Below are 72,089 nucleotides of genomic sequence, written 5' to 3' on the forward strand. Positions count from 1 at the left end.
GCTGATTAGCAGCCTCCTATGCTTTAAAGTTTGATGACAGCTTACACAATGACTGTCAGATGTCTGAGCCCAATGTATCTTTAGGCAATATTCACAAGCACACTCTCCCAAAAGCTATTAGATAGTGTTTAGTAGTGGCAAACCTGATTTTTCTTCTCTGCAGCCTAGACTGCTTATGTCCCTATCATTATCCTCTGTACTGACTGTGGACCAAAGTTATGTCCTTTGTTGTCCATAAGGCTCAATTCCACATGAATCAATAAACGTAATAATTGGATTATTGTGAAATCTTGATCCTTCACATTTTAAGTATGAAACATTGCTTAAATTGAGTATTAAAAAGGAAAATAATCATGGAAATTACATTTTTAAAACAGTTGTGTAAGTTTGATTTACACTTAAATTGTACAATATGTTTGCTGAGTAAGATATAAATAAGTACCTTGGAAATGTTTAAGCTAGTGTTGTAAAATTAACTGTTAAAATTAAATGCTTAAACATACGTATAATCTGTAGTAAAATTTATCATCAAAAGGAAAGCCAGATGGGATGCTGATGATTGGAGAGTTAAAATCACGTGCTACTCCATAGAGTTTTATATCCCCAACTTCTGATCCATAGTTAAACAGCCGTTTCTCTATAAAGGAAAAAAGTGCAATTATGTCATTTAAAATCAAACACAGTCATATAAATTGTTACAAAATCAGATTGAATAGTTTTTTTCTTCATTTTCAATTGTTGATGACTTTAATGGCTCGGTAGGGGCAAGAAGAAGAAATTACTGAGCAAATAGAAAAGCAATATCTGAAGGGAGCCACGGAATAAAAGTCTTGTAACTACTATTTGATACCCCTTTCCAAGTAATTTATTCCACAAATCTAACTCCTTGGGCAGAAAAGTTTATTTGACTTCTGTTCTCAGAGATAAGCAGAGAGGTTGAGAGGTAAAGTCATATTTTGAACTTTTAACAGAAGTACACAGGTAAAATATCCTAAACGGGTAAATGGAATTTTGTATGTTTATACATATAGAATTGAATATAAATGCAAAGAAACTATGTTGGATAATGGTCTATTTCAGTGGTAACTTTCAAGCTGCAAATGTAGTCAGAATGTTATTATAAAATAGCAGATGATTGCATGATACATTAAATTTTCATAAAATTAATATTGAACAGTCCATAAAGTTAACAGAACTATTTTAATCAGAACTTTTATTGTAATGAATTTTAATGGTTTGATAATTTATGCTTCAAATGATCAATCCCAAAGATTACTTTTTTTAAAAGTAATAATTTGGATGTATAAATTCTTTTGTGTATTGCCCTTGCAGTGAACAGAGATCAGAAATCAGAGGATCAAATTGTAGCACATTTTATTGCCATATTGATCATATTAATTCTCTCATGAGATTGTACCTCTGCAAACGATGCCGTCACCTTCATACCCATCTTTACAGGAACATGTGTAGGATCCCAATGTATTACTACATATTCCAGCACGCCGGTCACAATTATGAATGCCAGTGGAACATTCATCCACATCTGAATCAAAACGAAGAGACTTAGAAATTTTGAAATGATAATATAAAACATGTCTGTTTTATAATGTCTATTTCTTTATTAATAAGAAGCAACAATTTAAAAGTACTTGTTCTATTTAACAATTATCCATATAACACATTGATTGAGAATAGCAAGTGTTAACATAAATCGGAGCAAGCAATGTAAAGTATACCAAAGCAATCAAATTTGGTAACCTGTGTGAAGATGTTAAGAAACAAACTGAAAAAACTATTTCTCAAAGTATCCATTTGCTGCTTCCTTCCCTTCAGATCTATTTACACTCTGGTGGGATCTGGTGCCTAATAGACTTATTAGTGATGAATGTATTAAACTATATTTCCTTCCCTTGCAAAAGCAATCACCTTCATCAGTAGCCTTTGTTCTGGATCAAATGATGGAGCTGGTTTTAGCAAAACACCCATTCCAATTCCTGACCACCATGCCTTTTTCATAACATTTTTTGATATAGAATGGTCCAATCTATTAGAGTTTTTTGAGGAGGTTACCAGGAAAGTGGATGAAGGGAAGGTGGTGGATGTTGTCTACCTGGATTTCAGCAAGTCATTTGACAAGGTCCCTCTTGGGAGGTTAGTTAGGAAGGATCAGTCGCTGGGTATACATGGGGAGTTGGTAAATTGGATTAGACACTGGCTCAATGGAAGAAGCCAGAGAGTGGTTGTGGAGGAATGCTTCTCTGAGTGGAGGCCTGTGACTAGTGGTGTGCTGCAGGAATCGGTGTTGGGTCCATTGTTCTTTGTCATCTATATCAATGATCTGGATGATAATGTGGTAAATTGGATCAGCAAATTTGCTGATGATACAAAGATTGGAGGTGTAGTGGACAGTGAGGAAGGTTTTCAAAGCTTGCAGAGGGATTTGGACCAACTAGAAAAATGGGCTGAAAAATGGCAAATGGAACTTAATGCAGACAAGTGTGAGATATTGCACATTGGAAGGACAAACCAAAATAGAACGTACAGGGTAAATGGTAGGACTCTGAAGAGTGCAGTTGAACAGAGGGATCTGGGAATACAGGTACAGAATTCCCTAAAAGTGACGTCACAGGTGGATAGGGTCGTAAAGAGTGCCTTTGGTACATTGGCCTTTATAAATCGGAGTATCGAGTATAAAAGTTGGAGTGTTATGGTAAGGTTATATAAGGCATTGGTGAGGCCGAATTTAGAATATTGTGTACAGCTTTGGTCACCTAGTTACAGGAAGGATGTAAATAAGGTTGAAAGAGTGCAGAGAAGGTTCACAAGGATGTTGCCGGGACTTGAGAAGCTGAGTTACAGAGAGAGATTGAATAGGTTGGGACTTTATTCCCTGGAGCGTAGAAGAATAAGAGGAAATTTGATAGAGGTGTATAAGATTTTGATGGGTATAGATAGAGTAAATGCAAGCAGGCTTTTTCCACTGAGGCTAGGGGAGAAAAAAAACCAGAGGACATGGGTTAAGCGTGAAAGGAGAAAAGTTTAAAGGGAATATTAGGGGGGGCTTCTTCATGCAGAGAGTGGTGGGAGTGTGGAATGAGCTGCCAGACAAAGTGGTAAATGCTTTTAACATTTAAGAAAAACTTGGACGGGTTCATGGATGAGAGGGATATGGTCTAAGTGCAGGTCAGTGAGACTAGGCAAAAAATGGTCCGGCAGAGACAAGCAGGGCCAAAAAGGCCTGTTTCTGAGCTGTAATTTTCTATGGTAATGGTCCCACTGGATATGTCTTATTTCTCCGCAGCTCCATTGTAATTCTGTCCCATTTAGACTGATCCTTTAAATTCTGAAGGGTGAGTGGAAACTGTAGGTACATCTTCCAACTGCCTCTTAAACAAAGAGGAACATTGGAGTTACCAAACGTCCTTGCCAAATTCCTCCAATTATGCCCCTGTAAAACCTGAGGAGAACTTACACCATTTGAGCCTGGAATGTGAATCCATTTGTGGCATTCTGATGGTTCAAAATCTTTAGTACCCTAAATTGTTAGTCAACTGATTTCAGAGAGGATTAATTGCCAACTTTAGTTGGGGCTCTGAAGAATGCCTCTCATCTTTGAAGGATGGATTGGCTTGGATGGCTGCCACTGATTCATTCTTGCAGGTACCAGCGGCAATCCCCAGCCATTAAAACAACCAAATTCATGAGATTTGGGACATGGTCACCAATCTTAGGTGCGAACAAACAGTGGTCCTGCTCCACTGTACTTACACCAGTCGACATTAATCCTCGGAATTTCATGTGATTATCTATGGGCACTTGTTGATAGCCTCACAAGTTCGATATATATGTAATTATTTGTTCAATAATGATTGGGGGGCAAACATTTTGGTTATAAATAGGAAACCAATTCTCACACATGGTAAAAATACATTTCAACCAATTACTGAGTTGCTTTGACATAATTTTCATTTTCTTTTTCTTTGCATTCCATGATTTTGTTCCTTTCCCTTTAGTAGTAAACCAAAATGAATAAAGCAAAATACTTTTAGTGTACCTGTATTGCAGTCTTTGCCTTTCCAATTGTTGTGACATATGCAGTTATAGTCATTAACGAGGTTCTTGCAGAAACCGTTATGTTGGCATGGCTTGCTAGCACAGTTATTAATTACTGTATTTAAACAAAGGAAAAGTTAATCAGACTCTAATTCAGTAAAGGATGTGTAACAATGAATTTGTCATCAAACTATTTTCTCTTCATGATACAACATGGTGACCGATCTGCTAGCAACTTGGTTAATTTCAGCGGCAGTAGGATGTAGTCCTTAATTGGCCACTTAGGGATCTCAATTGGCAGTGGGCAGGAAGGTTTACCACAGGCCTTCCTGCCCAGAACTTAATTTCTCACAGAGATGGGAAAGGTATCGGGTTTTAGGTAGGTCACCATACCACCTAAAGACATGTCCATCCCGCTTCTAAGCCAATCCAACGAGAGAACAAGATTTTGCGCAAGGTGTGTAGAATGGTAAATTGGGGTTACGTTTGCTGGTACCCAATAATATGAGACAATAAGTATAGCCCAAGAAATGATATATGTTGGTTGCCTCCTCCCTTTCTTTTCATCATCAGTTCAATATCTGGCTAGAATTGCTAAGATGCACTGAAATAGGTGGGAATGCAAACTGTGAGGAGAACACAAAGAGGCTGCAAAGAGATATAGACAGGTTAATTGAATAGGCAACAAGGTGGCAGATGAAGAATAATGTAGGGAAGTGTGTGGTTATTCACTTTTAGTATAAGAACATGAGAGAATCTAACCATTGCCCATTGAGATTCAATGGTACAATCGACATCCTGCGGGTCATGTTGACCAGAAACCTAACTGGATTAGCCATATAAATAAATACTGTGGCTAGGAATACTGCAGAAAATAACTCACCTTTTGACTCTGCAAAGTCTGTCCACAATCTATCAGTCAGAAGTGTGATGGAATACGCACCCCTTGCATGGATGAGTGCAGCTTGAACTACATTCAAGAAGATTGACACCATCCAGGACAAAATAGCCCACTTGATTGGCATCCCTTCAATAAATATTCACTCCCTCCACAATTGACACACAATAGCAGTAGTGTATACCATCTACAAATTGCACTGCAAGAATTTACAAAAGCTCCTTAGACAGTATCTTCCAAACACACAACCACTACAATCCAGAAGGACAAGGGCAGCAGATACAAGTGAATACCACCACCTGGAAGATCCTCTTCAAGCTACTCACCATCTTGACTTCGAAATATACCACTGTTCCTTCACTGTCACTGGGTCTAAATCCTGGAATTCCCTCCCTAACAGCACTATGAGTGATGCACCACATGGACTGAAGCAGTTCAGGAAGGCAGCTCATCACCACCTTCTCAATGCCAATTAGGGATGGGCTATGAACACTAATCTAGACAGTGAAGCCATGTCCCTTGAATGAATAAAAGAATTTGTCATGTTCTGCAGCCTGTCAGAATGTATCCCTTTTGTTTTTTTCTTATCACTATCCTCACCCCTTTTTCTCTGACTCTCTGCTTGCTTAAAGAGGTTCAACTTGAGCATCTTTCAATTCTGGTGAAATGTCATCAATCTAAAATGTTAACATTTTATTTCTCCACAGATACTATCTGACCTGCTGAGTATTGTCAGAATGCTGTGTTCATTTTGGATTTACAGAGTCTCTAAGAAAATGTGCTTGTTTTGCTCAGAAACATGTAAAAAGATCAGATCTGATGCTGAATATTTGCTGGATGGCAAAACAGATGTTTCTTATTTCTACTCTAATTGTTGAAACATCCACCAGCCTTTGTGGTTGAGAATTTCAAAGATCTACAACCTTCTGATTCAATTTTTGTAAACTCATTCATGGCATGTGGATCTCGCTGGCAAGGCCAGCATTCAGTGTCCACCCCAGTTGCACTTGAGAAGGTAGCTATTAGGTTGGGAATTCCAGGAGTTTTACTCTACAACAATGAAGGGACCACATTATATTTCAAAGTCTCTGAAGTGGATGCTCAGTTGTTGAGTGTTTTGCATGACAGTGGCCAAAAGAAGGAAATTATGGCATCTGGGGATAATGCAGGAAGGTGGTGTTGAGGTATACAGTCAGTGATGATCTCATTTCATAATGAAACAGGCTCAGAAGTAGCCTACATCTGCTCTTACTTCTTATGTCCCTTTGTTCTTAAGCCATAATAGTGTGTAGCATGGAGGTGATAATATTCCCAGGTGCCAGTTGCCTTGTTCTTCAGGAGTTGAGGCAGTGATGTTGAAGAAGCCTTGCTGATTTTTTGCAGTGCATCTTACAGATGATACATAGTTTTATAACTGCGTCGGTGCAGGAGGGACTGAGTGTTTAAAGTGGTGGAAGCAGTGTCAATCAATGGGCTGCTGTTTCTGGAGCTTTTTGAGTGTGGTTAAAGCTGCACTCATTGAGGCAAGCGTGGAGTATTCCATCACACTCCTAACTTATACCTTATAGATGGTGGTTAAGCTATGGGAAGTCAGCACCCAGTGAAAGGCTTTTAAGCTACTTTTTGTTTCTACTGTTTCAAAAACAGAAGCCCCACTTCTGATAACTGGGAGGGGAAGGTCTTAGGGTGGTCCTAAAAGGAGAGAGGACCGATGGCATCACCTTCGACTCTTTTAATTTAACCTCTCGTCAGTGCCTACTAGAATAACATGTTGCTCTGGCACTTCATAGTTCTTTCAAAGCTCCTTAATATGCATGGGATTTGGTGCTGCTGAACCTCATGGAAAGCTGTTACATAGGCTCCAGGCACTTCACATCTTCTTTGGTGTCATTGCCCAATACTCATCACATGGAGGAAGCTACTCTGTGCTTAGAAGTTACATTATTATACAGAACAAGCATCAGCATTGCAGAAGTAAAGTTTACACTATAAGCTAGTGGTTTCCTGAAATCAGGTGATGCAAACTAATGTAATCACGAGGGTTGCGATCCTTTAAGAGACAGAAAAGGAAGCAGGAAATACCAAGCATTGAGGGAAGAGAAAGACAATAGCATGATGCTAAAGTCAAATAAAAATGTAGTCATGGAGCCGTTGCAAAACTCTCAATCAGATTATATAATGAAGTATTATTCATGTCTCTACATATGATAATGAACTGTTTAGTCCGCAAAACAGAAAATTGAAATATAACGCACAGTTTTGACATATTCGACCGGTATATCCAGGTAAGCAGTCACAGATAAAGGCATTTATGGAATCTCTGCACTTGGCTTTGTTCCTGCATGGTTGGCTGGAGCATTCATTAATATCTGATAAGATAAACAAAGTAAAATATATAAAAATATTCACTATTGAAATAAATTCATATGTTTTGTTTCTACATCAATAGAAAAAGACAATAACATTAAAAACAGCAAAAGGAGCGTAATTATAACTTGTTCAAATTTTTAAAGAGATTCAAATGTTTGTAAGTACATATCAAGAGCAGTCATTTTAGTTGACTGTCACTCAGATTGTTCCCAAATGCTGGATACACTGTAGTTCAAGACTCTTAGGCCAGAATTCTCAGATGCCGTATACCCCACCACTGCTGTCAGCGAGAACAGAGAATTCAGCACTCAGCCAAATCTTCTTTCACTGCAGCAGGACCGGAGAATCCCGGCCACGGGCAAGGTCGGAGAATTCCAGCCTTAGAATGCTTGCAGTATGGCAGGATCTTGAATTATGATGGCTGGAATTTTCCAGCCCCTCGCTACGGGTTCTCTCGTGGTGCGTCTGGTGAGCCACTGAAATCCCAGTTCACATCGGCCAGATATTGTGAAGAGCTGGAAAATTCCAGCCACTATAAAGCAATTCTTTTAGACTTCACAAAATAATGCACAGCTTACTAGTTTCACAGTTCTGTCCTGTAAAGCCTCCATAACAATTGCATCGGTAGCTGCCTTGGATGTTCAAACATGTTCCATTCATACATGGATTTGCCAGACATTCATCGACATCTAAAGACAAAAGTCATGATTACTGTCCATGTAGCGAGTCCATTACTAATTATAAAATTAAAATTTGTAGTATATGTGATTATCAATTGACTCAATAATAATGCTACTTTTACATGTTATGCAATATCTATATATGCAGATAGAGGAAAGCAATTGAGGGGATGGGGGTAATCTGGAGAGTGGCAAGCAAGATAGTAGAAGCATTTGCAAACCAACATGTCCCAATATGAGCAGCCACTTTATTAATGTGGCTACTACCTTTGAATTTTACCCATCGGCCACTTTGAGCAGCTTCTGATGCCAGGTTCAAAGTCGACCAGAAATTTAACCACACCAAGTAAAAGTGATCACGCAAAATGAGTCAGAGTTAAGGTATTGTGTCGATGCTAAAAATGCACCATTGAGTCAGCATGGACGTAAGTTCTGCTGAGTTAGGGAATATTTATAATTGACATTTTGTAAAATTACAATGCACTGATTTGCAATTTTCTCCCACATTTATCATAACAAAAGAGCAACCCAGCCAACCATAGCTTTTTGCATTTGTAAGATGGTTAAAAGGATATAGAATGTCCTTAATGGAATATCTTACCTTCTGAACATGTTTTCCCAGTCCAACCAGTTACACAGTTGCAATGAAAGGAACCCGGTGTGTTGACACAGGAACCTTTCCCATTGCATGGATTCGATGAGCACTCATTGATATCTGGAGAGGGGGGGAATGACAACATGTGAAAAATATAATTACAATTAAAAAATAAAATGCTCTAATTTTCAACTTCCATTTTCCCTGCTCCTAACTACTTCAAACATTGGGGGAGTCTGTGGGAAGGCAAAGGGATGTCTGATAAGTGGGAGGCATTCAAAAGTCTGTTAACCAGGGTTCAGGGTAAGCACATTCCTCTTAGAGTGAAGGGCAAGGCTGGTAGAAGCAGGGAACTCTGGATGACTCGGGATATTGAGGCCCTGGTCAAGAAGAAGAAGGAGGCACATGACATGCATAGGCAGCTGGGATCAAGTGCATCCCTTGAAGAGTATAGGGGATGTAGGAGTAGAGTTTAAGAGATCAGGAAGGCAAAAACGGGACACGAGATTGTTTTGGCAGATAAGGCAAAGGAGAATCCAAAGAGCTTCTACAAATACATAAAGGGCAAAAAAGTAACAAGTGACAGAGTAAGGCCTCTTATGAATCAACAAGGTCATCTATGTGCGGATCCACAAGAGATGGGTGAGATCATAAATGAATATTTCTCATCAGTATTTACTGTTGAGAAAAGCATGGATGTTAGGGAACTTGGGGAAATAAATGGTGATGTCTTGAGGAGTGTATATATAACAGAGAAGGAGGTGCTGGAAGTCTTAAGGTGCATCAAGGTAGATAAATCCCCGGGACCTGATGAAGTGTATCCCAGGACACTGTGGGAGGCTAGGGAGGAAATTGCAGGTCCCCTAGCAGAGATATTTGTATCATCGATAGTCACAGGTGAGGTGCCTAAAGATTGGAGGGTGGCAAATGTTGTGCCTTTGTTTAAAAAGAGTTGCAGGGAAAAGCCTGGGAACTACAGGCCGGTGAGCTTCACATCTGTGCTGGGCAAGTTGTTGGAAGGTATTTTGAGAGACAGGATCTACAGGCATTTAGAGATGCAAGGCCAGATTGGGAACAGTCAGCATGGCTTTGTGAGTGGAAAATCATGTCTCACAAATTTGGCTGAGTTTTTTGAAGGGGTAACCAAGAGATAGATGAGGGCAGTGTAGTTGATGTTGTCTACATGGACTTCAGCAAGGCCCTTGACAAGGTACTGCATGGTAGGTTGTTGCATAATGTTAAATCTCACAGGATCCAGGGTGAGGTAGCTAAATGGATACAAAATTGACTTGATGACAGAAGCCAGAGGGCAGTTGTCGAGGGTTGTTTTTCAAACTGGAGGCCTTGACCTCATGGATCGGTGCCTCATGGATCGGTGCTGGGTCCAGTGTTATTTGTCATTTATATTAATGATTTAGATGGTTAGTAAGTTTGCAGATGACACCAAGATTGGTGGCATAGTGGACAATGAAGAACGTTATCTCAGATTGCAACGGAATCTTGATCAATTGGGCCAGTGGGTTGACAAATGGCAGATGGAGTTTAATTTAGATAAATGCGAGGCGATGCATTTTGGTAGATTGAACCAAGGCAGGACTTACTCAATTAATGGTAGGGCGTTGGGGAGAGTTACAGAACAAAGATATCAAGGGTTACAGGTTCATAGCTCCTTGAAAGTGGAGTCACAGGTGGACAGAGTGGTGAAGAAGGCATTCAGCATGCTTGGTTTCATTGGAAAGAACATTGAATACAGGAGTTGGGACGTCTTGTTGAAGTTGTACAAGACATTGGTAAGGCTACACCTGGAATACTGTGGACAGTTCTGGTCACCCTATTATAGAAAGGATATTATTAAACTAGAAAGAGTGCAGAAAAGACTTACTAGGATGCTACCGGGACTTGATGGTTTGAGTTATAAGGAGAGGCTGGATAGACTGGGACTTTTTTCTCGGGAGCGAAGGAGGCTGAGGGGTGATCTTATAGAGGTCTATAAAATTACGAGGGCCATAGATCAGCTAGATAATCAATATCTTTTCCCAAAGGTAGGGTAGTCTAAAACTAGAGGGCATAGGTTTGGGATGAGAGGGGAGAGATACAAAAGGGTCCAGAGGGGCAACTGTTTCAGAGGGTGGTGAGTGTCTGGAACAAGCTGCCAGAGATAGTAGTAGAGGCGGGTACAATTTTGTCTTTTAAAAAGTATTTAGAGAGTTACATGGATAAGATGGGTATAGAGGGATATGGGCCAAACACAGACAATTGGCACTAGCTTAGGGGTTTGAAAAAAAAAGGGCGGCATGGACAAGTTGGGCCAAAGGGCCTGTTTCCATGCTGTAAACCTCTATGACTCTATGACTCATTGCTTTGATATGGACAATGATCACTCCAGGACAAGGTCTATGTGCCTATTCACGTACGAGGCTAGTTGTTAGTAAGATATTTGCCTTGTTGGTAAGATATGCCTTGTTTGTGAGCAGATATCCACACCATCTGACGAAGGAGCAGGGCTCCGAAAGCTAATGGCATTTGCTACCAAATAAACCTGTTGGACTTTAACCTGGTGTTGTTAAAACTCTTACTAAGATATTTAACTCCAGGAGGCAAGAAGAATCATGATATCAAAATAGAAACTAACCTTGTCCTCATTTGACATCTATACAAATATACTAGCATATTTCTAACAGGTATTGCTAGATAGTGTCCAAGAACAGGAACCTCACCCAACTTTGCCCTTCCACATAATGCTGAAATGAGTCATTGCAACCATCCTACCACTCTGACTGAAATTAATTACAGTAAGAGTTTTAACAACACCAGGTTAAAGTCCAACAGGTTTATTTGGTAGCAAATGCCATTAGCTTTCGGAGCGCTGCCCCTTCGTCAGATGGAGTGGATATCTGCTCTCAAACAGGGCATACAGAGAAACAAAATCAAGTTACAGAATACTGATCAGAATGCGAATCTCTACAACCAACCAGGTCTTAAAGATACAGACAATGTGAGCGTTCTCCAAGGCGGCCTTCATGACACACGACAGCGCTGAGTCGCTGAGCAGAAACTGATAGCCAAGTTCCGCACACATGAGGACAGCCTAAACCGGGATGTTGGGTTTATGTCACACTATCAGTAACCCCCACAGCTTGCCTCCTGGACTTGCAGAATCTCACTGGCTGTCCTGTCTGGAGACAATACACATCTCTTTAACCTGTGCTTAATGCTCCCTCCACTCACATTGTCTGTATCTTTAAGACCTGGTTCGCTGTAGAGATTCACATTCTAATCAGTATTCTGTAACTTGATTTTGTGTCTCTGTGCCCTGTTTGAGAGCAGATATCCACTCCATCTGACGAAGGGTCAGCGCTCCAAAAGCTAATGGCATTTGCTACCAAATAAACCTGTTGGACTTTAACCTGGTGTTGTTAAAACTCTTACTGTGTTTACTCCAGTCCAACGCCGGCATCTCCACATCATGAAATTAATTATACAGAGTCAGTAATAAAGGTTTGTGTAAGCTTGAAATCCTCACTGGATAAACCTGCTGAGTCATTGGGTGGGATTTTCCAGCCTTCCCTGCAATGGGTTTTCTAGCAGCGGAGGCCGCTTGCCGTTGGCCACCAGCAACATCCTCCGATCTTGCTGAAGTCAATGACCACTTGTGTAGCTCGTCGCCTGTGCCACAAGGGAACCCACTGTGAGGGCCACCTTTAGCAGGACCGGAAGATCCCGGTGGCGGGTAGTGCTGGGAAATCCCACCCACAATTTTATTGTACTGTAAATGGGACATATTGCATAACCGTTTGTGTTGTCTTGATCTTTAAACAATACAGATAAATAAAAACACCCTGAACAAATATGTGGAACTGTGTTATTGGGTAGAAAGGTGCAAGTTGAAGTAATGAGGGTGTTCCTTCGTTAGTAGGTTGGATGTTATGTTGAAGTAATGAGGGTGTTCCTTCGTTAGTAGGTTGGATGTTATGTTGAAGTAATGGGGGTGTTCCTTGGTTAGTTTAAGTTTTTTGTTTCCTGGAAGGTTTGTACATAATTATTAAACTCCCTTATGGGAGGGAGGTTAAGCATAATTTAATTAGAGAAATCATACATTGAAGTGTTGAATGTTGGGACTTGACAAACTAATTACACTTTATTTTAATTTTCTGCTGTGCATAAACTAACCTTCACCACATTGTATTCCTTTCCAACCAGTTCAACCATTACAACCTTCAGTTTGGATGTCAAAACAATTTATTGCCATTCACAAATTACTATGGCCAAGATATTTCGGATGTTGGGGTTTTCTGTTCCACCATCTGAAGTGTCAGTGGGGAACACATTTTGTTTCTCTCCTGATAGATACTGGTAGACCTGCTAAGTTTTTCCAACGTCGTCCGTTCTTGTCCCCGCCAACATTGCCTGCCCTGCAATCATTTCACTTGGGAGGAAGTCTGATTCCAATCTGACTGGCTGGCAGCTCTCTGTCCCTGCAGTGACAGAGACTGCAGTGGAGAGATGAGGAACTTAATGAAGAAAATGGAAACAAAGTCCAGGAGTGGAGGAAAGTTTAGTTTTGGGGATTTCAGGGCAGGGAGGGCTCAGGGTATGGATAGTGAGGGATGGAGGTGTCAGGGGAGAAGGCAGGAGAGGAAGGAGGTCGGCCCAGTGGCCACAAAGCGGGGCGGGGACATCCAAAGTTAGAAGGGAGCTTCTGATTGAGGCGTCACCGCCCCCCTCCCCACCCGGCAATAAGTTTCGGGCCCTCCCAGGAAATCCTCCCACCAGCCTAAAAATTGAGGCTGGGCAGGAAATGGTCCTTAAGTGGTCAATAACTGGAAAGATAAGAGCCTCAATTGGATAAGAGCAGGTGATCTGTGGCCTCACCCACTCCAATATAAAATTGCTGAGAGGCTAGGACAGGCGGAAAACCAGTGGGAAGCCCATTCATCCCATTTCACTCTCCCTCATCCCCCCCCCCCTAAAAGCCTGCCAGCATTGAAGCATGAAATTCAGGCCTATGTGATGTTTATCTTTTCTATATATTTTAGTGAAATTGAGTCTCACCATGGCAACTTGCTTTGTCTTTTTGATCCAATAGAAAACCAGGTCGGCATGAACATTTGTAACTACCAAGAGTATTTTGACAAGTTTGGTTACAATTGTTTAATTGTGAATCACATTCATTGACATCTGTGTAAAGAGAGAAATAATTAATATAATTTGACACCCATTTGCAATACATAATAAGATTGGTTTATAAGGTTCTTGCATTCAGATAAATATTGGAACTCCATTTATATATAAGTTCAATAAATAATTAATATTAGCATTAAGACATTCTCTGTTGACATAAGGAGATCTTTTACACTGATCACAACCTAAGACAACAATAAAAATCACTGAGGGTTGTTCGAAGTTTTAGTGTGTATTTCACGAATAACAAAACAAAAATGATATTTTCCTATAATATTTCAAAATATAAATCCGTAAATAAAATTGTCACACAGTATGCTCTGATTTCATTATGGATTGATACTCAGACCCCAAATTCATATATTTTCTGTAAATTATGTCAATCGCCATCCTTTCCTGTACATTAACAATGTTTATAGCAACATCATTTAACACTTTTTGGTGATATGATTGAAACTAAAGTATCTTGTGTCATATTTAAGGTATGTCTATTACAAAAGTAATTCTAAAATAATCCAATCACATAAACAATAGTTATGGCTGGGCAAATCTACTCTTATTTGTAGTAGGGAAAATTGTACCGGTATTCCTGTGTGAGTACCAATTTGTGAAGTCAAACTTTGCTAACTACTAATAAAGAAGTAAAGAGCTATGAAAAAGGATTTCTGTGTTATTTTTACTGAATGTAATTTTGGAGTTGTCTTGATGAAATAGTTAGGAGCTACAATTATCTGATGCATGTCTTTACCTATGGAATGCATGAAATATGTAGAGAAATGTTAACCAATGTTGTAATGGATTTTATTTGCAACTGGCATTGATCAAATATAAGTAGCATTACTAAAGAGATCTCTACAGTTTTGCATCATAATTACTGACAAAGACTGTTACTTTAAACTCATTTAATATTTCAGGTATTTCTATAGCATTTTGACAAATCAATATTCATTGTATTGATCAAGGCAATTGTGCTCCTGCAATCATGATGGTTAATCTGAATAAGAGTTAATTATCAGCTTATTGATATTTAATAAATGGATGTTACTGCAAAATTGAAATGGTTGGTGAAAATATATAGCTTTAAAGCTTCATTTAAATATCTGAGATTATACATTCTAATAGAATGGAAAGTATTACAAAATATATAAAATCCACATATCTTCCCCTATTATTATGGATTATTAAACCACACAGCCATTTGGGACACACAAATAAAAAAATACCAGTGCACTCTTATTGGAGATTCCCTCATTAAGGTTAATAATTACTCCTTGAAGTAAACTAAAGTTCTGCTTCTTTTAAGTAATAGACCTGAGAGGCAGGTGGGTAGGTGTATGCAAACTTATTTTGTATGAGGAAATAAGGATAAAGCAACATTGCGATCCTAATCAAATATTTGGGAAGAATATCATCCTACCCCATTTTCTGATGCCTAAGTATTCTTCAGTTTTGATTGTCAAAACAATTTGGTGTCTTTCATAAATGATGTTTGTCATTTCTGTACATTTTAGTGAAATTGAGACTTACCATGGCAATTTGCTTTGTCTCCTTGATCCAATAGGTAACCAGGCTGACATGAACATTTATAACTACCAAGAGTATTTTGACAAGTTTGGTTACAATTGTTTGATTTTGATTTGCATTCATTGACATCTGTGCAAAGGGAGAAAGAATGAATATCATCGGAATAAGATTGCTTTATACGATTCTTACACTCACATGGGATGAGGTGCATGAAGATTGGAGGGTGGCAAATGTTGTGCCTTTGTTTAAAAAGAGCTGCAGGGAAAAGCCTGGGAACTACAGGCCGGTGAGCCTCACATCAGTAGTGGGTAAGTTGTTAGAAGGTATTCTGAGAGACAGGATCTACAGGCATTTAGAGATGCAAGGACTGATTAGGGACAGTCAGCATGGCTTTGTGAATGGAAAATCATGTCTCACAAATTTGATTGAGTTTTTGAAGGGGTAACCAAGAAGGTAGATGAAGGCAGTGCAGTTGATGTTGTCTACATAAACTTTAGCAAGGCCTTTGACAAGGTACCGCATGGTAGGTTGTTGCATATGGTTAAATCTCATAGGATCCAGGGTGAAGTAGGCAAATGGATACAAAATTGGCTTGATGACAGAAGCCAGAGGGTGGTTGTATAGGGTTATTTTTCAAATGGAGGCCTGTGACTAGCGATGTGCCTCAGGGATCGGTGCTGGGTCCATTGTTATTTGTCATTTATATTAATGATTTGGATGAGAATTTAGGAGGCAAGGTTAGTAAGTTTGCACCAAGATTGGTGGCATAGTGGACGGTGAAGAAGGTTATCTCGGATTGCAAAGGGTTCTTGGTCAATTGGGCCAGTGGGCTAACGAATGGCAGATGGAGTTTAATTTAGATAAATGCGAGGTGATGCATTTTGGTAGTTTGAACCAGGGAAGGACTTACTCAGTTCATGGTAGGACATTGGGGAGCGTTTTAGAAGAATGAAATCTAGGGGTACAGGTTCATAGCTCTTTGAAACTTGAGTCACAGGTGGACAGATTGGTGAAGAAGGCATCCAGCATGCTTGGTTTCGTTGGTCAGAACATTGAGTACAGGAGTTGTGACATCTTGTTGAAGTTGTACAAGACATTGGTAAGGCCAACTATACTGTGTATAGTTCTGGTCACCCTATTATAGAAAGGATATTATTAAACTAGAAAGGGTGCAGAAAAGATTTACTAGGATGCTACCGGGACTTGATGGTTTGAGTTATAAGGAGAGGCTGGATATACTGGGACATTTTTCTCTGGAGCATAGGAGGCTTAGGGGTGATCTTATAGAGGTCTATAAAATAATGAAGGGCATAGATCAGCTAGATAGTCAATATCTTTTTCCAAAGGTAGGGGAGTCCAAAACTAGAGGGCATAGGTTTGATGTGAGAAGGGAGAGATACAAAAGGGTCCAGAGGGACAATTTTTTCACACAGAGGGTGGTGAGTGTCTGGAACAAGCTGCCAGAGGTAGTACTAGAGGCGGGTACAATTTTGCCTTTTAAAAAGTGTTTAGACAATTACATGGGTAAGATGGGTATAGAGGGATATGGGCCAAAAAGCAGGCAATTGGGACTAGCTGAGTGATTAATAAAAAGGGGCAGCATGGCCAAGTTGGGCTGAAGGGCCTGTTTCCATGCTGTAAACCTCTAAGACTTTATGACTCTAAATTATCAGAAGTTAATTCACATACAAATTCAACATACAATTTAGTGAAGCAAAACGGAAAAATCAACAGGTTCTTGTTGCTTTAATTTATATGACATATTTGGCAAAAAAGAAGAGCACAATTATTCATAATCAACATTCGACTTTTATTTTGTCAGCATGAATGCAGCTTTGTGTGTCTACTTTCTTCTATTGTTAGATAACAGATTAGTGATATTTATATCATATAATTTATGTTTAATGCAAGTTAATCCCACAATTCATTGCACAGGCTGGCATGATTAATAAGCTAGCTAGCAGGGAGAAAGAAAATGGAAATACAAATTAAGCACTTAACAGGGCATCTCTTCCTCAGCTCCGATTGTTTTGTTTTCAGGCACCAATTATACCAGGGCTTGCAAACTCACTGTTACCTTTCCACGAAGTTTTGCCCATAATCTTCACATATTCTCAAACCACCAATCTATCTTGAACCTTGTGAATTCGGTAGTCTTAATACCAGCTACCTCCAGCAGTATCTCTTACCCTTGCTTCATATCACCAGTGTTCTTTGGCTTACTGGTTTCAGAGTGATCTACAAATTTGTGGCCCAGACCCACACAGTCCAAATTTGGCATTCTGGCACCATACAAATAGCTTGGACTGGGTGACGGCACAATTGCATTGATTCCTGCCCTGCACATAGGGCGTGCCTGTATATGTGGCCTTCCCCTCACAGAACACTGTATGTGCAGTGACAGAGGTGCACCCCAGGAAAGCTTTTGCAATGCCATTCCATTTCATGCCCTATACATTTATAACAAGCAAAAATCATATCAAAAATAACCCACCTCCACAGACTGTGCTTGAGCCTTGCAAAGTGTATCCTTTATTACACTGGCATGCAGCCTCATTAGAGGATGTGTCAATGAAACATTTTGCATTTGTGCAGCTCTGGGTACAAGTGTCAATAGCTGTAATGACAGAGTCAGAAAAACTTATTAAAGAGTTTACTCAATTTTCGTTTCCTTTTAGAATAACAACTTCTGTACATTTGTGACATTTTTTCGCAATTATAAAATAGATATAAACAGATAAATTTCTTGAATTAAATATTGTAAATCTTGTTAATATTAAAGTTGATAAATAATAATTTAATTTCTTAAACGTCACTGGTTTTTAATGCCATTTTGTTTAATTATGTTTCTTAATTTAACATCCTACATTCTCAGGCTCAGTAATTCTGTTCAACTAAAATATCAGATATGGAAACTTAGATTTTTCACCTATGTTCCATGGTTTAAAGGTCCTTGCCCCTCTTTTAAAGGACTTGTTACTTTGTGATTATAATTGCATAAGATAATTATATATACATTGGAATTCCTGCAGTTCCACATCTTATAAGATTGGCCTTATTAGCAACCTTGTAACTAGAGCCAAAACCATTTGCTCACTGTGCAAGCTTACTGCTAAAATAGGGCACATCTAAGCCATCCTGACAAATAGCTACTTTGATCAGATCATTGCTTGCTGTATATCGCACAACCCATAAATAAAGTCCAAGGCCCCACTTTTGGTCCCTGATTACTATGGAAGGATAGGGTATCAAAAATTTCAATAAAGGTTGGCAGTTAACTGTCAGTGGTCAGTTTTCTGGTGCATCCTCCATGACAATGCCTCTACCAATCAGAATTCAATTACCAACCAATTAGCATTCTCTTCTCATGACATATAAATTGTTGTTCCCTTTACATTCCGTATTCTTGTGAGTGCAAGACAAAAAGCTTCAACAACATGGCTGGAATTTTCTGACCGTTCACTGCAGTGGGACCAGGGAATCCCGTCGGCGTGAACGGCCGGAAAATTCCGGCCAATGTCTTTTTTTCAGCAATGTTCATTATTATGACAAAATATATCCTTCTGTCGCTTTCCTCTTACGTGTGCAACTTGTGTCATCTGAATCCAATTTAAATCCAGTTTTGCAACTGCATTCATAGCCTCGATTATCTTCAAACTTATTGCGTTCAATGCATATCTGCTCACACTGATTATCTCCATTGCTGCATTCATCTGAATCTGAAAGTTCAATAATGCATGCAGTTCAACTATATGCAAATTTAATCCGTGCAATGTTTTATTACCTCTTTATTACTGAACAGTAAATGAACCATACTATAAAGGCGAAATAACGCGGATGCTGGAATCTGAAACGAAAACTGAAAATACTGGATAAACTCAGCAGGTCTGACAGCATCTGCAGAGAGAGAATAGAGCCAAAAGGTGGAATTTTCCTGTCCCACCCACCATGGGAATCGCAGCGGGCAGGGTGTGGACCATGCAAAGTTCCGTTGACCTCCCGGGCGGGATTTGCTGATCTTGAGAGCGAATGCGGTCTGCAAAATCCCCGTCCATCGTTTCAAGTCTGGATGAGCTCTGATGAAGGGTCATCCAGGCTCCAAAAGGTTGGCTCTATTCTCTCTCCGCAGATGCTGTCAGACGTGCTGAGTTTTTTTTTCACAAGTGTTTTAACAACACCAGGTTAAAGTCCAACAGGTTTATTTGGTAGCAAATGCCATTAGCTTTCGGAGCCCTGATCCTTCCTCAGATGGAGTGGATATCTGCTCACATTCAAGGCACACAGAGACACAAAATCAAGTTACAGAATACAGAGTTTTTTTCCCCCCAGGAAATGAACCAGGCCCAACAGGCAACTGCTGTGACTCTGGGAACTTTTCATTCCAGTGAGTGAAAATCCACAGTTGGAAATGTAACTTTTAGCATCTGGTTGGCTGCGGAAAGCATTCCCATGAGCGAATTGGACGGTGGAAATGCTTCCGCGGCTCAGGCGGCACGGGCTGGCGTGCTGCACACGCACGCGCTGCGCGAGCGGCACGCACCTGCGGCGTCTCCACAGGTAGCTTGTGCCCCCAGGTTCACACACACACCGCGCGAGCTGCACACACCTGTGGCGTTTCTAAGGATCCGTCGGGGAGCCGGTCATAACGGCCGGGGAACTGGGCGAGCAACCGAAAAAAAGGTTTTTAAAAATTTGAATGGGAAACTGTCATTTCAAAAGCGTGGCTGGTTTTAAGGGTAATGTAATGTCAAGGTTAATCCAGGGCAAATGTTGCCATCTAATAATTCCCCAGGTATGATAGTTAAATTTATTTTTTGACAGGCCATGAAGGAGTGGAGATTAAATCTGATCTTTTTTAGGTAATCTATTCACGGTTTTATTGATTTTATCAGTCACAACATTCTTCTTACATTGAAACTCTGAACAATGGCCATTTTGCAAGCTTGGTTAAATAATATATTTCCAATATATCTGGAATTGAATTTACAACATGCCAGGCCGGTATGAAGTCAATCCAAGCGTCGATCAGAGTGTTTCAGGCTAAACAACTTGATGTCACACTAATAGTTTTCTGAAGTCACGTTCAATAAGTAATATCAATTAATCTATAGCTAACTTCAATTGTGACATTTAAACAAAAGGTAATCCCAGACATTAACAATTTTGATGCAATTTTATCAACAGTAGGAAGCTGTGATAATATAGTTGGTATTGAAACAAATGGCAATTTATAGCATAAACCAGTTTTATTGCATGAAAGGCGACCATTGGGGTTATCAGTTGACTCTTTGATAAACAAACTAAAAGCCATCTCACGGTTCGCAGAATCTTCATTATTTTATAGTCATTCACTTACAATGGAACATACCAGTCTATAATTTCAATCAATTACAGTAATTCCCCATACCTGTATTGTGCTGCACTTTCATTCCTGTATTCACCAAGCTGCCAGTTGTCTTAGTTATCACTGTGATGGTGTAAGTACGACCAGGTTGTAAATTAAGAATCTGAGCAAGTAAATTTTGGGGTGATCTTTCAATCTGCTGCTTCTCATTAAACATTGATGTCAACTGAATGATGTACAAAAGCACGTATCCCTTTGCTGCTGCCCACGTAACTGTCAGAGAAGTATTTCGGGTTCCACTCGATGGGCATGTGATGTTCGATACAAATGCAGGCACTGCATGAAGGGAAATGATTCACACAAGAATGTCTAACAGAATGGTAATTATAATTTCTGTATGAAATAGCCTAAATAAATAAACAAGATCATATATCTGACCATAGTTTGCCTCCATCATGTCTATTTTTGTTTTAAGGGAGGTGGCGACAAATGATCAGTTCCCTGCAGATGGGTCCACCCTTAAAATATATTAGAGCCTCATTTAACCTCTTTTATATTGAATTCATGGGGCCTGTGTTTTCCAAGCCTCGGGAAACCCAACATCTGAAGGAAGGTGAGAATGGCTGATTTGCCTTTTCAGCATGGTGTGTGAACTAAGATCTCCTGAAGAACTGCCTCCTTCTGCCCCTCCAACCAATCTGTAAATGACCCTGTTGGAAATCCGACTGCCTCGGTTGCAAAGCTGTCCATGATTAGACAGCTTAGCCGAATAACTTTTCCTCTGATGTTCAATCCCCTAAAACCCACTATCCAAACTCTGCATGGAGCCTCTAAAATTTATCTTCTCCCTTAATGTCTGAAGCTTAAACTGGCCCACTAGCCATGTCTCAATACTGTATGGCAAATCTGGATACCATTCAGAAGATTTAATTTTTTTCACCAAAATAAATCATTACAGCTCCTGGACATCACTGCAGGGGTTCCTCGGGGTAGTGTCCTGGACCCAACCATCTTCAGCTGAAGCAGTCCAATCTCATACTGAAGCAGTCCATGTCCAAATGCAGCAACATCTGGACAATATCCAGATTTGGGCTGAGAAGCGGCAGGTAACATTCGGATCACACAAGTGCCAGGCAATGACCATCTCCAGCAAGAGAGGATCTAACCAATGACTCTTGACATTCAATGGCATTACCCTCACTGAATCCATCACTATCAACTTCCTGGGGGTTACCATTAACCAGAAGCTGAACTGGACTAGCCATATAAATACTGTGGTTACAAGAGCTGGTCAAAGGCTAGGAATCCTATGGCGGATAACTCACCTCCTGATTCCCCAAAACCTGTTCACTATCTACAGGACACAAGTCAGGACTGTAATGGAATACTCTCCACTTTCCTGGATGAGTGGAGCTCCAACAACACTCAAGAAGCTTGACACTATTCAGGACAATGCAGGCTGTTTAATTGCTAACGCTTCCACAGCAATCACTCTCTCCACCACTGACAAACAGTGGCAGAATCCCTACAGTGCAAAGAGACCAATTGGCCCATTGGATTTTCTGAAAGAGCATTTTACCCAGGCCCCTCGCACCGCCCCCCCTCCCCCACCCCGTCCTATTCATTTAACCACTTACCATGACTAACCACCTTACTTACACATTTTTGGACACTAAGAGGTAATTTAGCATGGTCAATCCACCTAACCTGCACATCTTTGGACTGTGGGAGGAAACCAGAGCACCCATGCAGACACGGGGAGAATGTACAAACTCCCAGGGCTGGAATCAAGCCCAGGATGCTGGCATAGTGAGGCAGCAGTGCTAGCCACTATGCTGCCCTTCTACAAGGTGCACTGCAGGAGCTCACCAATGTTTCTTAAACGGAAGCTTCCAAACCCACGACTACTACCATCTAGGAGGGCAAGAGCAGCAGATATCTAGGAACGCAACCACCTGGAGGTTCCAAGTCGCTCAACATCCTGACTTGGAAATGTATCATCGTTCCTTCATGGTAGCTGGATCAAAATCTTGGAATTCCCTCCCTAACAGCATTCTGGGTGTACCTACACCTCAGGGACTTCAGCAGTTCAAGAAGGCATCTCATCACTACCTTCTGAAGGACAAATAGGAAGGAGGAATAAATGCTGGCCTAGCCAGTGATGTCCACATCCTGTAAATGACTTCTGGGAAACTCTTATTTCTGGATTTTTCCAGCAGCTACATCTCTCCCCTGTTCCTTTCCTACCTCCTCAGGGCTCTTAATTCTGGAAGCATTAGAAATTTGACAATTCATATATTACTTTATAACTTTACCTGTAGTAACATTCAAGGTACGTGTTAGAGTTCTGTTGGCTTTATCATCGATACTTATACTCAATGTATAAGTTTGACCTGGGCTTAAATCAACAAAATTACAGGTGTTTTTGCTGAAGTTGAAAGTACAATGAAACGTTCCATCTTCAGGGGATTTCTCAATATTATAGCTTCCACACGATGCTGAGGTCAAAACGAACCATTTTAAGGTAAAGCTCTGGTTTCCAATATTTTCTGCTATAATATTTCCAAGATCTAAAATAAACATGTCATAGAGAATAATTGAAATTAATAATTGAGTAATGCATGAAAGGTTGAAAGGAAAAGAGGACAAAAGGATAGCTCTGAAGGAGTGTACAATAAGGTACTTATGAACATGGCAAATTAAATTGGATATCTCCTGACTGGCGTTTTAAGGTGCCTTTGGAAACAGTAATAGATGCTGAGGACTTGAGAAGAGGGAACAATACAATTTTTTTTTAAAACAAAGAACCATAAAAAACCTACAAAAATAATTATCAATAAGCCTGGCATCTTCAGTAACTAAAATATTAGCAGGTATCCTGAAGGAGTGAATAGTGAGCACCTAGAGAAATAGAACGGAATCAGCATGACTTTATGGAAGGCAGTTTATACCTGCCAAACCTATTAGACCTCTTCAATAAGTTAATGTACTCAGTGGAAACAAGATTCAGCAGATAAAGTGGAGTCTGAATGTCCTGTTCTGTAGTGGTAACTATGGCAAAACAAAAATAAAGATCATAGGGGCAATTTTGTGCATGCGTTCAATGTCTGCATGAACAGTAACGTGGGCGCATAATCTCACAAAAATCAGGAAATTAGATTCTCACTGGCGAGATCTCATTTCCAGATTTTCCATGCATCTTGCCGGTGATGTGACAAGGTTCCCACCCACAAAGGGTGAGAACTTCATTGTAATACATTTTAATTAATTATAATATATGAAGTGAGACCCCTGCCACATGATCCCCCCTCAATCAATATTCACACCTCGAGATTTACAACAGGTTTATAAAGGCATGAATCACTGCACTGTCTGTGGCACATATTGGCATTGCCCCATGTGTGGGGAAGGGGGTCCTCTGTGTCCGCGTGTGTGGGGTGGCGGGGGGCATTTATTGGAGTGGCTTACTTTCTGTGCTGATCAGGGATCCCTTTAAAGATGGTGCCCCAATCTTTGTGGAGCTGGCCTTACCAGCTCTTACCAAGCAATTTACACCTGACTGACGGTGTAAATTGTCCACTGATTTCTTCTTCAGAATTCTAGAAAATCTGGTCTAAAAACTCAGCTGTGCAGCTGGAGAGCTACAAGCCTGTTTTCACTGAAAAAATATGGGAAAATTCGCTCCTGGGGTTTCTGGGTCAGGTCATTTACTCAAAACAGGTAGGTACAGGGATCAGTATCAATGCATCTTGAATGCCAGCTGCATGTAAGCAAAGCAGATAGACTGGTTTAAAACATCTGGAGAAGTTGAAATCACTTCCCTTTACCATAGATCCAATTTTATGTTGTTAGTCAGCTATTTTTCAAAGTGTTCTAGACCACACTCTTAGGGTGGAATTTTACGAGATTTTTTCCAAGTATCCAGCTTGTCTGAAAATGGGAGAGTTCCAGATCCGTTTTTCGGGCGAGTTTTCATGCCCAATCTTATGCACTCTGTCTCTGAAATTTTGGGCTAGTCAGTTTCTAGCCAGAGAGGCTGTGGGCGGGGCTTAACTCACCAGACAGCCTGTCGAGGGAGGTATTGCACATGCGCGGACCTCTGATGCTGCACATGCGCATTAACAGTAGCAGGGGCCTGACAAACAGAGAGAGAGCTGTCAGGCCCCTGCTACAGCAGGCATCCTCAAACAGCAATGCCTCCCCTGCAGGGGCCCGTGGCCCGGAGCCCGAGATGCAGCCCCCCCCCACCCCTCCCCCGCCCCGGCTGCCCAGACCGATCGCGGCCCCTATTCCCTTCCCCACCGATCACAGGCAGAGTGGCAGTGGGCCCCCGCTGGCCCAACCCCCCATTGGCCTGCCTCCCCATTGGTCTGCCCCCATTGGTCCCGCCCCCTGGATTGCCCCCACAGACCCCACCCCATGGCACTACCTCCACAGGCCCCACCCCCAGCACTGCCCAGTGTGCATTGCCCCAGGTGCCAGGCTGGTAGTGCCAAAGTGCCAGGGGCACCCCTGCCTTGCCCTCAGCCTCCCCAGGGAGGCTTAATGGCCTCCAGTTCCACCAGCAAGGCCAACACAACTGTTCTCCGTTCATGAGGAGCAGGTGTTTTCCTTGCCTTTATCCAGGCCATAAAGGCAAGCGAGCCCGGATGATTGAGCACCGGGCTCGCTAAAGAGATGGAAATTAATATTTCCATAAATTTAAATAAATTAATCAGCCTCTCAGGTGAGTGGGAATTCTGTTCACAAACAGGGCATATAAAGACACAAACTCAATTTACAGAATAATGGTTGGAATGCGAATACTTACAACTAATCAAGTCTTAAAGGTACAAACAATGTGAGTGGAGAGAGAGCATTAAGACAGGTTAAAGAGATGTGTATTGTCTCCAGACAGGACAGCCAATGAAATTCTGCAAGTCCAGGCAAGCTGTGGGGAATACAGATAGTGTGACATGAACCCAATATCCCGGTTGAGGCCGTCCTCATGTGTGCGGAACTTGGTTATCAGTTTCTGCTCAGCGACTCTTCGCCGTTGTGTGTCCTGAAGGCCACCTTGGAGAACACTTACCCGAATATCAGAGGCCGAATGCCCGTGACCGCTGAAGTGCTCCCCAACAGAAAGAGAACAGTCTTGCCTGGTGATTGTCGAGCGGTGTTCATTCATCCGTTGTCGCAGCATCTGCATGGTTTCCCCAATGTACCATGCCTCGGGACATCCTTTCCTGCAGCGTATCAGGTAGACAACGTTGGCCGAGTTGCAAGAGTATGTACTGTGTACCTGGTGGATGGTGTTCTCACGTGAGATGATGGCATCTGTGTCGATGATCTGGCACGTTTTACAGAGGTTGCTGTGGCAGGGTTGTGTGGTGTCGTGGTCACTGTTCTCCTTAAGGCTGGGTAGTTTGCTGCAAACAATGGTCTGTTTGAGGTTGTGCGGTTGTTTGAAGGCAAGAAGTGGGGGTGTGGGGATGGCCTTGGCGAGATGTTCGTCTTCATCAATGACATGTTGAAGGCTCCGGAGGAGATGCCGTAGCTTCTCCGCTCCTTCATGACACACGACGGCAAAGAGTCGCTGAGCAGAAACTGATAGCCAAGTTCCGCACACATGAGGACGGCCTCAACCGGGATATTGGGTTCATGTCACACTATCTGTAATCCCCACAGCTTGCCTGGACTTGCAGAATTTCACTGGCTGTCCTGTCTGGAGACAATACACATCTCTTTAACCTGTCTTAATGCTCTCTCCACTCACATTGTTTGTACCTTTAAGACTTGATTAGTTGTAAGTATTCGCATTCCAACCATTATTCTGTAAATTGAGTTTGTGTCTTTATATGCCCTGTTTGTGAACAGAATTCCAACTCACCTGAAGAAGGAGCTTAAGGCTCCGAAAGCTTGTGGCTTTTGCTACCAAATAAACCTAGTGAAAGGCCAACATTGCATTGGGATCCTAAATACCTTATGGAAACCGGAATCAAATATTTTAAGGAGCCTCCTATCTGCTTCAGGTGGGAACATTGGTTGCCTAATTAAAGGCCCTTTCAAAATAGACAAGATCCATTTAAACAGCACTTTGTTTCACTGTTTCATGCTGAAAAATGAGGTAGCGGTGAGATTAAAAAATGCCGCATAGAATTCCCTCATATATACTGTCTGTGAATGCACGTTGTTGCTCAAAGAGCGCTGTCATCTTTCACCATATTAATAAGTTTAGACTATGTAAAAGAGGGATTTAAATGTACTGATAAGATTCCACATTGAAGCCATCAAAAAGATAATGGGCCCTATTTTACCTTTTTGATTCTAAGTGCTGGGCAGACTTGAAACTGGGAGTGTTTCGGATCCAACTTTTAGACCCGTTCTCAGGCGTACCCACACGCACTCTGCCTGAAAAAATATCAGCAATTCCAAATCGTGCTGCAGGCCTGTGGGCAGGGCTTAATGCGCCCAATATCCTGCAGCGCCGATCGGCACTTTAAACTACACATGTGCAAAACAAAAGACAGAATGTGGCCCCCTGCCACATCGCTCCTGGGCCAGATAATGCCTCCCCCTGGCCCCCAAGATATTGCCCCACACCCCACAACATTACTGACCACCTTATTCCCCTACCATCTCCCCCCCCCCGCCACCCAGACCGATCGCGGGCTCCTCCCCCCTTCCCCCCCCACCTATCTCAGGCAGAGTGGCAGCAGACCTCCCCTCTCCCCGCCCCCAACCAATATCAAGCAGAGAGCTGTCGGACGCTCGGTATTTACCTCTTCATTAGCTGGAGCGCCCGAATCGGACTTTTGTAGAGCATGTATGTTTCGTGCCAAATCTGGATGGGCGAATGCGGTGATAAAGGAGGAAGTGCCGGTAAGGTTGGGTGTGCAGACCATTAAGTCAATTTAAATACATGCAAATGCATTTAAATGGCCGTCGTGCCTGATCGCTATTTTCGGACCTTGGTAAAGGGGGAACTGGTGCGGAGGTGGGGACGGATTGCAGTACTCGCCTCATGCCCAACTTTACTAAGTTTCGTGCCCGAAAACGGGCGCAATGCGATGGTAAGATCGGGCCCAATGGGTTAGAAGTTTATCTTGGGTCATGCAACATGGGCAGGACACAAAGTGCCAATTATACTCACTGATATTCATCTCTGATGACTTCAGTAGAACTGATTAACAGACACTGATGTGATGCTGCCTGTTTCAAACTATCGCCCTAGCCAAATTTCTACCCCAAGATTTTTGGATGATTGGTCAGAAGATAAAGTTTAGGTTCCAATAATTAAGAGCAGACTGATAAAGAGTTTTGGTTTAGCCCCAAGGGATGTGCTGGAGAAATACCAGGACATTTGTTTTTAGCTTTGGTATTGGATAGTTGGTTTGCAATAGTCTTTTCCATTCTCACCAAAACAGGAAAGGGCTAGAACTTGTTTGTTGGTTTTCAAAAAGAAAATGTCTGAAATCTCAATTTATACTTTGGGATAAAAGGAACATTGCAGATTTGATCATTTCTATATCTAAATTCTTCTGTCCTAAAATCATAAAGGAACAAATAATTAAAATGCTCAGAAATCATATATATGAAAAGTAAATGCTACAATACCTTTTTCAGTAATGTTAGGGCATGGTGCTGTGGTAATCATCGTTGTTGGTCTAGTAGGTAGATGATGTGTTGTAGTGACAATAGTGAAACCAATGGTTGATGTTTCAATTGTTGAAGATATCGTATTAAATTGTTGAGAAAATGATGTAGATCTTGTCGCTGCTCTAGAAGTTGTCATATTCTTCATAACTGTGTAGAAAAGATTAAGCTAAGCAGAGTTGTCATAAAGGTAGGTAGGTATTTTGAGAGACAGGATCTACAGGCATTTAGAGATGCAAGGACTGATTAGGGACAGTCAGCATGGCTTTGTGAGTGGAAAATCATGTCTCACAAATTTGATTGAGTTTTTTGAAGGGGTAACCAAGAAGGTAGATGAGGGCAGTGCAGTTGATGTTGTCTACATGGACTTTGGCAAGGCCTTAGACAAGGTACTGCATGGTAGGTTGCTACATAAGGTTAAATCTCACGGGATCCAGGGTGAGATATCTAAATAAATACAAAATTGGCTTCTTGACAGAAGCCAGAAGGTGGTTGTCGAGGGTTGTTTTTCAAACTGGAGGCCTGTGACCAGCGGTGTGCCTCAGGGATCAGTGCTGGGTCAACTGTTATTTGTCATTTATATTAATGATTTGGATGAAAATATAGGAGGTAAGTTTGCAGATGACACTAAGATTGGTGGCATAATGGACAGTGAAGAAAGTTATCTCTAATTGCAACGGGATCTTGATCAATTGGGCCAGTGGGCTGACGAATGGCAGATGGAGTTTAATTTAGACAAATGTGAGGTGATGCATTTTGGTAGATTGAACCAGGGCAGGACTTACTCAGTTAATGGTAGGGCGTTGGGGAGAGTTACAGAACAAAGCGACCTAGGGGTACATGTTCATAGCTCCTTGAAAGTGGAGTCACAGGTGGACAGAGTGGTGAAGAAGGCATTCGGCATGCTTGGTTTCATCAGTCAGAACATTGAATAAAGGAGTTGGAATGTCTTGTTGAAGTTGTACAAGACATTGGTAAGGCCACACTTGGAATACTGTGTGCAATTATGGTCACCCTATTGTAGAAAGGATATTATTAAACTAGAAAGAGTGCTGAAAAGATTTACTAAGATGCTACCGGGACTTGATGGATTGAGTTATAAGGAGAGGTTGGATAGACTGGGACTTTTTTCTCTGCAGTGTAGGAGGCTGAGGGATGATCTTATAGCGGTCTATAAAATAATGAGGGGCACAGATCAGCTAGATAGTCAATATCTTTTCCCAAAGGTAGAGGAGTCTAAAACTAGAGGGCATAGGTTTAAGGTGAGAGGGGAGAGATACAAAAATGTCCAGAGGGGCAATTTGTTCCCACAGAGGGTGGTGAGTGTCTGGAACAAGCTGCCAGAGGTAGTAGTAGAGGCAGGTACAATTTTGTCTTTTAAAAAGCATTTAGATAGTTACATGGGTACGATGGGTATAGAGGGATATGGGCTAAATGCGGGCAATTGGGATTAGCTTAGGGGTTTTAAAAAAAAAAGGGCGGCATGGACAAGTTGGGCCGAAAGCCTGTTTCCATGCTGTAAACCTCTATGACTCTATAAAAGTAAACGGGAATAAGAGTGTGGTGAAATAGCACATTTTGCTTTTATTTCTGTCATGTATTGGGTGAAATTCTATTCCATGTTTATTTCTAAACGTTTCAATCTGAGGTTATTTTGGATATAAGAAACCTTCTAACACGTGAAAAAATACAGTACACTGCTACCCAGGAACTCTCACAATTGGAATACAAAACAACTCGAATGCCACTGAAAAATGAGTCATATATGACCATTTTAAAGAAGTTTAATAGAACAAAGAACAAAGAACAATACAGCACAGGAACAGGCCCTTCGGCCCTTCAAGCCCGTGCCGCTCCCTGGTCCAAACTGGACCATTCTTTTGTATCCTTCCATTCCCACTCCGTTCATGTGGCTATCTAGATAAGTTTTAAACATTCCCAGTGTGCCTGCCTCCACCACCTTGCCTGGCAGCGCATTCCAGGCCCCCACCACCCTCTGTGTAAAATATGTCCTTCTGATATCCGTGTTAAACCTCCCCCCCCTCACCTTGAACCTATGACCCCTCGTGAACGTCACCACCGATCTGGGAAAAAGCTTCCCACCGTTCACCCTATCTATGCCTTTCATAATTTTATACACCTCTATTAGGTCACCCCTCATCCTCTGTCTTTCCAGTGAGAACAACCCCAGTTTACCCAATCTCTCCTCATAACCAAGCCCTTCCATACCAGGCAACATCCCTGGTAAACCTCCCCTGCACTCTCTCTAAAGCCTCCACGTCCTTCTGGTAGTGTGGCGACCAGAACTGGACGCAGTGGCCGAACCAACGTTCTATACAACTGCAACATCAGACCCCAACTTTTATACTCTATGCCCCATCCTATAAAGGAAAGCATGCCATATGCCATATTCACTACCTTCTCCACCTGTGACATCACCTTCTAGGATCTGTGGACTTGCACACCCAGGTTCCTCTGTGTATCTACACCCTTTATGGTTCTGCCATTTATCGTATAGCTCCCCCCTACGTTAGTTCTACCAAAATGCATCACTTCGCATTTATCTGGATTGAACTCCATCTGCCATTGCTTTGCCCAAATTTCCAGCCTATCTATATCCTTCTGTAGCCTCTGACAATGTTCCTCACTATCTGCAAGTCCAGCCATTTTCGTGTCGTCCGCAAACTTACTGATCACCCCAGTTACACCTTCTTCCAGATCGTTTATATAAATCACAAACAGCAGTGGTCCCAATACAGAGCCCTGCGGAACACCACTAGTCACAGGCATCCAGCCGGAAAAAGACCCTTCCACTACCACCCTCTGTCTTCTGTGACCAAGCCAGTTCTCCACCCATCATGTTGTTAAAGATTTGCTCATGTTGTATAGTCTATGACCGATCCAATACATGGAATGGAAATTCCATGGAGTTGCTCCTACTCAATCATCATAAGTTTAGCAGTGAGAGTTTTGGATTGTTTTATTTTGACATTAAGGATGTTAATATGAAGCAAATTTCAGTTAAACATAGCAAAATGTTTGCTGATACAACCAAATCTTGAGAAAATCAATTAAAGGTAACATTCACTATGGGGCGGGGGAGGGGGGGGCGGGGGGTGGGGTGGTGGGAGGGTGTGCATTTAGCTCTGTTGGCCAGACAATTAATATGTGGATCAGATTAACACCTGCATCTTATGGCACCATCCCCATTCCATCTTAAGCAGACTCGAGGCCTGCATCTGTAGCCCACCCATAGCAAAACATCACAACATTTTGCTTTGGTTCAATGAATAATCGTCAAGAGCCTGACCTAAGTCAGAGAACTAATGACGAAGAAGCATCTGACAAGTAAAGAATTCTGTAAAAAGATTCATAAAGTCTAAATTATTCTGCATTGTGGCTGACAATTTTATATTAATTGCTGTTTTCTATCAGAAAATCTCTCAGCTCCCTTTGCTGTCTTATTTTGCTCATGTTGGGGAGGATACACTTCAATATCTGCAATGTAACATAGAGTCATAGAGGTTTACAGCTTCGGCCCAATTTGTCCAGGCCGCCCTTTTTTTTAAACCCCCTAAGCTAGTCCCAATTGCCCGCATTTGGCCCATATCCCTCTCTACCCATCTTACCCATGTAACTGTCCAAACGCTTCTTAAAAGACAAAATTGTACCCGCCTCTCCTACTATCTCTGGCAGCTTGTTCCAGACACTCACCACCCTCAGTATGAAAAGATTGCCCCTCTGGATACTTTTGTATCTCTCCTCTCTCACCTTAAACCTATGCCCTCTAGTTTTAGACTCCCCTACCTTTGGGAAAAGATATTGACAATCTAGCTGATCTATGCCCCTCATTATTTTATAGACCTCTATAAGATCACCCCTCAGCCTTCTATGCTGCTGAAAAAAAAGTCCCAGTTTATCCAGCCTCGCCTTATAACTCAAACCATCAAGTCCCGGTAGCATCCTAGTAAATCTTTCCTGCACTCTTTCTAGTTTAATAATATCCTTTCTATAATAGTGTGACCAGAATTGTACACAGTATTCCAAGTGTGGCCTTACCAATGTCTTTTACAACTTCAACAAGACATCCCAACTCTTTTATTCAATGTTCTGACCAATGAAACCAAGCATGCTGAATGCCTTCTTCACCACTCTGTCCACTTGTGACTCCATTTTCAAGGAGCTATGAACCTGTAGCGCTAGATCTCTTGTTCTGTAACCCTCCCCAATGCCCTACCATTAACTGAGTAAGCCCTGCCCTGGTTCAATCTACCAAAATGCATCACCTTGCATTTATCCAAATTAAACTCCATCTGCCATTCGTCAGCCCACTGGCCCAATTGATCAAGATCCCTTTGCAATCCGAAATAACCTTCTTCACCGTCCACTGTGCCATCAATCTTGGTGTCATCTGCAAACTTACTACCGATGCCTCCTATATTCTCATCCAAATCATTGATATAAATTACAAATAACAGTGGACCCAGCACCGATCCCTGAGGCACACCGCTGGTCACAGGACTCCAGTTTGAAAAACAACCCTCTATAACACCCTCTGTCATCAAGCCAATTTTGTATCCATTTAGCTACGTCACCCTGGATCCCGTGAGATTTAACCTTATGCAACAACCTACCATGCCTGCTCCTAGACATATTAACACCACTGTTGAAATAAAGCATATCCATGATTTTAATAACTTAGGAGGAAAGACATTTGCAAATACATTTAAATATCTGAATAACTTGGAACCACTTAATGTGAGTCCCCTGCCTGTTCTGAAAATAATTAGTTGAAGATAAAATGCTTATTAACTTGCAATATAGTTTATATTCAGCCATAGTTTGCTGATGGTTAATTCATGTCAATCCTGGATGTTAGAGTATCGGATAGATGGCATTTGATGTTTGCTTTTTGGCTTCTATATAGAAAAAATATTCTGTTTTAAATCATGAATCTCATGTTAGTAAATAAATGAAATCTTTGTTTTAATGTTTCTAGTCTCTTCTGAGATCGTAACAGTTTGCAGTGATCGTAAAGCCCCTTTGAAAGCAATTGCGCAAAGATACATAAAGGAAATGAACAATCAAAAGCAAACGGCATTTAATACATTACAGGTGAAAAAAATCATCTCTGCCAATCCTTGCACATTTCAACTCACATGAAGAAACTTATGTCACAACAGATGTGTCGAGAAATGCAATTGGTACTGTACTCTCTCAGTACATTGAAGGAACAAAATCACCAATTGCCTAGGCATCACATCTGTTGTCAGAACTGACCACACAAACTCTACTGGAGAGTGGGAAGTGCTGGTCAGCATCTACGCCTCTGAACACATGTATTTCTATGGTAGAAGGTTCACTCTCTGCATCAATCACCAAACACTGACTGCATAGTTAGCCACTTGAGGATCTGGACATCTCTATGCATCTGGAGATGGTAAGATTGTCTTCATCTATTCAATTTTAAGGTTAAGTATCTTGCAGTTTCACAGATCTGAGTAATGAACATGATCAGCAGTATTACTATTGCAGACAGCAATGACAAGGCAACTTACAAAATTGAAGTTTATGTGATCATGGTGATTTCACATGTGATTGTGAATCTTACAAGATGATTTGAAACAAAATCAGAGACAGACAGGCTGCTGCAGAAAGTAAGCCAATATTTAAAAACAAAGTGACCTCATGAAATAGAGGAAGAACTGGTTCCATGATACAGAGTACACAGTGAGCTTGCATGGTTTGAAAACAACTGTATTGCACACAGAACTTGAGCAGTTATCACAGAAGAGCTACAGTGACATGCAATGCATTTTGCCCATTAAGGGCATCTGAGTGTTCAAATAAAACAATGATTCCATGAAGCAGTCTTGTGGCCAACAATAGATCGTTGCAAAGAAGAGTTTGTTGGAAACTATCCACTCAGTGAAAAATCTATTAAACTGCATCCCGCAACTCTACAACTGACTCCAATGCAAACAAAAACCATGGCAATAACTCCAAGTTTATATATTTGGGGGAGCACACAAAGTCCCTCAAAATCAACATTTTTTCTTTGTTGCTCATGATTTATATAGTAAATGGCCAAAAATGACTGCAACAAATTCTATAACCACCATTTTGGTCATTCACATTCTAGCCATGTTGTTTATAAAATGAGATTTGCTGGGGACTATCACCACAGACAATGCACCACACTTTGATTCCAGTCCATTCACGAAGTCCCGAGCAAGCTACAGAATTACCACCATCTGACATTGTGATACAACTTGAAATCGAATGGTAGAGTCGAACAATTCAATAGGGTGATCAAAGACAGTCTGAATTTAAGGGATAACATTTGAATAGTCCATTTATATCCTACTTCGCAAATATTGATCCTTTCCATGCTCACCGGAAAAAGTTACCAACTGAATTTATGACCCATCATAACCTTTGCATGTTGCTGACCATTCTTAATCCTGTATCCAACAAAATGTCAGAGTGAAGGTCAAAGAAATTACAAAGCACCAGAATAATGTCACATATCACATAACACGGTGGGGTGGGGAGTGTTCTCAGTGTGCAGACTAAACTTCATCTCCAGAAGGACTGAATAATGACTAATATTTTAGGATGAATACAACTTGGTTAGGGATGGATTTACCAAGCCATTCTTGCTGAGGGCCGCTCTTGGCTGACTATCGATAGATGAGAGTGCACAAAACTGCTTCCACAGGAATTATTGTGGTAACTAAAATCTCAATTAATTTTGATTTGATTTAATTTATTATTGTCATGTGTATTGGGATACAGTGAAAGGTATTGTTTTTTTGTGCACTATACAGTCAAAACTATGTATTCATGGAGTGCATACGGGAGAAGGGAAGGAGAGGGTGCAGAATATAGTGTTACAGTCATAGTTAGGGTGCAGAGAAAGATCAGAAAAGAGTTCAGTTTTAAGAGCATAGAACAAGAGTAAAAGATTGAATTTGAGGATATGCTGGGGACAGCTCGCAAGAAGTCGCCATGCTCTGGCACCATCTTGAATCGCAGAATTAGGTGGGAAAGCATGGAATTCTTCATGCACAATGAAAGTGATAAGGAACATTATCAACATATTTTCCTTTTATTAAATTATTACATTGAAATAAATTATACCTGTTGAAGCTGGAGATGTTGTTGCTGTGGAAGAGATTGCAATTGTAGTTGATTCTGTTGAAGTGCTTCCTTCAGAAGTTCCAGATAATGTTGCAGCTTCTAATATGTATAGAAATATCAGTAAAATAGGGCAAAGCATGAGTAGGTACCATCATAACTTGTGCAATCTGACGAACAAAATTAATGTGCTAAACTCAAACAATTTGATTTCAACAATGTTTGTAAGAATAATGATTATGCAAAGCGAATGAAATGCCTGAAAAAAGCTAAAGAAGCCTCCGTGATTTTTGGCACAAGGCATCAATATATATTGAACTTAGAGCTTCTTGTCAGTGATATTTCATTTTAGAGCAGTGAGATCCAAAATGCACAAGAATAAGAACATTAGTCATAGAGTGATAGATTAGTATTTTGTTTTGATTTTGCTTAGGTATCAAATTGGGAGCTCAAAGTAGCTGTACCCACAGTAACAAGAAGCCCAGTCACTTATGTGGTTTCTGACCTTGAAACTTATGATGAGCCAGGAAACTAAGATTAAAACTTCAATAACTTCAATCATAGAATCAAAGAGTCATTTATGGCATAGAAGAAGCTGCATATTAGCCCATCAAGTCTGTGCTGACTCTCGATACAGCAATCTATTCAGTCCCATTCCCTGTTCTATCCTCATAGCCCTGCAAGATGTTTTCCTTCAAGTGCGCATCCAGTTTCCTTTTGAAATCATTCATCATGTTTGTTTTCACCACCGTCATGGGCAGTGAGTTCCAGGTCAAAATCACTTTGCCTGTAAAAGTATTGTTCCTCCCATCCCCCCTGCATTTCTTGCCAAAAACCTTAAACCTGAGTCAACTAGCCCTTGTGCCATCAGTTAACGTGAACAGTTTTTTCTTTTGCAGAGTGGGGGTTATGGAGAGAAGGGTGTGGGTGTTGACAGCCAGTGCAAGGGAATGGCTTTGAGTGGCATGTCCACTCCTTCAATCAGCTATTGAGTGCCTTTGATCAAGGCTCCCTTCCCCCACCCTCTCCCTTCCAGAAGTGACAGCTGGCTGCAGTTTTATTTCTTGTGCATACTGCATGGTGACAAATTTGCCTGCAATTGGGTTCATGACTGTTTTAACACAGGTGAGTGTATTGGAAGGATGAGGCCGTTAAGGGGTCCTTAATTGGTCACTTAAGGGCCTCAACTGGTGGTGTGGCGGGGAGGTCAAGGATGGGCTTTCCTGCCCAGAAGTTAATTCTGGCAGAGACAGGATTCCGGTACGCTACCAAACTGACGAAGTAAATGCCCTTCCAGTCTCCAGTTCACCACCAGTGAGAGCAGACGTTTCTGGCCTCTTGAATGTCGCCAGGATTGCAATTTATATTGATTATACTAAGCATTAAATTTGCCATCCAGAATTTCCTGTACATGCTGTGACAAAAACATAGAGCTGTGGTTTTTGACTTTGTAAGAATTCTGCAGGATAGGAAAATGAGATTGGAAATTGTGACATCTGTCGAAGGACACAAAACTGATAGTTCTGATGATATACTTAATATTAATGGCTCACAGTAGAAATACAACATTATTTATAAGTGGAATTGTGATGGTATAAAAGGACTTCAGCATTTTGTCTACAATGATTAAGTTAAGACTATTGTCTGTTCCTTGATTAAAATATAATTTTTCAGTGTGAAGATTGATCATTGACAATTGGATGGCAAAGTAAATACCTGTTGTTTTACTTGTTGTAACTGAAGTGCTTGACGTCGTGGCTACAGTTGTAGATAGCTTTGATGATGTGCTTTTTTTTGATGTTGAGGGTGATGAGGATGCAGCTGCAAATGTTAAAAGAATATCAGTAAGGAAATCAATGCTGCTGTTGATGTAACATGAGGTACATCAAATGAGAAAAATAAATTTAGTGGCATGAATTAAAAACCATGGATAAAGTGTTGATTTGATGTTTATGAGAGTTTCTGTGGTCTCAAAATTAATAACTATTCAATATATTATGTAGTTTGTTGCAATAAAAAAATATAAAGTTTAGTGTTACAGAAAATAAAAGTTTTGATGACACAGTGCCATTCTGGCCTTTTTAAAGCATCTACTCAGATCAGTAATGGTGGATTCATGAAAGAGCATTATCAACATTTGTAATTATTCCCCTCCATGGTGGTGGATTAATGGATTGCAATTGATTATACTTGTTGATACTGGTGGTGTTGTTGTTTCTTGTTCGGAAGAAGTAACAGCTGTTGTTGCTTCTGTTGAAATGCTTCCTTCTGAGGATCCATAAAATGTCAGATATGAGTCGAGATGTCGATGAAACAAGGCAAAGTTGTAATAGGTATTGAAATCACTTCAGAACTTGAACAAACTCATCAACAGATCTAATGGGTTGAACTCAAACAATTGGGTGGGAAACTGCAGTTGAATCCCAAGATAAAGCAAAGTTTTCACTGAATGTATATGATCCTCTCTTGTTCCTGTTTTCTGTGTTTTTTCTTTTGACACTTGTGCAAGGAATCAAAAAGCATGCTGGTTCTGCCTATATTCTAAAAATGATATCTAAACTGCTATTCTGGCTAAAGAAATATAACATTCTTCACAAACATGGAATCATGAGAGTACAAATAGCCTTTACCTTTTATAAATATTGGATACAGTGATCAATGTAAGACTATTTATTTCATTACAACATGATTTATCAGTGTGAAGATTGAACATCAACAAATGGATGGCAGCGTGAGTACCTGTTGTTTCATTTATTGAATCCGAAGTGGTTGAAGAGGTGGCTACAGTTGGAGATGGTTCAGTTGATGTCCGTTCTTCTGATGTTGAAGGTGATGATGGTGTAACTGTAGATGTCAAAAGGGTTGTCAGAAAAGAATGCAATACTCTTGTTGATTGCAATAAGAGACTCATCAAATGATGAAGATAAGTTCAATGGCATGACTTCAAAATATGATTGACATGAAAATAATGTACTGCTTTGATGCTTATTATTAGTCTGCACCTGATCTCAAAGGTATGCACAACATGTTGCATTATAGAGCATATGAATTTGGCTGGTCTAGTATTATTATTGAGTTAACAAAATACCAGCGAACATGATTCCTTGCATTTTTATTCACGCAAGATGGCAACATCAACATTTGTAGTTTTTCCTTTCAAAGATATTGGATTGCTAGCTTGCAATAGATTATACCTGTTGATTCTAGTGTTGTAGTTGCTGGGGAAGTGATCACAGTTGTGACTGCCTTTGTTGAAGTGCTTCCTTCTGAGGTTCCAGAAGATGTCACATGTTCTAATCATAGAAATGACAATAAACAGTGAAAAACTCTTCCAGGTATTATCATGAAATGCATAAAATAAACAACAATGTTACTCAATTGAAATGAAACTGTTTGATCAATGCAATGTTCGCTAGAATAATGATAATGCAATTGTATACTTTGCATCTGAAGTGAGTGAAATGCTTATATTTTCCCACTAGTGTAGTTTGCATGATATAAGTTATGTGATGTCAAGCTTCAATAAAGTTGGAGCAACTTGTCAAAGTTATTTGTTATGAGCCAAGTTGTATCCATTAAGAGGAAAAATAAGAACATCGCTGTATAAATATGTTTGCCGATTTTGTTTAGGTATCAAATATTGATTAAAGAAGTGACTGTAGGCATGGTGACAAGAAGCACTATCACATCTGTGGTTGCACACTTCAATTCATTCTGTGAGATACAAAGGTAAAACCTGAAAATTTGAAACCAGTCCAAGAACTCAATCATGTTGACGGTTGTTTAGCTGTCCTTAATATTGATAGCTGAACTTATGTTATGGCAATAGAAATATAAGGATATTCAAAGACATGCAGTTGTGAAAACAGAGACAAGGCAAGACATGTCTTCTATCTGTTTAAAATATGATTTATCAGGTTGACGGTTGAACATTGATAATTGGGTAGCATTGTAAATACCTGTTGGTTCACTTGTTGAGACTGAAGTGGTGGAAGATGTGGTTATCACTGTGGATAGTTCTATTGATGTAGTATCTTCTGATGATGAAAGTGATTATTTAGCTGCTGATGCTAAAAGAGTTGTCGGTGAAAGAAAGTAATATTTCTGCTGATTGCAGTGTGTGGCTCATCAATGACTTGAGCTCAAAACATGCTGAACATGTAAATAGTGTTTTGGTTTGGTGAGAGACTTATCGTAAGACTGCTCTGGATCTCAAAAGTTAACTATGTGATGTATTTTAGGTAGGCTGTTACAAGATATTTTGAATGTAAAATTTATCATTATAGAGAGTGGCTGGCTTAATATCAATTTTAACCTTTCAAATTAGCATCTTTGATGATCATTGATTATGTTTGTTTTATGAAAAATGCATCATCCACATGTGTAATTTATTCCTTCCATAATACAGGATTGTTAGATTATAATTGATTATACCTGTTGATGCTGGTGTTGTAGTTGCCGGGATAGTGATCACTGCTGTTATTGCCTCGGTTGAAGTGCTTCCTTTTGATATTTGAGGAGATGTCACATATTCTGAGACAAAATCATAGTAATGTCAATATGTCATTCTGTGAGACAGCAGAATGTAAATGAAAATGTTGATATCTCTGTAGGGAATCAAATGCATGATATTCTGCCTTTCTCAATATTGATGTCTGATTAGCATTATGACAATAGAAATATGAGGCTCTTCACAGACGTTGAAGAGCACAAATGGCCTTTACAGTTGGAAAGTATTGGTTACAGTGGTCAATTTAAAACTATTGTATTTCATTACAACGTGAGTTATCGGTGTGAAGGTTGAAAGTGGACAAAGTGATAGCACTGTGGATACCTGTTGTTTCACTTGTTGAAGCTGGTGCGGTTGACACCATGGTTACAGTTGTAGATGGTTCTGATGCTGTTCTTTCCTCTGACGTTGAAGGTGATGATGCAGCTGTCGATGTGAAAAGGGTTGTCAGGAAAAAAGACCATGGAGTAGATTTTGCGCGTGTGTCAGCAAGAATGGCAATGAGGATGCTAAATACCACGACAGTCAGGAAATGAGAATCTTGCCGGAAGATCTCATTTCCAATTTTCCCTGTCTCTTGCCAGTGACTTGGTGATGGGAATCACATTTAAATACATTTTAATGAATTTGCATATTATTAAAGGACGCAGACGGCATATGATTCTCCCTTTCACTGAATATTCAAACATCGATGACGTGGATCACAACAACTTTAAGAAGATGGGAAACAGTCGACGGGATATCTCCAGCTGCCAAGGTCACTGTCGATCCCTGGGTGATTAGGCCATCTTTGGGCACTGCCCGTTGGTACTGTCCCCTGGCACAGGTCAGCACTGCCAGGTTGGCACTGCTAGCCTGTGCCAAAATGTGTTGTGGCAGTCCTGTGTGGGCCTACTGAGGAGCCCAATTGGTGGATGTGTGGTGGAAGAGCGCTGAGGGCTTTGAAGTGGGGGAATTAGTAATGAGGGTGGGACATTGCACTAAGGGGCTTTGTGGACATTGAGAGGGTCAGGGGATCTTGCTTGGAGGGAGAGTGGCGGTGATTCCATCATAGTGATTGTGGGTGGAGGGGGGTAATAGACACTGATAATTGTGCTGTGGCAGGAGGGGACAGCCCCTGACAGCTGTAGCATTGGAGGGTTGGAGTCTCCGATACCTTTGCGGAATGGTGGCGGGGCAGTCTGTTTTAACGTCAGTTCTGATCGAAACGCCACCTGACTTCTCTGGAGCCGGCCTTGCCGACTGTATAAGGCCCCAACCCACTAGGCTGATGGTATAAGCCACATGCCCCAAATTTTGTCAGAGTGGTTCAAGATTTAGTCTGAACACTCAGCAGTGCATCTGGAGAGATGCACACCAGATTTCAGTCAGAGCTAGGCACTGCCAAATTATGGACAAATTCCACCCAATGTTCTTGCTGATTTCAGCATTCGGCTCATAAATTAGGAAGATAAGCTCAATGACATGAAATTAAAACATGTGTTTATTTGGCACTTATTATAGACTGTACCTGATCTTAAAGTGAAGCACAACATGCTACAGTTTAAAAAGGCTGTTACAAACATTTTTATACTTGATATAATTTACCATTACAGAGAATATGGATTTGGCTGGTTTATTGTCACTAATCAGTTTACAAAATACTAGTAAAGACCATTGGTTTTAATTTGGATTCATGCAAGAGTTGTAATTCATCCCATAAATAATATTGGATTGCTAGCTTCCAATAGATTGTACCTGTTGATTCTGGTGTTGTAGTTGCAGGGGAAGTGATCACAGTTGTAACTGCCTCTGCTGAAGTGCTTCCTTCAGAGGTTCCAGAAGATGTCACATGTTCTAATCATAAAAATGACAATAAACAGTGAGAAGCTCCTCTAGATATTATCATAAAATGTGTAAAATAAACAACAATATCATTCAATTGAACTTAAACTGTTTGATCAATGCAATGTTCACTAGAATAATGATAATGCAATTATATACTTTGCATCTGAAGTCAGTGAAATGCTTATATTTTCCCACTAGCGTAGTTTGCATGATATAAGTTTTGTGATATCAAACTTCAATAAAGTTGGAGCAACTTGTCAAAGTTGTCTGTTATGAGCCAAGTTGTATCCAATAAGAGGAAAAATAAGAACATCACTGCACAAATATGTTTGCAGTTTTTGTTTAGGTATCAAATATTGATTAAAGGTGACTGTAGGCTCTGTGACAAGAAGCACCATCACATCTGTGGTTGCACATTTCTATTCGTTCTGTGAAATATGAAAATAAAACCTGAATTGACATTAGCATGATTTTGTCTCAGAATATGTCTCAGAATTCAGACATGTTGATGGTTATTTAGGTGTCCTTAAGATTGGATGGTTGAACTTACCTTATGACAATAGAAATATAATATAAGGATATTCACAGACATGCGATTATGAAAACAGAGACAAGGGCCATGATTCTCCCATTGCAACCCGGGTCATGGTGCGAGACACGTGTCTGCGGCCTTGAACAGGGATTTGTGCATGCGCCGGGAACACATGCGCATCTCCCAGAGTTGGCGAACAGTCGCCAGTCAGACTACGTTGGAAACTGGTGGGAAGACAGGTAAGTGATTTAAATCTGTTTTTAATCTGTTTTAAATATGCATTTTAGGTCATTATCGGGACCTTTCAGGTCCCGATCGAATCTCCCACCCCGCCAGGAGTACTTCATTCCGGCGGGGTTCAGACTAGCTCCCCACGTTTGGGGAACTAGCGAGAGAGCCCGCCGGAATGAAGGGGGGACATCGGGGCTCCCCAGGGGGTTGGGCGGCGGGTGGTGGTGCCGCCTGGGCATGGACCCCCTGGCACTGCCCAAAGGCCAACTGCTCATGCCTAGGGAGCACCTTGCCACTGCCTACCGGGCATCGGGAAGCGCCAAGAAGGTGGGGCCTATTGTGGGTGGAGCCTAGGGGCAAGCAATGGGGGTGGAGGGGTTCCGCTGCCACTCTGCAGACAGGATCGGTCTGGGATGGAGGGAGGGCAGCGATTGGGGCGGGATGGGGGACTGCATCCGGGGGGGGGGGGTCGGACCCCAGAGGGGGGGGTGGGGGGGGCAGCGGGGAGGGGGGGTGAATCTGCCAGGGTGAGGGGGGTGGGGCCTGAACATCGGGACGGTGGGGCGGAGAATTGCTGTGGGGGCCCCGATCGGGCTGTGGGGGGGAGGCTCGAGGGGCAGCATTGCAGTGGTCCCAGGCTGGCCAGCGATCGGGCTGGCCAGCAAACGGGAGTTTGACAGGTTGGAGCCACTGCGCATGCACAGAGCTCCAGAGCTGTCAAACTCCGGTGCAAATAGGCCCCGCCCCCCCTGGGTTTTTAATCAGATTTACGACTGGGATCTCTTCAGTGCACAGAGTGCGGAGATTCAGGTGAGAAGCTGAACTGACAAAACAGTCGGGATTTAGAACAGTTTTCCCGCCAATTCAGCACTTTTGGGAGAATCGCCCCCAAGGTCTCTGTCTTCTATCTGTTTAAAATATGATTTATCAGATTGAAGGTTGAACATTGACAATTGGCTAACATTGTAAATACCTGTGTGGTGAACCATCGTTGGTTACCACTGGGGGTTGTCCTTATGTTACTGTTGGGTTAGGGTGTTGTCACTGTGGGGGTTGTATAATGTTGTTGGGTTAGGGTGTTTACCTGTGGTAAATGTTATTATGGCACATCCCGGTGGGGCCCCGTCTCCGGAGGAGAGGTATAAGACCCTCTGCTCCGGCAGGACCCCTCCAGTCTGAACTGGTGTACTCGTGTTAGTTAGTTCCATTGTTTGCTAATAAAAGCCTTCAATAGCTGAAGCCTTGTTCCACGTGCTTGATTGTCGCGCATCAATTTTATTAGCAAACATAAAACTCTCAACAGTAAAAAGGGAGTATGGAACAAATATTAAAACCAGAACGTCTGGCGTTGGACCCACGTGCGGTCGGTGCCGCTAACACCTTCGACCACTGGTGGAAGTGTTTCGAAGACTACCTGGCAGCCTCTGTAGCTGTTACTACAGACAGCGACAAACTCCAGGTCCTCCACGCAAGGGTAAGCGACACGATTTATCTTGCGATTCGTGCGGCCACCACTTACCCGAGGGCCATCGAGCTCTTGAAGAAACGATACACGAGACCACCCAACGAGATACACGCTCGTTACCTCCTCGCTACACGACGTCGGCAGTTGGGCGAAACCATGGAGGACTACGCCAATGAGCTCCTGCAGCTTGCCAGGGGTTGCGATTGTAAAGACGTATCAGCCGAACAATATATGTACGACCTCGCCCGAGACGCGTTCGTAGCAGGGGTAGGGTCCTCGTACATCCGGCTTAAGTTACTGGAGAAAGGGAACCTCAACTTGACCCAAGCGATGGAGATGGCTGAGATGCTGGAAGCAGCGTCGAAAAGCTTGGCTCTGTACTCCGAGGACCACGTGGAGACAACGTGGCAAGAGCAAGCTCAAATCCCTCCTCGCCCCGCGGGCTCGCGCTCCCATATCGATCCGACGACGGCGGCAGCTCCAGGCGGCCAGCGATGCTATTTTTGCGGTGGGGCCAAGCATCCACGGCAACAGTGTCCTGCAAAAACGGCAATCTGCAGCCAGTGTGGTAAAAAGGGCCACTATGCTAAAGTTTGCAGGTCGAAGTCCAAAAACGGCAGTGCAGCTTGTAACCCTCCAGAGCGGAGACAATCTCCTTCGGCGTCGCAGTACCCACGAGGTCCGACCACGTGCGAATCCAGGACGGCGCCATCGTGGCTGATGGAGGAGGAGGAAGACCACCAGGAGTCGCTACGTTTGGCGCCCTCACCCACGTGCGATTCATGGGGGCGGCCATCATGGTCCACGACGACTAGGAGCGACCAGTAGGGGTCCTCAGCTTCAACATCGGCTGCATGCAGTGACGCCCAGGGGCCAACGGTGGCGTCGATCTCCCTGGACCAGACAAAGCACCACAGGCTTGATAATTCCATGATGAACATCAAGGTAAATGGTCGTACTGTGTATTGTCTGTTTGACAGTGGGAGCACCGAGAGTTTCATACACCCTGACACTGCAAAAAGGTGTGGACTCCGGGTTCTACCTGCCAAGCAGACAATTTCCATGGCATCACGGTCCCGGTCTGTACCGATCCAAGGACGGTGTATGGTAACCCTAGAGGTACAGGGCACAATTTACGAGCAATACAGGCTCCTTGTGTTACCTCACCTTTGTGCGCCAATTCTCCTCGGACTAAATTTTATGGTCCACATGAAGAGTGTGATCCTACAGTACGGTGGGCCACTCCCTTCACTGGCAGTAGGGAATCAGCAGCAGCCTCCAAATTGCCCAAAGCGCCCCGCATGCAATCTTTCCACTCTAAAAATCACCACACCTTCTTTATTTAAGAATCTGGTACCAGGCTGCAAGCCCATCGCTACTAAGAGTAGGCGTTACAGCGCTGAAGACCGGATCTTTATTAGATCTGAGGTTCAGCGGCTCCTCAAGGAAGGGATCATACAGGCCAGTGCTAGTCCGTGGAGAGCGCAGGTCGTGGTAGTCAAAAGCGGGAACAAACCTCGGATGGTCATCGACTACAGTCAGACCATTAACCGTTATACGCAGCTGGATGCGTATCCTCTCCCGCGCATTTCTGATATGGTCAATCAGATTGTGCAGTACCGAGTGTTCTCTACTATAGACCTTAAGTCCGCCTACCATCAACTCCCCATCCGCCCAGAGGACCGACAATACACGGCTTTTGAGGCGGATGGTCGTCTATACCATTTTCTCAGGGTTCCATTTGGTGTCACCAATGGGGTCTCGGTCTTCCAGCGTGCTATGGACCGAATGGTGGACCAGAACGGGTTGCGGGCTACCTTCCCGTACCGGGATAACGTCACCATCTGCGGCCATGACCAGCAGGACCATGACACGAATTTCCAACACTTGCGCACTGCATCTCGCCTGAATCTGACCTATAACAGGGAGAAGTGCGTATTCCGTACACGCAGGTTAGCTATCCTTGGATACGTGGTGGAAAACGGGGTCATTGGCCCTGATCCAGACCGTATGCGCCCCCTTACTGAACTTCCCTTGCCCGCTAGCACGAAAGCACTGAGGAGATGCCTCGGGTTCTTTTCGTATTATGCGCAGTGGGTCCCCAACTACGCGGACAAAGCCCGTCCGCTCATCAAGTCCACGACCTTCCCACTCACGCCGGAGGCCCAATTGGCCTTCAAGGCTTTGAAAAGTGACATTGCGAAAGCCACGATGCACGCGGTGGATGAATCCATCCCTTTCCAGGTGGAGAGTGATGCATCTGATTTCGCCCTAGCCGCCACACTAAACCAGGCAGGCAGGCCCGTCGCGTTTTTTTCCCGTACCCTTCAAGGCCCCGAAATTCGGCACTCGGCGGTGGAGAAGGAGGCTCAGGCCATTGTGGAGGCAGTCAGACACTGGCACCATTACCTGGCGGGGAAGCGATTCACTCTGATCACGGATCAACGATCCGTGGCGTTTATGTTCAGTAACACGCAGAGGGGCAAGATCAAGAATGATAAGATCTTGCGGTGGAGAATTGAGCTCTCCGCCTATAATTACGATATTATGTATCGTCCAGGGAAGCTCAATGAGCCCTCGGATGCCCTCTCGCGCGGAACATGCGCCATCATGCAGGAGGACCGCTTGAAGGCCCTCCACAATGACCTGTGTCATCCTGGAGTCACCCGACTCTACCACTTCGTAAAAGCCCGCAACCTGCCCTACTCGGTGGAGGATGTCAGGTCAGTGACGAGAAGCTGTCGGATTTGCGCGGAATGCAAACCGCACTTTTATCGACCGGACCGGGCACAATTGGTCAAGGCCACTCGCCCTTTCGAGAGGCTGAGTGTGGATTTTAAGGGCCCCCTTCCCTCAACGGACCGGAACGTCTATTTCCTCAATATAATAGATGAGTACTCCCGGTTCCCGTTTGTTGTCCCCTGTGCGGACACGTCGACTGCCACCGTGATTAAGGCATTCAGTGAGCTTTTTACCCTGTTCGGGTACCCCTGCTACATTCATAGCGACAGGGGCTCGTCATTCATGAGCAACGACTTGAGACAATTCCTGCTCTCATACGGGATTGCCTCTAGTAGAACCACGAGCTACAACCCTTGGGGTAACGGACAGGTGGAAAGGGAGAATGCTACAGTCTGGAAGGCTGTCCTACTGGCGCTGAAATCCAGGGGCCTTCCAGTCTCCCGTTGGCAGGAGGTCCTTCCAAATGCGCTCCATTCTATCCGCTCCCTCCTGTGTACGGCAACCAATGCTACTCCCCACGAGAGGATGTTCTCATTCCCTCGGAAGTCGTCCTCGGGGATCTCATTACCAGCCTGGTTGACGTACCCAGGACCCGTCCTTCTGCGGCGACATGTGAGGGCCCGCAGGTCCGGCCCTTGGTCGAACCGGTCCAACTCCTCCACGCCAACCCTCAGTATGCCTATGTGGCATATCCTGACGGGCGAGAGGACACAGTCTCCATTCGAGACCTGGCGCCCGCAGGGGACGTAGCAACTCCTGTCGCTCCCATACCCCCTGTCACGAATCCCCTATTACTTATTTCTTCCCCAGACGTGGCGCGGTCAGCACCGGGACCAGTGCATAACAGTTATACTCCCATGTACAGCTTGCCTGAGACTCGGAGATCGGCGCCACCACAGAAGGTTCCAGGATCCCCTGCACCATCGCCTCACCAGGGTCAACCGGCCCGGGAGTCCTTGAGGGGACAGCCGGACGCTGTTTTGGAGAGAACGCCACCGCAAGCACCTGCTCCGGTGTCGCAACCGGTGTTGAGGAGATCACAGTGACGGTGCGGTCCTCCAGACCGTCTGGACTTGTGAATTTTGTACATATATGACCGGTTTTTTGCACCCCGCCGGCCTTTGTTTTTAAAGGAGGGGTGAATGTGGTGAACCATCGTTGGTTACCACTGGGGGTTGTTCTTATGTTACTGTTGGGTTAGGGTGTTGTCACTGTGGGGGTTGTATAATGTTGTTGGGTTAGGGTGTTTACCTGTGGTAAATGTTATTATGGCACATCCCGGTGGGGCCCCGCCTCCGGAGGAGAGGTATAAGACCCTCTGCTCCGGCAGGACCCCTCCAGTCTGAACTGGTGTACTCGTGTTAGTTAGTTCCATTGTTTGCTAATAAAAGCCTTCAATAGCTGAAGCCTTGTTCCACGTGCTTGATTGTCGCGCATCAACCTGTTGGTTCATTTTTTGAGACTGAAGTGGTGGAAGTTGTGGTTACTGCTGTGGGTAGTTCTGTTGATGTGATATCTTCTGTTGTTGAAAGTGATGATTTAGCTGTTGATGTTCAGAGTTGTCAATGAAAGAAAGCAATGTTCCTGCTGATTGCAGTATGTGGCTCAACAATAACATGGGCTCAAAACATGCTGAACATGTAAATAGTGTTTTGGTTTGTGAGAATTAACTTATTGTGAGACTGCTCCTGATCTCAAAAGTTAAATTCTATGTGATGTATTTTAGGTAGGTTGTTGCAAGCTATTTTGAATGTAAAATTTATCAGTACAGAGAGTATGAACGTGGTTGGCTTAATATCAATTTTAACTTTTCAAATTAGCATCTCTGATGATCATTGATTACATTTGTTTAATGAAAAATGCGTCACCAACTTGTGTAATTTATTCATTGCATAATATAGGATTGTTAGATTATAATTGATTATACCTGTTGATGCTGGTGTTGTAGTTGCTGGGATAGTGATCACAGTTGTAATTGCCTCTGTTGAAGTGCTTCCTTCTGAGATTTGAGGAGATGTCACATATTCTGAGAAAAAAATCATAGTCAATATGTCATTCTGTGAGATAGCAGAATGTAAATGAAAATGTTGATATCTCTGTAGGGAATCAAATGCATGATATTCTGCCTTTCTCAATATTGATGTCTGATTAGCATTATGACAATAGAAACATGAGACTCTTCACAGACGTTGAAGAGCACAAATGGCCTTTACAGTTGGAAAGTATTGGTTACAGTGGTCAACTTAAAACTATTGTATTTCATTACAATGTGAGTTATCAGTGTGAAGGTTGAAAGTGGACAAAGTGATAGCACTGTGGATACCTGTTGTTTCACTTGTTGAAGCTGGCGCGGTTGACACCATGGTTACAGTTGTAGATGGTTCTGATGTTGTTCTTTCCTCTGACGTTGAAGGTGATGATGCAGCTGTCGATGTGAAAAGGTTTGTCAGGAAAAAAGACTATGGAGTAGATTTAGCGCCTGTGTTAGCATGAATGGCGATGAGGATACTAAATGCCACGAGAGTCAGAAAACGAGAATCTCGCTGGAAGATCACATTTCCAATTTTCCCTGTCCCTCGCCAGTGACATGTGATAGGACCCGCATTTAAATATATTTTAATTAATTTACATATTGTTAAGGGACAGAGACGCCATATGATTCTCCCCCTTACTGAATATTCAAACATCGATGACGTGGTTCACAACGACTTTAAGAAGATAGGATACAGTTGGTGGGATACCTCCAGCTGCCAAGGTCACTCTCGACCTCTGGGTGATGAGGCCATACCAGGGCAATGGTGGCTGGTACTGCCACATGGTACAGGTCAGTACTGCCAGATTTGCACTGCCAGCCTGTGCCAGGGCAATGTTGGGGGTGTCCATCTGAGGAGCCCAATTTGTGGGTGTATTCCCACTATGTCTGGTGTTGGTGGTTGCAGTGCAAGAACGCTGACACCTTTGAAGGGGGAATTAGTATTGAGGGTGGGACTTTGAATTGAGGGAGGTAGTGGTCAATGAGGCGGTGAGGGGACCTTGCGTTGAGGGGGGGTGGGCTGGCAGCGATTCTGGCACAGTGGTTGTGGGTGAGGGGGTGGAATAGCTACTGAAAATTGTGCTGTGGCAGGAGGAGGGAGCCTGCGACAGTTGTGCCTTTGTGGCGGTGGAGCTTTGCGGAATGGTGGCGGAACGTTTTGGGGATAGTTTAACGTCAGTTCTGGTCGAAACGCCATCTGATTTCTCTGGAGCCTGCCCTGCTGGCTCTCTTGGACCCTGATCCACAAGACTGACAGCATAAGCCACACCCCCAATTTATTTTGTCAGAGTGGCTGAAGATCTAGGGCAGGGGTTTACGGCCTCGCTCGTCCCGAACATGTAAAATCCCGCCCGAGATCAACGGACCTTCCCATTGTCCACCCCTAGCCTGCTCCGATTCCCATAGCGGGCGTGGCAGTAAAATTCCAGCGCCAGTCTGAAAATTCAGCAGTGCATCTGGAGAGATACACACCAGTTTCCAGTCAGTGCCAGGCAGATTATAGGCAAATTCCACCCAATGTTCTTGTTAATTTCAACATTAGGCTCATAAATTAGGAAGACAGCTCCAATGACATGAAATTAAAATATGTGTTTGTTTGGTACTTATTATAGACTGTACCGGATCTCAAAGTGAAGCACAACTTGTTGCAGTTTAAAAACACTGTTACAAACATTTTCTGCTTGATATAATTTACCATTACAGAACATATGGATTTGGCTGCTTTATTGTCACTAATCAGTTTATAAAATACTCGCGAAAACCATTGGTTTTAATTTGGATTCATGCAAGCGATGTCAACATTTGTAATTTATCCCATAAATAATATTGGATTGCCAGCTTGCAATAGATTATACCTGTTGATTCTGATGTTGTAGTTGCTGGGGAAGTGATCACAGTTGTGACTGCCTCTGCTGAAGTGCTTCCTTCTGAGGCTCCAGAAGATGTCACATGTTCTAATCATAGAAATGACAATAAACAGTGAAAAGCTCTTCTAGGTATTATCATAAAATGTGCAAAATAAACAACAATGTCACTCAATTGAACTGAAACTTTTTGATCAATGCATTGTTCACTAGAATAATGATAATGTAATTATACAGTTTGCATCTGACGCGAGTGAAATGCTTATATTTTCCCACTAGCATAATTTGCATGATTGAAACTGTGTGATGTCAAGTTTCAATAAAATTGGAGCAACGTATCAAAGTTCTCTGTTACCAGGAAAAATAAGAACATCACTGCACAAATATGTTTGCAGTTTTTGATTAGGTATCAAATATTGATTAAAGAAGTGACTGTAGGCATTGTGACAAGAAGCACCATCACATCTGTGGTCGCACACTTCAACTTGTTCTGTGAGATATGAGCATAAAAGCTGAAAACTTGAAATCAGTCCAAGAATTCAATCACGTTGACGGTTGTTTAGGTGTTCTTAATATTGAATGGTTGAACTTATGTTATAGCAATAGAAATATCAGGATATTCACAGACATGCAATTGTGAAAACAGAGACAAGGCAAGGTATGGCTTCTCTTTGTTTAAAATATGATTTGTCAGATTGAAGTTTGAACATTGACAATTGGGTAACATTGTAAATACCTGTTAGTTCATTTGTTGAGACTGAAGTGGTGGAAGATGTGGTTACCACTGTGGATAGTTCTGTTGATGTGGTATCTTCTGATGTTGAAAGTAATGATTTAGCTGTTGATGTTAAAGTTGTCAATGAAAGAAAGCAATGTTCCCGCTGATTGCAGTGTGTGGCTCATCAATGACATTGGCTCAAAACTTGATGAACATGTAAATAGTGTTTTGGTTTGGTACATATTGTGAGACTGCTCCTGATCTCAGAAGTTAAACTCTACGTGATGTATTTTAGGTAGTCTGTTACAAGCTATTTTGAACATAAAATTTATCATTCTAGAGAGTATAAACGTGGCTGGTTTAATATCAATTTTGACCTTTCAAATTAGCCTCTCTGATGATCATTGAATACATTTGTTTTATGAAAAATGCATCATCAACTTGTGTAACTTATTCCTTCCATGATATTGGATTGTTAGATTATAATTGATTATACCTGTTGATGCTGGTGTTGTAGTTGCTGGGATAGTGATCACAGTTGTTATTGCCTCTGTTGAAGTGCCTCCTTCTGATATTTGAGGAGATGTCATGTATTCTGAGAAAAAATCATAGTAATGTCAATATGTCATTCTGTGAGATAGCAGAATGAAAATGAAAATGTTGATATCTTTGCAGGGAATCAAACGCATGATATTCTGCCTTTCTCAATATTGATGTCTGACTAGCTTTATGACAATAGAAACATGAGACTCTTCACAAACATTGATGAGCACAAATGGCCTTTACAGTTGGAAAGTATTGGTTACGGTGGTTAATTTAAAACTATTATATTTCATTACAATATGAGTTATCAGTGTGAAGGTTGAAAATGGTGTGGACACCTGTTGTTTCACTTGTTGAAGCTGACACGGTTGACACCATTGTTTCAGTTGTAGATGGTTCTGATGATGTGCTTTCCTTTGATGTTGAAGGTGATGATGCAGCTGTCGATGTTAAGAGTTGCAGTAAGAAGTCTCACAACACCAGGTTAAAGTCCAACAGGTTTATTTGGTAGCACAAGCCACTGTGTGATGTTAAAGGTTGTCAGGGAAAAAGACTATGGAGGAGATTTTGTGTCTGTGTCAGCAAGAATGGCAATGAGGATGCTAAATGCCACGAGAGTCAGAAAATGAGAATCTCGCTGGAAGATCTCATTTCCAATTTTCCCTGTCCCTCACCAGTGACATGGTGATGGGACCCAAATTTAAATATATTTTAATAAATTTACATATTATTAAAGGACAGAGATGCCATATGATTATCCCCTCACTAAATATTCAAACGTTCACAACAACATTAAGAAGATGGGAAACAGTCGGCGGGATACCTCCAGCTGCCAAGGTCACTGTCGACCCCTGGGTGATTAGGCCGTTCCTGGGCAATGGCCGCTGGTACTGTCCCAAGGTATAGGTCAGCACTGCCAGATTTGCACTGCCAGCCTGTCGCCAACATGTGCCACAATGTTGGGGTGGTCCATTTGAGCAGCCCAATTGGTGGGTGTATTCCCACTTTGACTGCTGTTGGGGGTTGCAGTGCAAGAGCGCTGACACCTTTGAAGGGGGAAATTAGTATTGGAGCTGGGACTTTGCATTGAGGGAGGTAGTGGTCATTGAGGGGGAGAGGGGACCTTGCATTGAGGGGGGTGGCAGCGATTACATAGAACATAGAACATAGAACAGTACAGCAAGAACAGGCCCTTCGGCCCACGATGTTGTGCCGAGCTTTATCTGAAACCAAGATCAAGCTATCCCACTCCCTATCATCCTGGTGTGCTCCATGTGCCTATCCAATAACCGCTTAAATGTTCCTAAAGTGTCTGACTCCACTATCACTGCAGGCAGTCCATTCCACACCCCAACCACTCTCTGCGTAAAGAACCTACCTCTGATATCCTTCCTGTATCTCCCACCACGAACCCTACAGTTATGCCCCCTTGTAATAGCTCCATCCACCCGAGGAAATAGTCTTTGAACGTTCACTCTATCTATCCCCTTCATCATTTTATAAACCTCTATTAAGTCTCCCCTCAGCCTCCTCCACTCCAGAGAGAACAGCCCTAGCTCCCTCAACCTTTCCTCATAAGACCTACCCTCCAAACCAGGCAGCATCCTGGTAAATCTCCTCTGCACTCTTTCCAGCGCTTCCACATCCTTCTTATAGTGAGGTGACCAGAACTGCACACAATATTCCAAATGTGGTCTCACCAAGGTCCTGTACAGTTGCAGCATAACCCCACGGCTCTTAAACTCCAACCCCCTGTTAATAAAAGCTAACACACTATAGGCCTTCTTCACAGCTCTATCCACTTGAGTGGCAACCTTTAGAGATCTGTGGATATGAACCCCAAGATCTCTCTGTTCCTCCACAGTCTTCAGAACCCTACCTTTGACCCTGTAATCCACATTTAAATTAGTCCTACCAAAATGAATCACCTCACATTTATCAGGGTTAAACTCCATTTGCCATTTTTCAGCCCAGCCTTGCATCCTATCTATGTCTCTTTGCAGCCTACAACAGCCCTCCACCTCATCCACTACTCCACCAATCTTGGTGTCATCAGCAAATTTACTGATCCACCCTTCAGCCCCCTCCTCTAAGTCATTAATAAAAATCACAAAGAGCAGAGGACCAAGCACTGATCCCTGCGGCACTCCGCTAGCAACCTGCCTCCAATCCGAAAATTTTCCATCCACCACCACCCTCTGTCTTCGATCAGACAGCCAGTTACCTATCCAATCGGCCAACTTTCCCTCTATCCCACACCTCCTCACTTTCATTATAAGCCGACCATGGGGGACCTTATCAAATGCCTTACTAAAATCCATGTATATGACATCAACTGCCCTACCTTCATCAACACACTTAGTTACCTCCTCAAAAAATTCTATCAAATTTGTGAGGCACGATTTGCCCTTCACGAATCCGTGCTGACTATCCCGGATTAATCCGCATCTTTCTAAATGGTCGTAAATCCCATCTCTAAGGACCTTTTCCATCAATTTACCAACCACCGAAGTAAGACTAACCGGTCTATAATTACCAGGGTCATTTCTATTCCCTTTTTTAAACAGAGGAACAACATTCGCCATTCTCCAGTCCTCTGGCACCATCCCCGTGGACAGCGAGGACCCAAAGATCAAAGCCATAGTGGTTTTGGGCGAGGGGGTGGAATACCCACTGGTAATTGTGCTGTGGCAGGAGGGGAGAGCCTGCGACAGTTGTGCCGTTGGAGTGGTGGAGCTTTGCAGAATGGTGGCGAGGCCGTCTGAGGATAGTTTAACATCAGTTCTGATCGAAACTCCATCTGATTTCTCTGGAGCCAGCCTTGCCAGCTCTCTTAGACCATGACCCACTAGACTGACGGCATAAGCCACACACCCCAATTTCTTTTGTCAGAGTGGCTGAAGATCTAGGGCAGGTGTTTATGGCCTCGCTCATCCCGAACATGTAAAATCCCGCCCGAGGTCAACAGATCTTCCCATTGTCCACCCCTCGCCTGCTCCGATTCCCATAGCGGGAGTGGCAGTAAAATTCTAGCGCCAGTCTGAAAATTCAGCAGTGCATCTGGAGAGATACACATCAGTTTCCAGTCAGAGCCAGGCACTGACAAATTATGGGCAAATTCCACCCAATGTTTTTGCTAATTACAGCATTAGGTTCATAAATTAGGAAGATAAATTCAATGACATGAGATTAAAACGTGTTTGTTTGGTACTTATTATAGACTGCACCTGATCTTAAAGTTAAGCACAACTTGTTACAATTTAAAAAGGCTGTTACAAACATTTTTCTACTTGATATAATTTACCATTATAGAGAGTATGGAATTCGCTGCTTGATTGTCACTAATCAGTTTACAAAATACTCGCGAAGATCATTGATTTTAATTTGGATTCATGCAAGAGATGTCAACATTTGTAATTTATCCCATAAATAATATTGAATTGTTAGCTTGCAATAGATTATACCTGTTGATTTTGGTGTAGTAGTTGCTGGGGATGTGATCACAGTTGTGACTGTCTCTGTTGAAGTGCTTCCTTCTGAGGTTCCAGAAGATGTCACATGTTCTAATCATATAAATGACAATAAACAGTGAAAAGCTCTTCCAGGTATTATCATAAAATGTGTAAAATAAACAACAATGTCACTCAATTGAACTGAAACTGACCAATGCATTGTTCACTAGAATTATGCTAATATAATCACATAGTTTGTATGTGAAATGAGTGAAATGCTAATATTTTCTCACGAGTGTAGTTTGCACGATTATAAGCTGTGCAATATCAAGTTTCAATAAAGTTGGTTTAACTTGTCAAAGTTGTCTGTTATGAGCCAAGTTATATCCATTATCAGGAAAAATAAGAACATCACTGCATAAGTATGTTACAGATTTTGTTTAGTATCAAATATTGATTCAAGAATTGACTGTAGGCACTGTGACAAGAAGCACCTTCACATCTGTGGTTGCACACTTCAATTCATTCTGTGAAATATGAAAATGAAACCTGAAAATTTGCAATCAGTCCAAGAATTCAATCATGGTGATGGTTATTTAGGTGTCCTTAATATTGATGGCTGAACTTATGTTACGGCAATAGAAATATAAGGATATTCACAGACATGAATTGTGAAAACAGAGACAAGGCAGGGTGTGTCTTCTATCTGTTTAAAATATGATTTATCAGATTGAAGGTTGACCATTGATAATTAGATTGCAGTGTGAATACCTGGGGCGGGGGGGGTGCAATTCTCCCAAAAAACTTCTAAGTTTTGAATTTGTGTAAAAACTGGAGTAAATTGCGCAGTTTTTTTCAGCGGGAGTTTCAAAATGAACCTCCCACACTGTGCACTGCAGACAGCAGTAGCATGAATTACTCTGAAAAGCTCTGGGCGCAGCCTATTCCCACTCGAGAGGCTGAAATCAGCTCGCTGAGCGGGCACCCGCACATGCGCACAACCCTGGGAGATCGCTAAACAAATCCTCCCAGCATTGAAATCGCTGGCCTCAACCCCCCATGGACATTGCCTGCCTCGAGCCCCACAGACATTGCTGGCCGCTCACCCCCTTCCCACCCCTAAAAGAGTCGCTGGCCGACCGGCCTCCCCATCCTCCAGTGACCCGACATCGCTGCCCTCCTGGCCTCATCATCCGTCGCTGACCCGGAGATCGCTGACCTTCCCATCCTTCAATGACCCGGACATCACTGGCCTCCTCAATCCCCTGGACATCGCTGGCCTCCCCAGCCCCCATTGGCCCGGACATCAGTGCTGTACTGCCATGTTAGTGCTGAGGCTTCTGGGTCACTTAGTGGTGAGCACATCACAGCCGTTGATGCGCATCAGGTGGAGGTGGGCACATAGAATCATAGAATAGAATAATTGAATGCCTACAGTGCAGAAGGAGGCCATTCGGAACCATTGAGCCTGCACCGACAACAATCCCACCCAGGTCCTATCTCCGTAATCCCACATATTTACCCTGCTAATCCCCTGACACTAAGAGGCAATTTAGCACGGCCAATTCACCTAACCTGCACATCTTTGGAGTGTGGGAGGAAACCAGAGTATCCGGAGGAAACTCACGTAGACATGGGGAGAATGTGCAAACTCCGCACAGACAGTGACCTGAGGCCGGAATTGAACCTGACTGCCTGGCGCTGTGAGGCAGCAGTGCTAACCATTGTGCCATCGTGCCGCCCGAGGACTCAGACACACGGACGTCTGCCAGAGGGAGGATTCAACTAGCCCCAAGCCAGATGTCGGGCCGCAGGGTTCGTTCGTCCCAAAGCTGGTGAAGATGCATCAGAAAACCCGGGGAGTTGTGGATGGGCTGTCAGCAACCCTGCTGCAACTGCAAGGCTGTTTAGAGGAGTCAACAGAGTGCTGTTGCAGGAGGTGGTGCCGGCACAGCATGCAAACCAGGCCAACACTGCAAGGGTGGTGTCCGGAGTGGAAAGTCTGGCCTCATGGGTGATTGGCTCCAGGCCATCCTGGAGACACAGTGGGCCATGGCAGAGACACAGCGGGCCACCACCGAGTGTCACCGGCATCCTGGAGGCACATCGGTCTGTGGTCACGGGTTTCGGGGGCATGTTGGAGGCATTGCTGGCCATGGCTGGGGCTCTCGCTGCGATTCTGGAGACACAGTAGGCCATGGCTGTAAGCCTTAACAACTTAGTGCGGTCTCAGAGGGCTAATGCTGAGGGGCTCCAGAGCCTGGCTCGCTCACAGAATGCTGTATAGCAGAGGAACTCCAGAGCTTGGCTGAGTTTCAGAGGGCCAGGGCTGAGGGATCATAGACCATGGGGCGGACTCATCTGACACATCTCTAGGATTGGCAGAGCCAGGTGAAGCCAAAGCTTCTGGAGCTCAGTCCATCTGGCATCTCATGGAGTGAACCCAGGACCTATGGGCACCCCGAGGGAGGAGGAAGGGCTAGAGCCGATGTCGGGGCCTTCCACCAAGGAGACTCCAGATGTCCCGAGATCTTCCGATTTCCCCCTTCCTTACCTCGAGGCATCTCAAGGCCTTCTGGAAGAACAGGGTGGCACAGAAACATCAGTTTCATCTGCAAATCAGCCAGGATCCTCCAGGTCCCGCCCCCCCAGGGGGCGGCCGCCAAGGGCATCACAGGCAGCAGAGCACGGATCACAGCTGGACACCTTCGCCTAGATGCTCCCCAGGATGCACATTGGAGGTGGAGGTGTCCAGCTGTTGTCCGCGCTCTGCTGTCTGTGATGCCCTTGGCGGCCGCCCCCTGGGGGGCCGGGACTTGGACGGCCCTGGCTAACTACTGCTGACCTTTACCCATGCCCTCTTAGTGAATCTACAACTTTCTAATTTTGTGTGGCCTACTGCTTCGTCTAAGTGCTCCCCCAAGATGCACATCGGAGGTGGAGCAGTAGGCCACACAAAATTAGAAAGTTTTAGATTCACTAAGAGGCATGGGTAAAGGTCAGCAGTAGTCAGGCTTTAGTCAGAAAAATGTTGAGAACACAATTAAATGTTATTTTCACCTCACAGCTGTGACTAATCTGTCTCTGATTCTCCCCCGACAGAGCTGAGTGCCCCCCAATCCCACACATTGAGACACAGACTACTGTGCTGCGAGATACCAGCACCTTGGTCAAAAGTTTTACACTGCCTGCCCTACTTTCCCCAGCATGCCCCAGACCCTTAATCACACACCACCCCCTGTCATGCACCCTTCCCCTCCCACCAGCTCTAGCCCCAGACCTATTCCCCAAATGCTGGTGTTCCCAACCCTTACTGCTGCGTGGGCTCAGGTGGCAGTGTGTATGTAGGAGAACATGTAGGAGTCAGACTTGACTGGCAGCAGGGACAGAATCCCAGTGTGCCTTACAGCGAGTCACCATCATCCTCCAGCCTTCACCAAAGACTCGTTACCAGTGCCAGCCCAGGCCCATTAACCAGTTGTGATGTTTCTCGAGGTTGGGGGTTTTGAGGGAGGCGGGGAGGGAGGTGGTGGGGTTGGTTGTGGTAGTGCTGAGAGAGGGTGTGGGAAAGGTTGGGGGGGCTGAGAGAGAGTGGGGAAAGGTAGGAGGTGGGCTCAGAGAGGGTGTAGAAGGGGGAGGGTCATGTGGTTTGAGCAGCCAGCTTTGAGTTGTGGGGGGTGGCAGCTGAAGTGGCTCTTGGGGTGTGGTGGAAGGATGTTTGGAGCAGCACCCACACTGCACAGCACCAGCTAGGTAAAGCGGCTGATATCAGGGCCTCCCTTGCTACCCTGCCCTGCTGGACCCCTGCCATCGCTGCCTGCCCTCCATCCTCCGGCTCCTCATATGGCAGGACCTCCAGTTCTGCCTGGTGACAATCCTCCTCCTCCTCCTCCAGGTGGTCTCCCCATTGCTGTGCGATATTGTGCAGAATGCAGCAGACGATGATAATGCGGGAGGCATGCTCAGGGTCATACTGCAAGGCACCCCCACAGCGGTCCAGGCAATGAAATCTCACCTTCAGCAGGCCTATACAATGCTCTACTATGAACCAGGTGGCAGCGTGGGCCTTATTGAAGCGGACCTCCGCCTCGGTCTCAGGCCTCCACACTGGCAACATCAGCCATGACCTCAGCAGGTAGCCCTTGTCCCCCACCACCACCGCTCCCTCCCCCCACCCTCACTGGGACCAGTTCTCCCACTTATGGATGCTGGCAACCCAACACATTCTGTGGTGCCATGCATCACCTGATGAGGTTGACTGCCATTGGCATCATGTGCACGGCATGCAGGGAGAGCATGCAGGTTGGTGTGCATTGTGGCCATTGCGCTCCCTTGAGCCATTGCCATGAATGCAACTACAGCATTTCCTTCCAGGGATGTGTTGCAGGTCAGGGACACGGGGCAGGGACAGGCACCTAATTATCACAAGATGGGTTCCCATTCACTGCAGAATACATGCAGCATGAGTGTCTATGTTAAACAGAGTACCCCTGCTTGGAGCACCAGTTGCTTGAACTGATTAGCTCTCAAGCAGCATATGGTGACAACCCCCCCCGCCCCCCACCCTCCTTAAAACCCCAGCACTCAGTCCAGTCCCTGACCACATACCACAGCCAGAAAAATGGAACAGCCCATTGACTGCAGACAGCAGCTTGACCAACACTCAGTAAAGGACCCCACCCCAATGGAACAGCCCAGTGGCTGCAGACAGCAACCTGACCAGCACTGAGTAAAGGACAACACCTCACCCCACAGAGACTACATGGAACATCCCTGGGCCTGCGGACAGTGCTTCCAGCTCTCCAGGGACCACCCCATAGCAACCAGAAATTTTCCATGCCTTGCCTCCACCTCCCCTGCACTCCAGGGGCTGTAACCCCATAAAACCTACCTCCTTACTCCTGTTCAATGCTGCCACGCCAAATTCTGACTTTTATACAGCAGTTGTAAATCCCGCCAGTGTGACATCATACCAGAGAGGGGGCAGTGATTCTAGTCGTGGACCCGCTAATAATATGCTAAGGTGTCTAAATACATGCTAACCTCGGTTACATTAATTTTCAGCGTGGTTTGGTCCACGCCAAAAAACTTAGGCTGGGAGACACGCAGAGGCCCGGATGCCCAGCATGAATCGCTAGAATCGGCCTCTGCTCAAGTCTCCTGGCCCACTGCGCTAATTGTTCAGCGCAGCAGGGAGAATTCCCCCGCCCACTCTGTTGTTTCACTTGTTGAGACTGAAGTGGTGGAAGATGTGGTTACCGCTGTGAGTAGTTCTGTTGATGTGTAGTTCTGATGTTGAAAGTGATGATATAGCTGTTGATGTTAAAAGAGTTGTCAATGAAAGAAAACAATGTTCCTGCTGATTGCAGTGTGTGGCTCATCAATGACATGGGCTCGAAACATGATAAATGTATAAATAATGTTTTGGTTTGATACATATTGTGAGACTGCTCCTGATCTCAAAAGTCAAACTCTACGTGATGTATTTTAAGTAGGCTTCCACAAGCTATTTTGAATGTAAAATTTATCATTACAGAGAGTATAAATGTGGCTGGCTTAATATCAATTTTAACATTTTAAATCATTGGTTATGTTTGTTTTATGAAAAATGCATCATCAACATGTATAATTTATTCCTTCCATAATATTGGATTGTTAGATTATAATTGATTATACCTGTTGATGCTGGTGTTGTAGTTGTTGGGACAGAGATTACAGTTGTAATTGAGAGGGGTAGTGGGCGTTGACAGGGTGAGGGAACCTTGCATGGAGGAGGAGTGGTGGAAATTCTGCCATTGTGATTGTGGGCAGGGGGTGGGGAATAGCCACTGATAATTGTGCTATGACGGGAGGGGAGAGCCCATGACAGTTCTACCATTGGAGGGTTAGAGTCCCCGATACCTTTGCGGAATGGTGGCGGGGGTGGTGTGGGGATAGTTCTGATCGAAACACCACCTGATTTCTCTGGAGCCGGCCTTGCCGGCTCTATTAGGCCCCAACCCACAAGACTGATGGTATAAACCAGGTGCCCCAATTTTTTTGTCAGAATGGTTCAAGATCTAGTCTGAAAACTCAGAAGTGCGTCTGGAAAGATACACACTAGTTTTCAGTCAGAGCCAGGCACTGACAAATTATGGGCAAATTTCACAAAATGTTCTTGTTGATTTCAGCATTGGGCTCATAAATTAGGAAGATAAGTTCAATGACATGAAATTAAAACATGTGTTTGTTTGGTACTTATTATAGACTGTACCTGATCTTAAAGTGAAGCACAACTTGTTGCCATTTAAAAAGGCTGCTACAAACACTTTTCTACTTGATATAAGTTCACCATTACAGAGAATATTAATTAGGCTGATTTATTGTCACTAATCAGTTTACAAAACACTAGCGAAGACCATTGGTTTTAATTTGGATTTATGCAAGGGAGATCAACATTGGTAATTTATCCCATAAATAATTTTGGATTGCTAGCTTGCAATAGATTATACCTGTTGATTCTGGTGTTGTAGTTGCTGGGGAAGTGATCACAGTTGTAACTGCCTCTGCTGAAGTGCTTCCTTCTGAGGTCCCAGAAGATGTCACATGTTCTAATTATAGAAATGGCAATAAAGCTCTTCAAGGTATCATCATAAAATGTGTAAAATAAACAACAATATCATTCAGTTGAACTGAAACTGTTTGATCAATGCATTGTTCACTAGAATAATGATAATGTAATCATATAGTTTGCATCTGAAGTGAGGAAAATGCTTATTATTCTTATCCCAGTAGCGTATTTGCATTATATAAGCTGTGTGATATCAAGTTTCAATAAAATTGGAGCAACTTGTCAAAGTTGTCTGTTATGAGCCAAGTTATGTCCATTATCAGGAAAAATAAGAACATCACTGCATAAATATGTTTGCAGATTTTGTTTAGGTATCAAATATTGATTGAAGAAATAACGAGGCACTGTGACAAGATGCATCATCCCATCTGTGGTTGCACATTTCAATTCATTCTGTGAGATATGAAAATAAAAGCTGAAACTTTGAAATCAGCCCAAGAATTCAATCATGTTGACGATTGTTTAGGTGTCCTTAATATTGATGGCTGAACTTATGTCGTGACAATAGAAGTATAAGGATAATCACAGACATGTGATTGTGAAAAAGGAGACAAGGCAAGACTTGTCTCCTGTCTGTTTAAAATATGATTTATCGGATTGAAGGTTGAACATTGACAATTGGGTAGCATTGTAAATACCTGTTAGTTCACTTGTTGAGACTGAAGTGGTGGAAGATGTTGTTATTGCTGGAGGCAGTTCTGTTGATGTGATATCTTCTGATGTTGGAAGTGATGATTTAGCTGTTGATGTTAAGAGTTGTCAATGAAAGAAAGCAATGTTCCTGCTGATTGCAGTATGTGGCTCAACAATAACATGGGCTCAAAACATGCTGAACATGTAAATAGTGTTTTAGTTTGGTACTTATTGTGAGACTGCTCCTCACCTCAAAAGTTAAACTCTATGTGATGTATTTTAGGTAGGCTGTTGCAAGCCATTCTGAATGTAAAATTTATCAGTACAGAGAGTGCGAACGTGGTTGGCTTAATATCAATTTTAACCTTTCAAATTAGCATTTCTGATGATCATTGGTTATGTTTGTTTTATGAAAAATACGTCATCAACATGTGTAATTTATTCCTTCCATAATATAGGATTGTTAGATTATAATTGATTATACCTGTTGATACTGGTGTTGTAGGTGTTAGGATAGGGATCACAGTTGTAATTGCCTCTGTTGAAGTGCTTCCTTCTGAGGTTTGAGGAGATGTCACATATTCTGAGATAAAATCATAGTAATGTCAATATCCCATTCTGTGAAATAGCAGAATGTAAATATCCCTGCAGGGAATGCAATGCATATTCTGCCTTTCACAATATCGATCTCTGACGAGGATTATGACAATAGAAATATGAGACTCTTCACAGGCACTGAAGAGCACAAATGGCCTTTACAGTTGGAAAGTGTTGGTTACAGTGGTCAACTTAAAACAATTGTATTTCATTACGATATGAGTTATCAGTGTGAAGGTTGAAAATGGACAAAGTATTAACACTGTGGATACCTGGTGTTTCAGTTGTTGAAGCTGATGTGGTTGACAACTTGGTTCCAGTTGTAGATGGTTCTAATGATGTGCTTTCCTCTGATGTTGAAAGAAATGATGCCGCTGTCAATGTTAAAAGAGTTGTCAGAGAAAAAAGCTATGGTGGGAATTCTGCACCTGTGTTAGCCTTCAGCAAGAATGGCAATGAGGGTGCTTAATCTCACGAGAGTCAGGAAACGAGATTCTTGCCGGAAGATCTAATTTCCGAGTTAACCTGTTCCTCACCAGTGACATGATGATGGGAACAACATTTAAACATATTCAATTAATATGCATATTTATTAAAGGACGTAGAGGCCATATCATTCTCCTCGTCACTGAACATTCAAACATCGATGGCGTAGTTCACAATAGCTTTAAGAAAATGGGAAGCAGTCGTCAGGGTCCCCCAGCTGCCAAGGTCACTGTTGACGCTGGAGAGATTAGACCATAACTGCGCACTGCCTGCTGGTACTGCCCTCTTGCACAGGTCAGCACAGGCAGGTTGGCACTGCTAATCTGTGCAAATCTATGCCAGGGGCAGTGTCGAAGTAGGCCACCTGAGGAGTCCAATTGGTGGGTGTGTTCCCACTATATGTGGTGTTGGGGGTTGCAGTGGAAGACCGCTAAGGACTTTGAAGGAGGGATTTAGTATTGAAGGTGGGACTTTGCTCTGAGGGTAGTAGTGGGCATTGAGGGGCGAGTGGACCTTGCATTGAGGGGGAGTAGTGGCCATTCTGCCAGAGTGACTGTGGGTGGAGTGGGGTAATAGCCCTGATAATTGTGCTGTGCGGGAGGGAAGAGCCAGCCACATTTGTGCCGTTGGAGGGTTAGAGCCCCTGATACCTTTGCGGAATGGTGGCGGCGCAGTATGAGGATAGTTTAAAGTCAGTTCTGATTGGAAAGCCACGTGATTTCTCTGGAGCCGGCCCTGATGGCTCTATTGGCCCCAACCCACTAGACTCATGATATAAGCCACGCACCCAAATTATTTTTGCCAGGGTGGCTCAAGATCTGGCCTGAAAACTCAGCAGTGCATTTGGAGAGATACACAGCAGATTTCAGTCAGAGCCAGGCACTGACAAATTATGGGCAAATTCCACTCAATGTCTTGCTGATTTCAGCATTAGGCTCATAAATTAGGAAGATAGGTTCAATGACATGGAAGTAGAACATGTGTTTGTTTGGTACTTATTATAGACTGTACCTGACCTTAAAGTGAAACACAACTTGTTGCAGTTTAAAAAGGCTGTTACAAACATTTTTCTATTTGACATAAGTTTACCATTACAGAGAATATGGATTTGGCTGGTTTATTGTCACTAATCAGTTTACAAAGTACTAGCGAAGACCATTAGTTTTAGTTTGGATTCATGCAAGAGGGGTCAACATTTGTAACTTATCCCATAAATAATATTGGATTGCTAGCTTGCAATAGATTGTACCTGTTGATTCTGGTGTTGTAATTGCTGGGGAAGTGATCACAGTTGTGACTGCCTCTGTTAAAGTGCTTCCTTTTGAGATGCCAGAAGATGTCACATGTTCTAATTATAGAAATGACAATAAACAGTGAAAAGCTCTTCCAGGTATTATCATAAAATGTGTAAAATAAACAACAATGTCATTCAATTCAACTGAAACTGTTAGATCAATGCATTGTTTCCAAGAATAATGATAATGTAATCATATAGTTTGCATCTAAAGTGAGTGAAATGCTTATATTTTCCCACTAGCATAGTTTGCATGATATTAGCTGTCTGAAATAAAGTTTCAATAAAATTGGAGCAACTTGTTATAAGACAAGTTATATCCATTATCAGGAAAAATAAGAACATCATTGCATAAGTATGTTTGCAGATTTTGGTTAGGTATGAAATATTGATTGAAGAAGTGACTGTAGGCATTGTGACAAGAAGCACCATCACATCTGTAGTTACACACTTCAATTCATTCTGTCAGATATAAAAATAAAACTTGAAAATTTGAAATCAGTCCAAGAATTCAATCACATTGACGGTTGTTTAAATGTCCTTAATATTGATGACTGAACTTACGTATGGCAATAGAAATATAAGGATATTCACAGATATACAACTGTGAAAACAGAGACAAGGCAAGACATATCTTCTATCTGTTAAAAATACGATCTATCAGATTGAAGGTTGAATATTGATGATTGGGTAGCTTTGTTGAGACTGAAGTGGTGGAAGATGTGGTTACTGCTGTGGGTAGTCCTGCTGATGTAATATCTTCTGTTGTTGAAAGCGATGATTTTTAGCCGTTGATGTTAAGAGTTGTCAATGAAAGAAAGCAATGTTCCTGCTGATTGCAGTATGTGGCTCAACAATAACATGGGCTCAAAACATGCTGAACATGTAAATGGTGTTTTAGTTGGTACTTATTGTGAGACTGCTCCTGATCTCAAAAGTTAAACTCGATGTGATGTATTTTAGATAGGCTGTTGCAAGCTATTTTGAATGTAAAATTTATCAGTACAGAGAGTGCGAACGTGGTTGGCTTAATATCAATTTTAACTTTTCAAATTAGCATCTCTGATGATGATTGATTACATTTGTTTTATGAAAAATGCGTCATCAACTTGTGTCATTTATTCATTGCATAATATAGGATTGTTAGATTATAATTGATTATACCTGTTGATGCTGGTATTGTAGTTGCTGGAATAGGGATCACAGTTGTAATTGCCTCTGTTGAAGTGCTTCCTTCTGAGGTTTGAGGAGACGTTGCATATTCTGAGACAAAATCATAGTAATGTCAATATGTCATTCTGTGAGATAGCAGAATGTAAATGAAAATGTTGATATCTTTACAGGGAATCAAACGCATGATATTCTGTCTTTCTCAATATTGATGTCTGACTCGTATTATGATAATAGAAATATGAGACGCTTCACACATTGAAGAGCACAAATGGCCTTTACATTTGGAAAGTATTGGTTACAGTGGTCAACTTAAAACTACTGAATTTCATTACAAAAATATGAGTTATCAGTGTGAAGGTTGAAAATGGACAAAGTGTTAACACTGTGGATACCTGGTGTTTCACTTGTTGAAGCTGATGTGGTTGACAACTTGGTTCCAGTTGTAGATGGTTCGAATGAAGTGCTTTCCTCTGATGTTGAAGGTGATGATGCAGCTGTCAATGTTAAAAGAGTTGTCAGAGAAGAAAAGCTATGGAGGAAATTTTGCGCCTGTGTTAGCCTTCAGCAAGAATGGCAATGAGGGTGCTAATCTCACGGGAGTCAGGAAACGAGATTCTTGCCGGAAGATCTCATTTCCGGATTTACCCGTCGCTCACAGTGACGTGGTGATGGGAACAGCATTTAAAAATATTTTAATGAATTTACATATGATTAAAGGATGTAGATGTCATATGATTCTCCTCGTCACTGAACACTCAAACATCGATGACGTAGTTCACAACAGCTTTAAGGAGATGGGAAACAGTTGACAGGATCTCCCAGCTGCCAAAGTTACTGTCGACCCCGTGGAGATTAGGCCATAGCTGTGCACTGTCTGCTGGTACTGCTACTGGCACAGGTCTGCACTGCCAGGTTGGCACTGCCAACCTGTGCCAGGGGCAGTTCAGGGTGGGCCATCTGAGGAGCCGAATTGGTGGGTGTGTTGCCACTATGTGTGGTGTTGGGGGTTGCGGTGGAAGAGCGTTGAGGACTTTGAATGGGGGGAATTAGTATTGAGGATGGGACTTTGCTTTGAGGATGGTAGTGGGAATGGAGGGGAGAGGGGGGACCTTGCATTGAGGGGGGAGTTGTGGTCATCCTGCCATAGTGATTGTGGGTGGGAGGAGAGGAATAGCCACTGATAATTGGGCTGTGAGGGGAGGGAAGAGCCCGCGACAGTTGTACTGTTGGAGGGTTAGAGCCCCCGATACCTTTGAGGAATGACAGCAGGGCTCGAGGTATAGCTTACCGTCAGTTCTGATTGAAATGCCATGTGATTTCTCTCAGCCCTGCCGCCTCTAATTAGCCCCAACCCACAAGACTGACGATATAAGCCACTCACCCAAATTATTTTTGTCAGAGTGGCTCAAGATCTGGCCTGAAAACTCAGCAATGCATCTGGGGAGATACACAGCAGATTTCAGTCAGAGCTAGGCACTGACAGATTATGGGCAAATTCCACTCAATGTTTGTCTTGATTTCAGCATTAAGCTCATATATTAGGAAGATAACTTCAATGACATGGAAATAGAACATGTGTTTGTTTGGTACTTATTATAGACTGTACCTGATCTTAAAGTGAAGCACAACTTGTTGCAGTTTAAAAAGGCTGTTAGAAACATATTTCTATTCGACATAAGTTTACCATTACAGAGAATATGGATTTGGCAGGTTTATTGTCACTAATCAGTTTACAAAGTACTAGCGAAGACCATTGGTTTTAATTTGGATTCATGAAAGAGGTGTCAACATTTGTAATTTATCCCATAAATAATATTGGATTGCTAGCTTACAATAGATTGTACCTGTTGATTCTGGTGTTGTAGTTGCTGGGGAAGTGATCGCAGTTGTGACTGCCTCTGTTGAAGTGCTTCCATCTGAGATTCCAGAAGATGTTGCATGTTCTAATGATAGAAATGACAATAAACAGTGAAAAGCTCTTCCCGGTATTATCATAAAATGTGTAAAATAAACAACAGTGTCATTCAATTCAAATGAAACTGTTTGGTCAATGCATTATTCACCAGAATAAGGGTAATGTAATCATATGATTTGCATCCGAAATGAGTGAAATGCTTATATTTTCCCACTAGCATAGTTTGCATGATATTAGCTGTCTGAAATCAGGTTTCAATGAAGTTGAAGCAACTTGTCAAAGTTGTCTGTCATGAGCCAAGTTATATCCATTATCAGGAAAAATAAGAACATTATTGCATAAGTATCAGGGGTATCAGGCGTTTAGGAAGAATAGACAGGAAGGAAAAGGTGGTGGGGTCGCGCTATTAATAAGAGATAATATCAGGGTAGTACTGAGGGATGACATAGGCTCTGAGGAACAAAACGTGGAATCATTATGGGTAGAGATGAGGAATAGTAGAGGGAGAAAGACACTAGTAGGTGTGGTATATAGGCCCCCAAATAATAATGTTGAGGTAGGGAGGGCTGTAAACAAGCAGATAAGGGATGCGTGTAAAAACGGAACGGCAATAATCATGGGGGACTTCAACATGCACATTGACTGGCAGACTCAAGTCGGTAAGGGTGGAATGGAGGAAGAGTTCTTAGAATGCTGTCGGGATAGTTTCCTTGAACAGCATGTTACGGAACCGACGAGGGAACGAGCTATTTTGGATCTGGTATTGTGTAACGAGGTAGGTAGAATTAAGGATCTTATTGTGAAGGACCCTCTTGGGTCTAGTGACCACAATATGGTCGAATTTCTGATTCAGATGGAAGAGGAGAAAGTTTGGTCTCAAACCAGTGTCCTCTGTTTGAACAGAGGGAAATATGATAGGATGAGGGATGAATTGGCTAAGGTAGACTGGGAGAGCAGGCTGGCAGGTAGGATAGCTGAGGAACAGTGGAGAATTTTTAAGGAGATCCTTTTCAGTTCTCAGCAAAAATATATTCCAGCAAAAAACAAGGATTGTAAGAAAAGGGAGAACCAGCCGTGGATAACGAAGGAAATAAAGGAGAGTATTAAAATAAAAACAGCTGCGTACAGAGTGGCCAAAAATAGTGGAGAAACAAGTGATTGGGAAAAATTTAAGAAACAACAAAGAGAGACTAAGAAAGCGATAAAGAAAGGAAGGATAGACTATGAAGCTAGGCTAGCAATTAATATAAAAAATGATAGTAAAAGTTTTTATAAATATATAAAAAGGAATAGAGTGGCTAGAGTGAATGTTGGACCCTTGGAGGACGAGAGGGGGGAGTTAATAGTGGGAAATGAGGATATGGCTGAGTCTTTAAATACGTTTTTTGTGTCGGTCTTCACGGTGGAGGACACAAATAGTTTGCCAAATATTAACGATAGAGGGTTGGCAGCAGGAGAAATACTTAATACGATTAATGTTACCAGAGAGGCAGTGCTGGGTAGACTAATGGGACTGAAGGTGGACAAGTCCCCGGGTCCGGATGGAATGCATCCCAGGGTATTGAAAGAAATGTCAGAGGTAATAGTGGATGCGTTAGTGATTATTTATCAAAACTCGTTGCATTCTGGGGTAGTGCCGGTTGATTGGAAAACGGCTAATGTTACGCCGCTGTTTAAAAAAGGAAGGAGACAAAAGGCGGGTAACTATAGGCCGGTCAGCTTAACGTCTGTAGTAGGGAAAATGCTGGAATCCATTATTAAAGAGGAGATAGCAGGGCATCTGGATAGAAATGGTTCGATCAATCAGACGCAGCATGGATTCATGAGGGGAAAGTCGTGCTTGACGAACATGTTGGATTTTTATGAAGATGTGACTAGGGCGGTTGATGGAGGAGAACCGGTGGATGCGGTGTTTTTGGATTTCCAAAAGGCGTTTGATAAGGTGCCCCATAAAAGGCTGCTGAAGAAGATTAGGGCACACGGAGTTGGGGGTAGTGTGTTAAAGTGGATTGGGGACTGGCTATCCGACAGGAAGCAAAGAGTCGGAATAAATGGGTGTTTTTCCGGTTGGAGGAAGGTAACTAGTGGCGTGCCGCAGGGATCGGTACTCGGGCCGCAACTGTTTACCATTTATATAGATGATCTGGAGGAGGGGACGGAGTGTAGGGTAACGAAGTTTGCAGACGACACAAAGATAAGTGGAAAAGTGAATCGTGTGGAGGACGGAGAAGATCTGCAGAGAGATTTGGACAGGCTGAGTGAGTGGGCGAGGATATGGCAAATGGAGTATAACGTTGAGAAATGCGAGGTTATACACTTTGGAGGAAATAATAACAAATGGGATTACTATCTCAATGGAAACAAATTAAAACATGCTACCGTGCAAAGGGACCTGGGGGTCCTTGTGCATGAGACGCAAAAGCCCAGTCTGCAGGTACAACAGGTGATCAAGAAGGCAAATGGGATGTTGGCCTATATTGCGAAGGGCATAGACTATAAAAGCAGGGATGTCTTGATGCACCTGTACAGGGCATTGGTGAGGCCGCAGCTGGAATACTGTGTGCAGTATTGGTCCCCTTATATGAGGAAGGATATATTGGCATTGGAGGGAGTGCAGAGAAGGTTCACCAGGTTGATACCGGAGATGAGGGGTTTGGATTATGAGGAGAGGCTGAGGAGATTGGGTTTGTACTCGTTGGAGTTTAGAAGGATGAGGGGGGATCTTATGGAGACTTATAAGATAATGCGGGGGCTGGATAGGGTGGAGGCGGAGAGATTCTTTCCACTTAGTAAGGAAGTTAAAACTAGAGGACACAGCCTCAAAATAAAGGGGGGTCGGTTTAAGACAGAGTTGAGGAGGAACTTCTTCTCCCAGAGGGTGGTGAATCTCTGGAATTCTCTGCCCACTGAGGTGGTGGAGGCTACCTCGCTGAATATGTTTAAAGCACGGATGGATGGATTCCTGATCGGTAAGGGAATTAAGGGTTATGGGGATCAGGCGGGTAAGTGGTACTGATCCACGTCAGATCAGCCATGATCTTATTGAATGGCGGGGCAGGCTCGAGGGGCTAGATGGCCTACTCCTGCTCCTATTTCTTATGTTCTTATGTTCTTATGTTGCAGATTTTGTTTAGGTATCAAATATTGATTGAAGAAGTGACAGTGTAGGCACTGTGACAAGAAGCAACATCACATCTGTGGTTGCACACTTGAATTCATTCTGTGGATATGAAAATAAAACCTGATAATTTGAAATCAGTCCAAGGATTCAATCACGTTGATAGTTGTTTACATGCCCTTAATATTGATGGCTGAACTTATGTTATGGCAATAGAAATATAAGGATATTCACAGACTACGATTGTGAAAACAGAGACAAGGCAAGACATATCTTCTATCTGTTTAAAATATGATCTATCAGACTGAAGGTTGAATATTGATAATTGGGTAGCTTTGTGAATACCTGTTAGTTCACTTGTTGAGACTGAAGTGGTGGAAGATGTGGTTACTGCTGTGGGTAGTTCTGTTGACGTGATATCTTCTGTTGTTGAAAGCGATGATTTAGCTGTTGATGTTCAGAGTTGTCAATGAAAGAAAGCAATGTTCCTGCTGATTGCAGTATGTGGCTCAACAATAACATGGGCTCAAAACATGCTGAACATGTAAATGGTGTTTTAGTTTGGTACTTATTGTGAGACTGCTCCTGATCTCAAAAGTTAAACTCTATGTGATGTATTTTAGGTAGGCTGTTGCAAGCTATTTTGAATGTAAAATTTATCAGTACAGAGAGTGCGAACGTGGTTGGCTTAATATCAATTTTAACTTTTCAAATTAGCATCTCTGATGATGATTGATTACATTTGTTTTATGAAAAATGCGTCATCAACTTGTGTCATTTATTCATTGCATAATATAGGATTGTTAGATTATAATTGATTATACCTGTTGATGCTGGTATTGTAGTTGCTGGAATAGGGATCACAGTTGTAATTGCCTCTGTTGAAGTGCTTCCTTCTGAGGTTTGAGGAGACGTTGCATATTCTG

The 72,089-nt window shown here is 42.8% G+C and overlaps 1 long non-coding RNA gene across 1 annotated transcript; it reads right to left on the reverse strand.

The window, feature by feature from the left end:
* Positions 1–15,347: 15,347 nt before the first annotated feature.
* LOC144483243 (uncharacterized) lies at positions 15,348–19,015 on the reverse strand. The gene is made up of 3 exons (XR_013495981.1): positions 18,883–19,015; positions 17,796–17,918; positions 15,348–15,430 (listed from the first exon to the last, which is right to left on the reverse strand). It is a non-coding gene; the product is annotated as an uncharacterized LOC144483243 (long non-coding RNA).
* Positions 19,016–72,089: the final 53,074 nt, after the last annotated feature.

This window comes from Mustelus asterias, chromosome 3, assembly GCF_964213995.1.
Source record: "Mustelus asterias chromosome 3, sMusAst1.hap1.1, whole genome shotgun sequence".
Taxonomy (NCBI): Eukaryota; Metazoa; Chordata; class Chondrichthyes; order Carcharhiniformes; family Triakidae; genus Mustelus; species Mustelus asterias.